This window comes from Arachis hypogaea, chromosome 16, assembly GCF_003086295.3.
Source record: "Arachis hypogaea cultivar Tifrunner chromosome 16, arahy.Tifrunner.gnm2.J5K5, whole genome shotgun sequence".
NCBI classification, from domain to species: Eukaryota; Viridiplantae; Streptophyta; class Magnoliopsida; order Fabales; family Fabaceae; genus Arachis; species Arachis hypogaea.
The window spans coordinates 16,669,419-16,741,507 of record NC_092051.1 but is presented as its reverse complement, the minus strand read 5'-3'; the positions used below and the strand labels follow the sequence as shown (position 1 = coordinate 16,741,507).

At 38.8% G+C, this 72,089-nt stretch overlaps 3 protein-coding genes and 1 long non-coding RNA gene across 5 annotated transcripts; 3 read left to right on the top strand and 1 right to left on the bottom strand.

Moving 5' to 3' along the window:
• The first annotated feature begins 29,154 nt into the window (after nt 1-29,154).
• LOC112758092 (E3 ubiquitin-protein ligase RFI2) lies at nt 29,155-33,918 on the top strand. Its single transcript, XM_025806671.3, has 6 exons — nt 29,155-29,756; nt 30,875-31,038; nt 31,724-31,779; nt 32,289-32,314; nt 32,400-32,784; nt 32,955-33,918. The coding sequence occupies exons 1-6, from the start codon at nt 29,603-29,605 to the stop codon at nt 33,424-33,426; spliced, it is 1,257 nt and encodes a 418-aa protein (XP_025662456.1). The 5' UTR covers nt 29,155-29,602; the 3' UTR covers nt 33,427-33,918.
• Nucleotides 33,919-34,597: 679 nt separating this feature from the next.
• On the top strand, nt 34,598-37,426 carry LOC112758091 (large ribosomal subunit protein eL22z). The gene is made up of 3 exons (XM_025806669.3): nt 34,598-36,065; nt 36,337-36,591; nt 37,078-37,426. The coding sequence occupies exons 2-3, from the start codon at nt 36,362-36,364 to the stop codon at nt 37,220-37,222; spliced, it is 375 nt and encodes a 124-aa protein (XP_025662454.1). The 5' UTR covers nt 34,598-36,065; nt 36,337-36,361; the 3' UTR covers nt 37,223-37,426.
• Nucleotides 37,427-44,665: 7,239 nt separating this feature from the next.
• On the bottom strand, nt 44,666-45,679 carry LOC140179706 (uncharacterized). The gene is made up of 2 exons (XR_011873511.1): nt 45,319-45,679; nt 44,666-45,137 (listed from the first exon to the last, which is right to left on the bottom strand). It is a non-coding gene; the product is annotated as an uncharacterized lncRNA (long non-coding RNA).
• Nucleotides 45,680-51,985: 6,306 nt separating this feature from the next.
• LOC112758090 (dormancy-associated protein homolog 3) lies at nt 51,986-54,189 on the top strand. 2 transcript variants are annotated; one of them, XM_025806668.3, is made up of 3 exons: nt 51,986-52,518; nt 52,964-53,122; nt 53,669-54,189. In XM_025806668.3, the coding sequence occupies exons 1-3, from the start codon at nt 52,404-52,406 to the stop codon at nt 53,767-53,769; spliced, it is 375 nt and encodes a 124-aa protein (XP_025662453.1). In that variant the 5' UTR covers nt 51,986-52,403; the 3' UTR covers nt 53,770-54,189. The 2 variants fall into 2 exon arrangements, with proteins under 2 accessions (XP_025662453.1, XP_025662452.1); XM_025806667.2 differs by having other exon boundaries at nt 52,964-53,127.
• The last annotated feature ends 17,900 nt before the right edge of the window (nt 54,190-72,089 follow it).

Below are 72,089 nucleotides of genomic sequence, written 5' to 3'. Positions count from 1 at the left end.
CTTTTGACACTACTTGCTGTTTAAAGTCTTTTTCTTGTTTGAAAAATGCTGGGGTGGGAGCTGTAGATTTTCCTGGAAACCTTGCTTTGTTACTGCCTCCAAAGGATGCCCCAAGATTTTGGTTTGAGTCTAAGGGTTTTCCTTTTCTGTGTGTTCGCCTGCATCGTATTGAGTTGTTTTCTCCCTTGTCCGAGATGTTTTTAGTAATCCCATCTTCTTTTCTTACTTGTATGATTAGTTGGCCTCATGTCCTCTCGCAATAACATTGTAGAGATGTCTTCCAGAGTTCCCGAGGGGATGTCCGATTGGCTGGACTCCCTTGTTTTGTTGTGTGTTTCTATTGTGGATGCTGAATTTTTCACAGAGCTGAGGAAGCGCCATAGGATTTGTGATAACCGTGCCCGCGAGGGGAATTTTGAGCTTGTTGCTCCTGATTCCGATGAGAGAGTTTATTTTCTGACTTTCGTCGAGGGGGAGCGTCCCTCTTTCTATGCTTACGAATACTTCTTCAGCCAATTAAACGTTACTTTCCCTTTTACTGCTTTTGAAACTGACTTGTTGTGGTCCTGCAATATTGCTCCGTCCCAGCTTCATCCAAACTCCTGGGGTTTTATCAAAATATTTCAACTTCTTTGCCAGGAGTTGGACATAACACCTTCTGAAACTCTTTTCCTTTATCTTTTTGTCTCGGCCAAACCTGGAGGTTCCTCCAAAAAGAAAGCTTCCTGGGTTTCTTTCAGGTCGGCCCAGGGGCATAAAGTTTTTGCCATCTATGATGAGTCGTTTAAAGATTTTAAGAACTATTTCTTCCGAGTCCGTGCCATTGAGGGGGTTCGCCCCTTTTTTCTTGATGAAAATGATGAGCCCGCTTTTCCTCTGGAGTGGCAAAAGAATGTAAGAGTGCCACATTACACATGGGAAATGCTTAGTGAGGTTGAGCGGGCCTTTGTAGTTGTTCTTGAAGATTTGTGGGGGAAGCCTCCCCATCTGGACACGAAGAGATTTTTGAGTGATCCATCTTTGGTTCGGGCTGCTTTGGGTACTGTCTGATTTGTTTTTATACTAGCTCCCGAGCTTTGCTTCTCCTGTTGTTGTAACTTGTCTTTGATTTTTGTGTTTTTCAGATATGTCGGAGAATAATGATTCTATGAGGGCCTATAAGAAGGCGAAGAAGGCGACCATTGCTTTAAACATCTCGGCCAAGGCGGCCGAAGAGGGATCTTCTCAGCCTCCAGTTAAACCTCCTATATCGAGTTCTCCCGGGCCGAGGAAAGCAATTCCTACTCCTCGGGTCTGTCTGGTTGATCCTCCATAATCTTCTGTTGCAGCTTCCGGTGCCCCTCCTAGTAAAAAGCAAAAAACAATTGAGCCTTTCAACCTTGATGCTCCTGACTTTGATGCGGTTGAGTTTGTAGATCAACAAATCGGCCCTTATGGTGCTCTTTCTATGGACGACGTGTCGCTTCTTCATCATTTTGATTATATCACCCAGAGTGGTATCAAGTTGGCTCACATGGGGGCGGCCCTATATCGAACTGCTCAAAGTCTTCCTCTCCATGCCACTAAAGCTTTTATAGAGGAGGCCAAACAGGAGTTTGATCGGATGAAGGGCTTGAAGGAGGAGCTTGAAGTAAGGGTGGCCAAGTTGGAGAAAGACTTGGAGAATGAAAAGGCTAGTTCCACTTCTCTGGCTGGTTCTCTGAGACTGGCCGAGGACACGGCTATGCGACATAAGGACAGTTATGTGACGTCTTACCGGGAGGTGTTGCGTCTGAGAGAAGAGTTGGAGAATGCCCGGGCTAATTATTCCAAACTCTAAGGTCATCTTGTTGGCAGTGTAACTGCTGCCTATGAGAACCTGAAGGAACAAGTTCGGGTTATTGCTCTCGAGGCTGACCTGACCCTCTTTAGCTTGGAGAACGTTGTCAGGGATGGCAAGGTTGTCCCTGATGATGAAGATGAGGATGATGTCGATCCTCCCCCTGTAGCCTCTACCAAGGTGTCGACTTCTGCTGTCCCTGCCGAGGTTGGTCCTCCCGCTTCTGATCCCGACTGCCAGATCTTGAACCGGGATGACGGTATTGTAGATGCCGTTTCTCTCCAGACTCGCCCTCCGTCTCCTCGGGCTGATGCTGCTAAAAAGTCTTCTGACCCTTAGCTTTTACTTTATTCTGGATATGTAGTTGGCCCGGTTTGTGGGCTTTTTTAACTCTTTATGTTTCGTTAACTGCTGATACTTTCCCGTTGCTTGCCTAGCAACTTTTGTTTTTTATAAAAAACAAAGGGTAGCTCGCTTTAGCTTTTTTAAGGTAGGTTTTAGTGGCCTTCGAGGCTTTTATAACCTTGTGGATGATATCAGGCTTTTTGTGCTTGACTTGGTATCTCTTTTTCTGTGGATATTGGAACCTTGCGGCTTAACCTTTTTTGGTTTGCTTTATACTTTGTAGCTTGAATCCTTTGTGGTTGTAGGTCCAACTTTGATTTTTGGTTCGTTCTTGCTTGTATTTCTGACGATCCATAACCGATTTCTTTAAGTAAGTCGTTTTTGTAATCCTCTTTTTTGGATCTTTGTCAGAGATCTCTTTCAGGGATCTTTATCGTAGTAGGAGTCCGACTTCGTTATATCGGTCTCCTTTAAGTTATTTTTATAATCCTCTTTCTTGGATCTTTGTCAGATCTCTTTCAGGGATTACTTTTATAACTTTTTTAGTAGTAAGAGTCCGACTTCGTTATATCGGTCTCTTTTAAGTTATTTTTGTAGTCCTCTTTCTTGGACCTTTGTCAGGTCTCTTTCAGGGACTACTTGTATAACTTTTTTAGTAGTAGGAGTCCGACTTCGTTATATCGGTCTCCTTTAAGTTATTTTTGTAGTCCTCTTTCTTGGACCTTTGTCAGGTCTCTTTCAGGGACTACTTGTATAACTTTTTCATTTCGGGCTGACTTTGTTACGTCGGGCCCTTCTAAGTTAAAGTAATCCTCTTTAATAGGGTTGGCCAGACCTCTTTCCAGGGTTTACTTATAACTTGGTTTGACTTGGTCTGACTTCTTAACGTCGGCCAGTCTTTAAGTTATTATTTTAGCAATCCATAAGACCTCGTCAGGTTCTTTTTTAGATCACTTTCGATAACTTCTTACATTATTCTGTGTTCATATTTGCCGATTTGTAGAAAGCGGTTGTCATCTCTAGATCGTTCTTTGGGTGAATCGCGTTTTTACCTTTATCGGACGGTTGTCTTTATCGTGATCGTGCAGTGAAATTATTTTTCACTTTCCGCCAATCTGTTGCTTTATAATCGGACGATGAATGCTTCAGATTAATGCGTCTTGAAATCTTTGTAGAATATCTAAAATGTATTTTATTTAAAGGAAATGTGCGAATATATACATATGGTATTGTCTGAGTCTCAACTTGGTGCCTCATTAAAAAACCTTTTCAGGAAAAAGAGTGCATCCAATGATGAGATCTTTTATCTCTTCTAACTGTAGTACCTTCTTAGGTTGCAGGCGTGTCATGACCTGGGAAGCTCTCGCCCATCGAGTTCAGACAGTCTGTAGTAGCCCTTTCCAAGTACTTCTACAACTCGGTAGGGTCCTTTCCAGTTTGCTGCCAGCTTTCCTTCTCCTGGTCGAGTTGTTCCGATATCATTTCGAATTAGGATGAGATCATTCTCTGCAAAACTTCGCGGTACTACCTTTTGATTATATGTGGAAGCCATTCGGCGTTTTAGAGCTTCTTCCCTGATCCGAGCTCTTTCTTGGATTTTGGGTAACAAGTCGAGCTCTTCTCTCTGGAGTTGGGAGTTTGCTTGCTCATTGTAGTGAATTACTCTAGGCGACCCTTCCTCAATCTCTACTGGAATCATCGCCTCTATTCCGTATGCTAATCGGAAGGGAGATTCCTTCGTGGTTGAATGTGGCGTCGTTCGATATGCCCATAGGACCTGTGGAAGCTCTTCTGCCCAGGCTCCCTTTGCATTTTGTAGTCTCCGTTTTAGCCCGGCCAATATGACTTTATTAGCAGCTTTGGTCTGTCCGTTGGCTTGCGGATGTTCAACGGAGGTGTACTGGTGCTTTATATTCAAGTCGGCCACTAATTTTCTGAAGCCTGCATCTGTGAATTGGGTACCATTGTCTATGGTTATCGAATATGGTACTCCGAACCTCGTGACAATATTTCTATATAAGAATTTCTGGCTTCTTTGAGCGGTGGCATTGGCTAGGGGCTCTGCCTCGATCCACTTTGTAAAGTAATCTACTCCTACTATGAGAAACTTAACTTGTCCTGATCCCTGTGGGAAGGGGCCGAGAAGATCGAGTCCCCATTTTGCAAACGGCCAAGGCGAAGTCACGCTGATGAGCTCTTCTGGCGGGGCGATGTGAAAGTTGGCATGTTTCTGACATGGTGGACATGTCTTTACAAATTCTGTAGCTTCTTTCTGTAGAGTTGGCCAATAAAATCCCGCCCGGAGTACTTTTTTGGCGAGAGCTCGTGCTCCGAGATGATTGCCACAAATGCCGCCGTGTATTTCTTGTAGCACTTCCTTTGTGTTGGAGGTTGGTACGCATTTTAGTAAAGGTATTGAGATTCCTCTTTTGTACAGGATGTTGTTTGTGATGGTGTAGTATTGTGCCTCCCTTTTTAATTTCTTTGCCTCCTTTTCTTCTGCGGGGAGTGTTCCTGTTTTGAGGTAGTTGATTATGGGGGTCGTCCATCCTTGGTCCTGACTTGTTATCGTCAGGGCTTTTTCCTCTTCCAAGATTGACGGGTTCTGCAACATTTCCTGGATGAGGCTTCTATTGTTACCCCCTGGTTTGGTGTTGGCTAGTTTCGAGAGTGCATCAGCTCGGGCATTTTGTTCACAGGGTATGTGGCGGATCTTATATTCCCCGATTTGTCCGAGCTGTTCCTTGGTTCTATCCAAATATTTTTTCATGGTGGGATCTTTGGCTTGGTAGCCCCCTGTTATTTGTGATGTAACTACTTGTGAATCACTGTAAATGTTAAGTTTTTGAGCTCCAACCTCTTTATCCAGCTTCAAACCAGCTAACAAGGCTTCATATTCGGCCTGGTTGTTTGAGGCCGGGAATCCGAATTTGAGGGAGAGCTCAACTTGGGTTCCTTGGTTGCTTTCTATTATCACGCCTGCGTCGCTTCCAGTTTTATTCGAAGAACCGTCCACGTAGAGATTCCATTCCGTGGGGTTTCCAGGGTGTCTGTGAATTCTGCAACGAAGTCGGCCAGATACTGTGATTTGATGGCCGTCCAAGGTTCGTATTGGAGGTCGAACTCTGACAGCTCGACTGCCCATTGTAGAATTCTGCCTGCTAAATCTGTTTTCTGTAATATTCCTTTTATGGGCTGGTTAGTTCGAACCTTAATGGTGTGAGCCTGGAAGTATGGGAGGAGTCGTCAAGAGGTTAGGATAAGAGTATAGGCAAATTTTTCTATTTTTTGGTAGTTCAGCTCGGATCCCTGTAGTGCCTTGCTAATGAAGTAGACGGGTTGTTGCCCTTTTTCGTCTTCCCTAACTAGTGCTGAAGCTATTGCCCGGTTCCCTACTGCGAGGTATAATATGAGCGGTTGACAAACGAATTTTTCTGTCGGTATAGAAATTATCAAATGATCAATCGTAGTATAGTCTAAACCGACGCAAAATCCTTTATCAAAAAAATCTACAATCTATATCCGAGAGTACTAGTCTCCCGAGTCGTTCTCCCTTGGAATTGCCAAAGTGTACATCTTATTGATTTAGTAAGCTTTGTTGGAATTCTTTGAGGGTTTTAGCAAGGTAATGAGAAACGAACAATCAATTATCAAAAGACTTGGCTTAGGGTTGACATTGGAAATTCTATCCTTATAGTCCATACAATGTTGATAACAATTAGGCCTTGCTTCATTTAGTTATCCCCTAGGTATAGAGGGAGGTCAAATGAAAGTAATCAACTTGAGTCACAAGTCCTAGCTTCACCTTATGGGAATCTAGCTTTAGTGCACTCCAAGCCAACTAGCAATCCCTAATTCCAAATCAACTATTGATACAACTATTCAACTTCTTCCAAGGACCAAACCCTATGCCAAGTGTGAGAATTCTACTCCATAGCTAGTGTTGTCATTTTATCAAACATGTGATGAGCAAGAAGGAAAGTCATAGTAAAATGAGAAGAAAAGTCAAATTGAAAGTATTGCAACACAAAGATCTAACAACAAGTCTCAAAGAGTGGCAATGAAAATCCAAAATAGAGATGAAATCCAAAATTACAAAGTTGAATCCTAGATCTATGAGAATTGATCAATTGTATCTACTACTTGAAATTGGAGAAGAAAATCTATGACATGAACAAAGTGGAGTGAGAATTGTAATGGATCTCACCAAAAAGTCATTGAAAATTCAGAAATTAGATGAGGATGAACCCTAGTGAAGCTTGGAATCTCCCTCTTCTTCTCCCAAAAAGTGTAACTAACTCTCTCTTCTCCCAAAAAAAAGGAAAATATCTAGATCTAGAAGAAATGAACTAAAAGTGTCCTTAACCCTTGTTCCTTTGGTCTTCTTAAGCTTTTCCCGCCAAGGTGTTTCTCCAAGAGTGGGATCCTTAACTGCCTCCATGCCTAAGTCACGTGACTTCTTAAAAAATCATATTCGCAAATCGGCGCGCACGCGCCGTTGAGACGTCTTGTAATGTGCGCGGAGGCGTGATGTACGCGTGCGCGCCCATGAAGATCCTGGCTTAGCCGCTTCTCAAGCCGACTCTTGGCTTTGGCTCCACGTTGCCCTATCCGCGCGGGCGCGCAAGGTGCGCGCACGCGCCCATGCGGAGACTTCCAAAGCTTAATCCTCATGCTTTCTTCCTTTGTACCCGTCTTCCTTCTCTCTTTCGGTCCATTCCTACTCTATATCCTGAAACCACTTAACACACAAGTCACGGCATCGAATGGCATCAAGGGAAGATTAGAAATGTATCCATTTTAGTGCGAAATAAGCATGTTTTCATTCATGAGGCGAAACTAGGAAAGGAATGCAAAATCTTGTATTTTCATATAGAAAGTGTGTGGAATCATTGATAAAACCCCTGAAATCATCACAAGATAAATCCTCAACTTGGGGTTTGTCAACCTCCCCACACTTGGATTCTAGCATGTCCTCATGCTTAGAGAAATGCGAAGAAACACAGAAGACCGAGGGATTGCAAAAGTATAAGACTCATGAAGTGCAACCTACTTATATGCATGCAACTATGACTATGACTAGTGCCGCTATCCACTTGGTTGGGAGCAAATTAGCCTTCTTAGGACATATGCGAGCACATGGGATACGATGGTGGTCAAAGCATAGGACTTGCCACTTTCTAAGCATCAAATGCAACATGCGCAACCTTGCATGAGGAATGCTCGCGAGAACCGGGAATCAAAGGATTGAGCATCGAACCCTCATCGGAAGTGTTTGCACTCTAATCACTCGGTGTTTGGGGTTTATTCTCTCAATTCTCTCCTAATCATGCTTTCCAAGATTTGTTTTTCATCTAACAATCAACAATTATTCAATGTATGCATACAATTATCATGAGGTCTTTTCCTAGGTCGTAATGGGGTTAGGGTCAAGGTAGGATCATATATGGCTAGTGGACTTTAGGATTTGAATCTTTGATTAACTTAAACTTTTCCCACCTAACCTATATAATGACCTATACAATTAAGTGCTAACCTAACTATCCATTCCTCACTTTTCCACATACTTATGCATTTTCTTTTCGTTTCACAATATTTATGCATTGATTCCTCTTGAGCTTCACTTTGGGGCATTTTGTCCCCTTTTCTCTTTTTTTTTTCTTTTCTTTCTTTTTCTATATTTTTTTTCTTTTCTTTTCCATATTGTTTTCTTTTTTTTTTCTTTTGTTCTTTTGTTTTTCTTATTTTTTTTCTATATACAAGAGCGTCAATGCATAAGGTTTTTCATTTGATCAATACATGCGTATGTACCCAATTCCCAATATTTTCACTAATAATACAAAATACCCTCTTATTCACCCAATGTCCCAAGGTTCCCACACTTGAATGATACTCACACACACTACCCTAAGCTAATCAAAGATCCAAATAAGGACTTTTATTGTTTTCCGCTTTAAGGCTTGTAATGTGCTAAATTAAGAACAAAGTGGGTTAATCGTAGGCTCAAATTTGGCTAACAAAGGAAGATAGAAGGTAAGGCCATTTGGGTGAGTGAGCTAATAAAATGATGGCCTCAATCATATAAATGCATGAATACACCAAATAATGGACATAAAGAGTCAAACAAATCAAAGATCACAATCATAGAAGGAGAATAATGCACACAAGAAGGAAAAATAAGTGGTTATAAGATGTAACCACACCATTAGGCTCAAATCTCACAAGCTTGTGTTCTTAGCTCAAAACCATGTTCCAAAATATAATTCTTCATGCAACTTTGGCATCAAAGCATTTAAAATTTGCAATGCCATGGTCGTCCCAAAGTGTTGGTTTCCTAAGAGAGAATTTCATTGTTCCAACCAAGCAGACTTATCATGCGAATGGTGCCAACTAAGACCTAATCATGCAACCTATCCTACTAAAACCTAATCATGCAACCTATCCTAAATTTCTTCAGATTTATTCAGATGTTACCTACGGAGATCGGTCGGCCGACCTCCCCACACTTAAAACTTAGCACGGTCCTCCGTGCTAGAGGTTAGGCGCGCTGGTTGATTGAGCTCCGAGTGTGCCACATCTCCAATGCCATTGCTATCACCGCTTGAAGTTGCGGTGGAGGTGGAGATATCGGGTTCCTCCATAGGTGGGGTGATTATGCTTAGAAGCCTCTTCACATGAGCATAGCGGCGTTGGTTACGCCTCTCATAACGGTCTAATTTGTTGTGAAGGTCCTCAAGGCGTTGGGCGGCCGATTTTTGTGATGTAGATGAAGTGGTAGCGTGGCCAGTTGGTGTGGGCAGTTCAATGTCCTTGGTGACTTCCGGAGGCTTGAGGCATCTCTTGGTTGGGATGATATCACCATCAACCGGTATTAAGGTTCGCCTATCTTTAGTCTCCCGGTTGACGCCGGCTTTCGCAACTAATGCCGTCACTAAAGCCGGGAATGGTAGATTTCCCTTGGCATGAATGCGCCCCATGGATTGGCGGATGGCATGCGGAACGTTGACCGGTTTCTCGGTCAAGATGCACCATATCAATAAGGCAAGTTCGGCGGTGATGGATGACCCATGTGTGCTCGGGAGCACGTAGTGAGCTAGAATTTGGGCCCATGCCGTGGCTTCTCGAGTGAGGTGGCGAACATCTAAACCCTTGGGTCTTCGCTTTATGGTCCCCCGAATCCAAAATGCGTCGGGTAAAGCAATGACGCGGAGGATCGCGCTCCAATCGAATGCGCGGTCAACGCATGTAGCCAAGACTTCTTGGTAGGCGTCATATTCATCCGTTGACGGTGCAATCCCAAGGACTTCTCGGATGGCTTCCATTGTGACTGACACTTGTTTTCGGCGCACAAATATGGATGTGAGATGAGGTGAGTGGAAGTTGGAGTAGAATTCCACCACCCAAGAGAGATTGGCCTCCGTTGGTTGCCTCAAGAGGAACCTCCATTGCCTCCGGTCAATTTGTGGCATCACAATCGGACTGAGGTGAGCCGGTAAGACTAGGAGGGGTTCCGGATGGTAATTCCTTTCAATCATTCTGGAGTAAACAAGTTCGCAGTAACGGTTGGGAAACTTGTTTGAATCCTTAGGAGGGTTGTCCTTCTCTAGAATGTCAACGGGGCCCTTGGTCTTCTTCAGGAGGGGCCTGGCCGTTAGTTCTTGGCGCGCTTTATTGGAAGCTGGCTTCTTGGGGCCTTTCCCGTTGTCCTTTTTGATGACCATCCTGTGAAAGCAAGAAAGGAAAAATATCAAACCCAAAGAAGTGGAGATACATGAGCTCTATGTAATGAAAGTTATGCCATAGAATATGGGTATCTTCGTTACATGACAGCTGCAACACGTAACTAGGATAATGTGTGAAGAGCAAGGCAAATAATTTTCATGTGGTGCAAGGGTAGTTTAAGCATGCAAGGAAGAGGCATGAGAAGCACACACCCTTAGGGACCATAAATGGAAGGCAAGCTAAGAAAATGGGGATGAATGGTTTGTGGAAAGTGGGGATGCACTTAAAAGTGATTGGTTGAGAGGCAAGGTAGTCACAATGAGTCCAAAATTCAAGTGTGCCTTTCATCGAACACTTGGCATGCATCCTTCAAGTAGTATGTGATTATGTGAAAATGAGAGCAATGTAACATTCCACAATCTATTATTAATGATTATAATGCATATTGATTGCAAGAAAAGCAAGTAACACCATTCATCTATTCATGTAAGTGAGTTTGGGACCTAAGTGCTCATGAAGAACAAAGAAGAAAGAATGAAGTGACTAGAGAAAGGAGGAAGAGAGAAAGAAAAGAAGAAGAAAGCTACCTAAAAGATGGTGCAACTAAATGAATAAGAACTACATGAGATTAATGGACTAAGAGGGAGCCTAGTATAATACCTTGTGAGATGGAGAAGGATATGGGAGAAGAAGAGTAGTGAAATGAGAATGAAGGGGTGAGTGTGCCCTTCTTAAAGGTGGCGTCGATCACCGGCGCGTGCGCGCGCGGTGCGCGCTCGCGCAGGGAGTAAGGTGACTAGGGGCGCGCGCGCGCGCACATGTCGCGTGCGCGTCCATGCGCTTGGGCTGGGGGCACAGGAGAGGCACAGGGGTGGCATAACTCTCTGGACGAAGTACCAGAGATTGCTTTAGCGTGTGTTGGCGCGCGCGCGCACAGTGCGCGTACACGTCCACGTGGTTGTGCCCCAGGCACGAGAGGGGCCTGGAGGGGGCTCAACTCTCTGTGAAATGGCCCAGAGAGGAGTGCAGAGTGAAAGGGCACGTGCGCGGCTGTGGCGCGCGCGCGCGTTTCGTGCTCGCTTTGTATGGACGCGTACGCGCCAGGTGCGCGCACGCGGCAAAGGTGCTGGGCTGGTGGCTTAGTGTAGGCTTGAGAGAGGCTGAACTCTCTGTAGAATGTACTAGGGGGCAGCAAGGCAATCGGCGCGGACGCGCACAGTGCGCTTGCGCGCCGATTGGCAGATTTCGCCCATGTGCGCGGACGCGCCATGTGCGCACACGCGCAGAGGGGTGGGTTTTTCTAAATTTACAAGTGGTTACACCATTTTTGACATTTCAAACCCCCCCTCCATACAGCCACTTAAGCACTATAGCAAATGAAGTCAACAAATGAAGGGGAGTTGTCATTAAAATCTAGCTAACAAACATGAAGTCAAGTGTCTATGTACAAGTCTCAAAGGAAGATCTTACCATGGTGGGGTGTCTCCCACCTAGCACTTTTGTTTAACGTCCTTAAGTTGGACTTTCAGTAGCTTATAGTGTTTATTCAAGAGTTGCATCCCTCAAGATGAACACTTCAAATTCCTTGGCGTTCTTTCTTTGCTCACCATGATACAATTTGAGACGGTGCCCGTTTACCTTGAAGATGTCCGGGCTTGATGGGTGGCACAAGTGGTAGACTCCATAAGGTTCTACTTTCTCCACTTGGTAGGGCCCATCCCACCTTGATCTAAGCTTTCCGGGTAGTAATCTCAACCTTGAATTGTAGAGAAGGACTAGGTCACCGGGTCCGAATTCTCTTCTCCTAATGTTCTTGTCATGGATGGCTTTCAACTTTTCCTTATAAAGTCTAGAGTTGTCGTAAGCTTCCAATCTCAAACATTCTAATTCTGCCAATTGAAGCTTTCTCTCTACTCCGGCCCCACCCAAGCTCATATTACACTCCTTTACGGCCCAATAAGCTTTGTGTTCAATCTCTACCGGTAAGTGACATGCTTTACCATATACAAGCCGGAAGGGGCTCATGCCAATGGGTGTCTTGTAAGCCGTTCGATAGGCCCACAGTGCATCGGAGAGTTTGATGCTCCAATATTTCCTATTTGGCTTTACAATCCTTTCTAACACATGCTTGATTTCCCGGTTAGAGACTTCGGCTTGGCCATTTGTCTGAGGGTGGTAAGCCGTGGCGACTTTGTGGATGATGCCATATTTTCTCATGAGGCCATCTATTCTTTTGTTGCAAAAGTGGGATCCTTGGTCACTTATGATTGCTCTTGGGGCGCCAAAGCGACAAATGATATTGTTCCTCACAAAAGAATACACAACATTAGTGTCATCCGTTCGGGTGGGGATTGCCTCCACCCATTTTGACACATAATCGACGGCTAACAAGATGTAAAGAAAGCCATTGGAGTTTGGAAATGGTCCCATGAAGTCGATTCCCCATACGTCAAAGATTTCGCAAAAAAGCATATTTTGTTGGGGAATTTCGTCCTTCTTGGAAATATCTCCAAACCTAATACATTGGGGACAAGATTTGCAATAGAGAGAAGCATCTTTGAGAAGAGTTGGCCACCAAAATCCGCAATCAAGGATTTTTCTAGCCGTTCTTTGGGGTCCGTAGTGACCACCTCCTTCGGAAGCATGGCAAGCGTCCAAGATTGCTTGGAATTCGGTTTGAGGTATGCACCGTCGCATTATTTGGTCCGCTCCACACCTCCATAAATAGGGATCATCCCAAATATAGTATTTGGATTCGCTTTTCAGCTTATCCTTTTTGTTTTTGTCGAGATTAGGAGGGAAAGTGCGTGAAACCAAATAGTTTGCTATTGGGGCATACCAAGGAACCACTTCCGAGATTGCATGCAAGGCATCTAAAGGAAAGGAATCATTGATAGGAGTGGTGTCGCCTTTTGTGTGTTCGAGGTGACTTAAATGGTCCGCCACTAGGTTTTGGGAACCGCTCCTATCTTTGATTTCCAAGTCAAATTCTTGTAATAAGAGCACCCAACGAATTAATCTCAGTTTTGATTCCTTTTTTGCCAACAAGTACTTTAGTGCCGCGTGATCCGAGTACACTACTACCTTGGAACCAAGAAGATAGGCTCGGAACTTGTCCAAAGCAAAAACAATAGCTAGGAGTTCCTTTTCGGTAGTAGTGTAGTTGGATTGGGCTCCGTCTAATGTTTTGGAAGCATAAGCTATGACATAGGGAGTCTTACCCTCGCGTTGGGCTAACGCGGCTCCTATCGCATAATTCGAAGCATCACACATGATTTCAAAGGGTTGAGTCCAATTGGGTCCTCGTACAATAGGGGCTTGTGTCAATGCTACCTTGAGTGTGTCATATGCTTCCATACATTCCTTGCTCATCTCAAATTCGGTGTCTTTTTGAAGTAATCGAGAGAGAGGTAAGGCCACCTTGCTAAAGTCCTTGATGAATCTCCGGTAGAATCCTGCATGTCCAAGAAAAGAACGTACTTCCCTCTCGGAGGAGGGGTAAGGTAAACTGGATATGACATTTATCTTTGCCGGATCTACGGAGATGCCTTCCTTTGATACTATGTGTCCCAAAACAATGCCTTGTTTGACCATGAAATGACATTTTTCAAAATTTAGGACAAGGTTTGTTTTGGTGCATCTTTCTAAGACTTTTTCAAGGTTTCCTAAGCAATGCTCAAATGACTCACCATACACACTAAAATCATCCATGAAAACTTCCATCGATTGCTCTAGAAAGTCCGCAAATAGGCTCATCATGCATCTTTGAAACGTTGCCGGTGCATTGCATAGGCCAAATGGCATACGCTTGTAAGCATACGTTCCAAAGGGGCAAGTAAATGTGGTTTTTTCTTGGTCTTCTAGAGCAATATGAATTTGGAAGTATCCGGAGTAGCCATCAAGAAAACAATAGTATGATTTACCGGCTAACCGATCAAGCATTTGATCGATAAATGGTAGTGGAAAGTGATCTTTTCTTGTGGCCGCATTCAATCTTCGGTAGTCTATGCATACTCTCCAAGAATTCTGCACTCTTGTTGCTATAAGTTCACCACTTTCGTTTTTGATTGTTGTCACTCCGGACTTCTTTGGCACTACTTGGACCGGGCTTACCCATTCACTATTCGAGATAGGATAGATGATGTCCGCTTCAAGTAGCTTAGTGACTTCTTTCTTTACCACCTCAAGAATGGTTGGGTTAAGTCTCCTTTGAGGTTGTCGGACCGGTCTTGCTCCTTCTTCAAGAAATATGCGGTGCTCGCATACTTGGGGGCTTATTCCCACTAGATCCGCCAAACTCCACCCAATTGCCCTTTTGTTTTTCCTCAATACATTTAGCAATTTTTCTTCTTGTTGAGGAGTTAACTCTTGTGCAATTATCACGGGTAGCTTTTGGGCTTCATCAAGGTATGAATACCTTAAGTGAGGTGGTAGTGGCTTCAATTCCATCTTCTTGTCATTCCTTGAAGTTTGAGTCTCCGGATGGCTTGTATGATGTGTGGTATTTAGTTCGCTTGACTCTTCATTTGCTTCTTTGACCATGCACTTCTCATCTAATCTTGCAAGATGCACTTCGGCTACTATGTTATCGATTGGGTCACACCGAAATAGAGAGTGGTTCTCCAGTGGATGCTTCATTGCTTCTTCTAGGCTAAAGCTTACAATTCTCCCATCTATTTCAAATGAGTAGTTCCCCGAGTAAGCATCAAGCTTGAATCTAGAAGTCCTCAAGAATGGCCTTCCAAGTAGGATAGATGATGCTCTCTCGGTTTCGCTTGACGGCATTTCAAGGACATAGAAGTCAATCGGAAACACCAACCCTTTTATATTCACCAATACATCTTCCGCAACACCCGCTACGGTTATTATGCTTTTATCCGCTAGGACAAATCTTGCCGTCGACCTTTTTAGTGAGGGCAAGTTCAATACCCGATAAACGGAGAGCGGCATGATGCTAACACATGCTCCGAGGTCACACATACAATCTCTAAATTGAACTCCATTGACGGTGCAAGTGACCATACAAGGGCCCGGGTCATCACACTTCTCCGGTAATGTTCCCATCAAAGCAGAAATAGAACTCCCCAATGGGATGGTTTCCAATTCAAGAATTCTATCCTTGTTTATGCATAAATCTTTGAGGAATTTGGCATATCTAGGAACTTGATGGATGGCATCAAAGAGGGGGATGGTTACCTCAACTTTCTTGAACATTTCTACCATTTTGGGGTCGAGTTCCATGCGCCTTTTAGCTTTCTTTGCAAGTGTCGGAAATGGAAGTGGTTGAGCAATTTCTTCTTCCAAGGTTCTTTTGGCCTTGGTTGTCTCCCTTGTTGGTTGGGCTTCATCTTCAACTATTGCTTGTGGTGTCTCCTCTTCCACTACCTCTTCTATATCTATTCTCTCTTCCCCTTGGGCGGTTGTGATAGGACTTGGGTCCTTTGCTTCCTTCTCTTTTAGTTGTGTACCGGATCTAAGGGTGATGGCGTTGATGCCCCCTTTTGGATTTGGTTGAGGTTGAGAGGGAATGACACTTTGGATTGGGGGTTGAGGAGTGGGGGTCGATGGTGTGTCCATACGTGCAAGAAGAGCTTGTAGTGTAGAGGTGAGGCCGGTGAGGCCGGAAGCAAGTGTGTTTTGTAATTCCTTTTGGCCTTGGATAATGGTCCGGAGTGTTTCGTCTTGGTTGGAGGGGGTGGTTGCATATGTGAGTTGAGGAGTTTGTGATTGGTTGGGTAGTGGTCTTTGATGTGGTGGTTGATATGTTTGGTAGTTTCTTTGTGGGTTTTGTTGATTGTATGGTTGATTTTGGAAGTTGTATGGTCGGTTTTGTGAGAAATTTTGCGAGTTGTTATTCCATCTTTGACCTCCTCCATTGTTGTTGTTATCCCTATTCCCTTGTTGATGATTGTCTTTCCAATTTTGATTATTGTGTCCACTTCCTTGGTTGTAGCCTCCTCCTTGATAAGGGTGTCCTTGGTTAGGATTACCTCCTTGGTAGTACCCTTGATTAGGGCGGTCATAGAAATTATGGGTAGCCGCCAAAGTATTATCTTCTTGAAGGCTTGGGCACTCATCCGTGTGGTGAGAGTAGCAAGAGCAAATGCCACATACTCTTTGAGGGACCAATTGTTGGTTGTGTTGTTGAGGTGGTGGAGGGTGTTGTTGATATGATTGAGGTTGTTGTGGTTGTTGTTGGTTCAATTGGAGTTGCCTAAAGACGGATGTCATCTCATTCAAGGATTGAGTTAGAGCGGTGGCTTCACTACTAGTTGATACCTCGTTCACGGTCCTTGGACGGTTGACTCTTCGCCTCATATGTTGATTGGATTCGGCTAAGTCAATAATAAGTTGCCATGCCTCCTCCGCGGTTTTATATTTGGACAAAGAACCATTGCTAGAAGTGTCCAAGAGGGTTCTATCTTGCTCTCGCATCCCTTGACATATGTATCCAAGCAATACTTGAGTGTCGAGCATGTGATTAGGGCATGCATCTAGTAGTTTGCAAAACCGTTCCCAATACTCATAGAGTGGTTCCGTCTCACCTTGCACAATACAAGACATTTCCTTCCTTAGCCTATCCATCTTTTCCGGGGGCAAGAATTTATCCAAGAACCCCCTTCTAAGTAGGTCCCAATCGGAGGTAACTTCACTAGAGAGGGTGTAGAACCATTCTTTGGCCTTGTCCTCAAGAGAGAAAGGGAAAGCAAACAACCATATAGCAACTTCATCGGATCCTTCCCGTCTAGTAGTCGAGCATATGCGGTGGAAGTCCTTGAGATGTCGAATAGGGTCTTGTGCGGGAAGCCCATGAAACTTGGGTAGGAGGTTGATCAAAGCGGTCTTCAATTCAAAGTTTGCATTCAAATTGGGGTGAGTTACATGAAGGGGTTGAAGGACATAATCCGGTTCACCCGCTTCCTTGATGGTAACTCTCCTTGGAGCGTCCATGGTATTAGTACCTAAAACAAAAGAAGAATTGTTGGTGAGTTTGATGGGAGTATGATTAATGCCTTCTTTGAGTGACGGTTCAATGTTCACTTCTAGTAAGGTGGTTGAGGTGGTGAAAACCTCTTCACCTTTTCCAAATCTTAGCCGCCTCCGAGCTTGTCTAATATGAAACAAAGTTCGTTCTATTTCCGGATCAAAAGGGATTAAGCTCGGATTCGGTTGTGAACGCGTCATGCAATGAAGGGGAAATGGAATTCATTGTAACGATGAGGAGTTAGTCAATTGAGCAATTTACAATGAAGTGCAACTATGTACATATATACACACTTAATCCAAAACAATAACATGGCACACTAAGCAACTTCCCCGGCAACGGCGCCATTTTGACAAACGAATTTTTCTGTCGGTATAGAAATTATCAAATGATCAATCGTAGTATAGTCTAAACCGACGCAAAATTCTTTATCAAACAAATCTACAATCTATATCCGAGAGTACTAGTCTCCCGAGTCGTTCTCCCTTGGAATTGCCAAAGTGTACATCTTATTGATTTAGTAAGCTTTGTTGGAATTCTTTGAGGGTTTTAGCAAGGTAATGAGAAACGAACAATCAATTATCAAAAGACTTGGCTTAGGGTTGACATTGGAAATTCTATCCTTATAGTCCATACAATGTTGATAACAATTAGGCCTTGCTTCATTTAGTTATCCCCTAGGTATAGAGGGAGGTCAAATGAAAGTAATCAACTTGAGTCACAAGTCCTAGCTTCACCTTATGGGAATCTAGCTTTAGTGCACTCCAAGCCAACTAGCAATCCCTAATTCCAAATCAACTATTGATACAACTATTCAACTTCTTCCAAGGACCAAACCCTATGCCAAGTGTGAGAATTCTACTCCATAGCTAGTGTTGTCATTTTATCAAACATGTGATGAGCAAGAAGGAAAGTCATAGTAAAATGAGAAGAAAAGTCAAATTGAAAGTATTGCAACACAAAGATCTAACAACAAGTCTCAAAGAGTGGCAATGAAAATCCAAAATAGAGATGAAATCCAAAATTACAAAGTTGAATCCTAGATCTATGAGAATTGATCAATTGTATCTACTACTTGAAATTGGAGAAGAAAATCTATGACATGAACAAAGTGGAGTGAGAATTGTAATGGATCTCACCAAAAAGTCATTGAAAATTCAGAAATTAGATGAGGATGAACCCTAGTGAAGCTTGGAATCTCCCTCTTCTTCTCCCAAAAAGTGTAACTAACTCTCTCTTCTCCCAAAAAAAAGGAAAATATCTAGATCTAGAAGAAATGAACTAAAAGTGTCCTTAACCCTTGTTCCTTTGGTCTTCTTAAGCTTTTCCCGCCAAGGTGTTTCTCCAAGAGTGGGATCCTTAACTGCCTCCATGCCTAAGTCACGTGACTTCTTAAAAAATCATATCCGCAAATCGGCGCGCACGCGCACACGCCGTTGAGACGTCTTGTAATGTGCGCGGAGGCGTGATGTACGCGTGCGCGCCCATGAAGATCCTGGCTTAGCCGCTTCTCAAGCCGGCTCTTGGCTTTGGCTCCACGTTGCCCTATCCGCGCGGGCGCGCAAGGTGCGCGCACGCACCCATGCGGAGACTTCCAAAGCTTAATCCTCATGCTTTCTTCCTTTGTACCCGTCTTCCTTCTCTCTTTCGGTCCATTCCTACTCTATATCCTGAAACCACTTAACACACAAGTCACGGCATCGAATGGCATCAAGGGAAGATTAGAAATGTATCCATTTTAGTGCGAAATAAGCATGTTTTCATTCATGAGGCGAAACTAGGAAAGGAATGCAAAATCTTGTATTTTCATATAGAAAGTGTGTGGAATCATTGATAAAACCCCTGAAATCATCACAAGATAAATCCTCAACTTGGGGTTTGTCAGCGGTTCTCCTTCTCGTGGTCGAGATAGGATAGGTGGCCGTCCTAAGAATTCCTTGAAGTCTCAGAAGGCCTGCTTACATTCTGTCGTCCATTCAAATTGTTTTCCCTTTCTTAAAGTAGCATAGAAGGGGAGAGATCTTATTGCAGCTCCTGCTAAGAATCGAGATAGGGCGGCTAATCTCCCGTTGAGTTGCTGTACCTCTTTGACGCAGGTTGGGCTCTTCATGTTGAGTATGGCTTGACATTTGTCTGAATTTGCTTCAATTCCCCTTTGTGTGAGTATGAAGCCTAAGAATTTGCCTGCTTCAACTGCGAAGGTGCATTTTGCGGGGTTGAGTCGCATGTTATGTTTCCTTATAGTGTTAAACACTTGAGCCAGGTCGGACAATAGTGTGTCTTCGCTTTGTGTCTTTATTAACATGTCGTCCACATAAACTTCCATGATTTTTTTGGTGTGATCTGAGAAGACTTTATTCATTAGCCTTTGATAAGTAGCTCCTGCGTTCTTGAGACCGAAAGGCATCACGATGTAGCAGTAGTTTGCCTTTGGTGTTAAGAACGAGGTCTTTTCTTGATCTGGTGGATACATGGAAATTTAGTTGTATCCTGAATATGCATCCATAAACGAGAGATATTTATATCCAGAGGAAGCATCTACCAGGGCGTCAATACTTGGGAGTGGGTATGGATCTTTTGGACAAGCTTTGTTGAGATCGGTGTAATCGGTGCACATTCGCCACTTCCCATTCGAATTTTTCACCAAGACGACGTTGGCTAGCCATAGTGGGTATTTGACTTCTCTTATAAATCCGGCTTCCAGCAGTGCTTGTACTTGTTCTTCCACAGCTTGGGATCGTTCTGGCCCGAGTTTTCTTCGCTTCTGTTGCACCGGCCGAGATCCTGGGTAGACCGCCAACTTGTGGCACATTAGCTTGGGGTCTATGCCCGGCATGTCTGCGGCTCTCCCTGCGAAGAGGTCGACATTATCTCGTAAGAATTGTATCAGTAATTCTTTTGAGTCTCCTCCTAGGACTGTGCCGATATTAGTTGTTTTGTCCGAGGTGTCTCCGATCTGAACCTTCTCTACCTCACCTTCTGGGTGCGGACGGAGTTCTTCTCGTCGATGAGCTCCGCCAAGCTCAATTGTATGAAACTCTTCTCCTCTGCCCCTGAGGTTTAAGCTCTCGTTATAACAGCGACGTGCCATCTTTTGATCTGCTTTTATCGTGGCTATCCCCTCTGTAGTTGGGAATTTCATGCATAGATGTGGAGTTGAGACTATTGCGCCGAGTTGATTGAGTGTTGTCTGACCTATTAGAGCATTGTAGGCTGAACTTACGTCGACCACAATGTAGTCTATTTTGAGGGTCCTAGATTGGTTCCCTTTTCCAAAAGTAGTGTGTAGCGATACGTATCCCAGCGGTTGTACCGGGGTGTCTCCTAGTCCGAACAGATTGTTCGGGTATGATCTAAGCTCCTTTTTGTCTAAGCCGAGTTTGTCGAAGGCTGTTTTGAATAAGATATCGGCAGAACTCCCTTGGTCTACTAATGTGCGGTGTAGATTGGCGTTTGCCAGTATAATAGTGATGACCATGGGATCGTCGTGTCCCGAGATGATGCCGGATGCGTCCTCTTTAGTGAATGTTACTGCCGGGATGTTGGGTGCTTCCTCCTTTCCCTCGACATGATATACTTCTTTGAGATATCTCTTTCGGGATGATTTGGAGATCCCACCTCCTGCGAATTCGCCGTGTATCATGTGGACATGTCTTTCTGGTGTTCGAGGTGATCGTTCAGCTCGTCCATCATCTTCGTCTCTTTCTTTGGTCATCATCTCGGGTAGCCAGAAATCGATCTAATTTTCCTTCTCTTACCAATTTTTCTATGATATTTTTCAAGTCGAAGCACTCGTTGGTGGAGTGCCCTCGGACTCGATGGTATTCACAATATTCCTTCCGGTTTCCTCCTCCCCTTTTGCCTTTGAGTGGTCGCGCTGGGGGATTTTTTCTGTGTGGCAGACTTCTTTGTACACGTCGACCAGGGATGCCTTGAGAGGAGTGTAGTTATGGTATTTTTTTATTTTTTCCCCATGTCGATCTTCTTTCCTTTTAGAGTCCTTGTCTTTGTCTCGGTAGGGGGCCCCAAATTTTGAGGTTTCTCCCAACCGAGCGTTCTCTTCCATGTTGATGTATTTTTCTGCTCGCTCCTATACTTCGTCTAAGGAGGTAGGATATTTTTTTGATATAGATTGGCTGAAAGGTCCCTCTCGTAAGCCATTGATGAGCCCCATGATGGCGGCCTTAGTTGGTAAATTTTGTATGTCCATGCATGTTTTGTTGAATCTTTCCATGTAGTTGCAGAGGCTCTCCCGATCTCCTTGCTTGATCTCTAGTAAGCTGGGTGCGTGCTTGGCCTTATCTTTCTGGATGGAGAATCTGGCCAGGAACTTTTTAGCCAGGTCGTCAAAGTTTGAGATGGACTTCGGAGGTAAGTTGTCGAACCATCTGATCGCCGTTTTCGTGAGAGTCGTTGGAAAAACTTTGCAGCGAATGGCATCTGAGGCATCGGTAAGGTACATTCTGCTTCTGAAATTGCTGAGATGATGGTTGGGATCTGTGGTGCCATCATAAAAACCATATCTGGGAGCTTGAAATCTTTTGGGATTTTGGTCTTCATGATTTCTCTGGTGAACGGATCTTGTTCTTTGCGTGAATTTTCCTCAGGAGTGGTCCGTGGAGCTTTTGATTTGAGGTCGGCCTCTAATTGCTGTAGTTTTTCTTCCAATTCTCGACGTCGTCGTACCTCTCTTTGCAGATCCTTTCCGACCTCCCATTGTTACTGGGTTTCTTTTTCAAGTTGCTTTAAGAGATCTTGAAGTGCTTCTATGGCTCCCGGATTTGGTGAGTTTTTGTCCCCGTTGGATTTCGGAGTATCCTTTAGCGTAGTGTCCGCGTTCTTGTGCGGTGTTCTATTTTCCAGATCCGAGTCGTGGTTGTTGTCATGGCCGTCCGCCATGGTTTTAGGATGACTTTCAGGTTCCCCGGCAACGGCGCCAATGTTCCGAGGGTTACCTGAAACTGGAGGTCAATCTCGGATGAGATCTTCTGTACTGGTCGGAGATGACGTGTCCGGCTGGCTGGTGGCGGCCGGAGCTGTTGTGTCTGACTTGTTGGACTTTTTACACTGCTGATCCTTGGCCACCGGAGGGTGGGGGGTACCTGCAAGAGACTCCGATGCTTAAGTTAGCATGGGTATTAAACAGGTTTATTGTAGAATCAGAGTATGAGTTATACCTGGGTGCTCCAGTGTATTTATAGTAGTGTGGGCTGACCTTTCTGATAAGATAAGTTAGTTATCTTATCTTATCTTATCTTATCCTGTTTTGGATGAAGTCAGCTTATCTTCAAGGGAACCGCCTTTATCTCTATAGGCTGGGATTGCCTTTGGATTTGGGTCGTGTTCCTCTATTTGGGCCCTTTATTGGGCTTTCCTGTGGATTTGGTCGAGCTCTTTTAGAAGAGGTCGGGTAGTCTGACCTGAAGAGGTCGGTCGCTGTGTCGCCGATCATCCCGGGTCGGATAGCTCGACCCAGGGTATGAACAGCGGTGGAGGCTAGAAAATTCCTAGGATTTATGCTAACCCAAAGAGGGATCGAGGCAAATCCTGACAAGTGCAAAGCTATCCTAGAAATGAAAAGCCCGACTTGTTTGAGAGAAGTCCAACAATTAAATGGCCGACTTGCAGCCCTTTCCAGGTTCTTGGCAGGGTCAGCATTAAGGCCCGTTCTACTCTTCTCTCTGCTGAGAAAAGGATGCCAGTTCGAGTGGACTCCAGAATGCGAAGAAGCGTTCCAAGAGTTCAAAAAGTTATTGAGCCAACCTCCAATCCTCACCTGACCTCTAATAGGGGAAGAGCTTGTCCTATATTTGTCTGTAGTCGACAAAGCTGTTGCATCGGCCCTAATACGAGAGGATGAGGTTGGACAACATCCAGTATATTTCACCAGCAAAGTTCTACAAGGTTCCGAGCTAAGGTACCGCAAGCTAGAGAAGTTTGCGTGCTCCTTAGTAATAGCCTCGCGGAGGTTAAGGCCCTACTTCCAAGCCCACACAATAAGAGTCCGAACGAACCAACCCATGAAGCAAATCCTCCAAAAGGCGGATGTTGTAGGGAGAATGGTTCAGTGGGCGATAGAGCTCTCTGAGTTCGACTTAAAGTACGAAACTCAGACAGCGGTAAAAGCCCAATGCCTCACCGACTTTATAGCGGAATATGCAGGAGATCAAGAGGAGAAGCCGACTACATGGAAACTATACGTAGATGGATCCTCAAACAAAACAGGAAGTGGTGCCGGCATAATACTAGCCAATGAAGGGGGAACACATATAGAAGTTTCCCTCAAATTTGAATTTCCAGCTTCCAACAATCAGGCAGAATATGAAGCCCTGATTGCAGGATTAAAGCTAGCAGAAGAGGTCGGTGCAACCCAGGTACTGATATTTAGTGATTTCCAAATAGTGACCTCCCAAATAAATGGAGAGTATCAGGCTAAAGACCCGAATATGAAAAGATACTTGGAAAAAACTCTGGAGCATCTCGGGCGCTTTGCAGAAACCGAGATCAGACACATAACTCAGGACCTGAATAGCAGAGCAGACGCCCTCTCCAAGTTAGCCAGTACCAAACCAAGAGGGAATAATAGAAGCTTGATCCAGGAAACTCTCAAAAAATCCTCTGTGATGAAAACAGAGGACAAGCAGGAAGTCCTCGAAGTAACCGGGTTAAACCTCGGATGGATGAACCCCTTGGTCGAATACCTAAAATTCGACATCTTCCCCAAAGAGGAAAAAGAGGCCAGAAAATCTGGAGGGAAGCACAATACTACACTTTAGTGAAAAATACCCTCTATAAAAGAGGAATATCAACACCATTGCTAAAGTGCGTACCGACCTCAAGGACAGTTGAAGTACTAGAAGAGGTTCATAATGGGATCTGCGGAAACCACCTCGGAGCCAGGTCGCTAGCAAGAAAAGTAATCCGAGCTGGGTTCTATTGGCCGACTTTGCAAAAGGATGCCACAGAATTTGTGAAAAGATGCCAACCATGCTAGATGCACGCAAATTTCCACGTGGCTCCCCCCGAGGAGCTAATCAGTATAACTTCTCTGTGGCCCTTTGCAAAATGGGGGATGGACCTGTTAGCTGTTAGGACCTTTTTTCCAGGCCCCAGGACAAGTCAAATACTTAATTGTGGGAATAGACTACTTCACAAAGTGGATAGAAGCAGAACCATTGGCCACCATCACTGCCCAGAGAAGTCGGAGGTTCCTCTACAAAAATATCATCACAAGGTATGGGATACCTCATTCCATTACCACAGATAATGGAACCCAGTTCACCGACTCTACCTTCAGAAGCCTAGTAGCCAGTATAAAAATAAAACACCAATTCACCTCGGTGGAGCATCCACAAGCAAATGGACAAGCGGAGGCAGCTAACAAAATCATACTGGCGGGGCTAAAGAAAAGACTACAAGATGCAAAAGGAGCTTGGGCTGATGAGCTCCCGCAAGTGCTATGGGCCTACCAGACGACGCCACAATCTGCCATAGGAGAAACACCCTTCCGACTTGTCTATGGCGTAGAAGCCATGATACCAGTAGAAATCAATGAACAAAGCCCAAGGGTGATCCTCCATAATGAGTTAGGAAATGTATAGGGGCAAAAAGAGGAGCTTGAATTGCTCCCCGAAGTCCGAGAGCAAGCCCAGATAAGAGAAGCAACATTGAAACAAAGGATGACTACCAAGTACAACAAAAAAGTCATTCGAAGGAGTTTCACCCCAAACGATTTGGTCCTGATCAGAAATGACATTGGAGTCAACAAATCGGGGGAAGGAAAGCTCGCTGCTAATTGGAAAGGACCATACAAAGTTAGCGAGGTCTTAGGAAAAGGGTATTATAAGGTGACTGACCTAAACGGCACCGAGTTACCAAGGTCGTGGCATGCTTGTAACATGAAAAGGTATTATAGTTAAATGCGAACTCTACTCCCTGATGTACTCTTTTCCCAACTTCATGATTTTTTTCCCCAAAAATCAAAGGGTTTTTTCTGAAGAAGGGTTTTTAATGAGGCATCACAGTAGAGACTAAGGGAGAATGGACTATCAAAAACCCTTAGTAGTAGCGAAAGTACCTTCCCAAATAAATAAAGATCTTTTACAATATCTCTTATAAATTCCTTCTCGTTTATTTTTCTTTCTACGAAACGCGCTGACTTAAACTCGACAAAGCGTGAAAATCCCATGAACCGACCTAGATGGTCGTCAGGATAAAACGACGAGGTACAAGTCGGTGTAAAGAGGTTATAAAGTTGATCGTAAAAAACTCGGAAACATTCCGACTCATAAGTCGAAGTGAAAAGCCGAGCGGCAAAGAAAACGCATCGCAAAAATAACCTAAGTCATAAGAACTCAATAAATCAAAAAATTGAGTATAGGGAATGCCAAAAAGAGATCGAAAAACCTAAAGACTGTCCTGAGTCCTTAAAGTTAAAAGGCTCAAAAAGACAAACAGCCAAGAAAAAGGTTTTCAAAAAGATCAAGGGAATTTTTCAAAAATGAAAATCAGAAAAGCATGCACACAACAAGACAAAGAAAGGTAACTTAAACCCTTATCCAAAAAAGGGGTATTTTTTGTCAACCTAAATCCTTATCCAAAAAAAGGGTATTTCTACAAATATTTTGTTTACGGCCTTAAAAGGCCAAAGAATATCAGCTGACTACCACAACATAAAGAGTTTAAAAAAGAGGAGACCCACAGGCTGGGCCCCCATATAGCCACAAATATTTTTAAAGAGTATCACCACCAGAGTCGAAGGGAGTAGTCGGATCACCACCAGAGTCAGGAAGAGTAGTCGGAGCGCCATCAGGTCCAGGGAGAGAAGTATCTATAGGAGCCGGAGAGGAGGTTCTGTGAGCCTTCGAGGAACTCAGAGCATCCTTGGAACAAGGAGGGGACTCCATTACCCTCTGTCCCCAAGTCTTCAAATCTGACTTGGTGACATATTGGGGAGAGGGAGGAGAGACTATAGCCCCGTCAATGACGACCTTGTCCGGATCCAAAGGTGAGAGATCCAGGTCGGGAGCAAGGACTCCGACCTGTTCCTTAAAGATCCTCCATGCTTCCTCGGCCCTGTCAGCAATAGAGTCCTCCAACTCGGTATAGTCACTCCGAGCTTTCAGCAAATCCTTCTTCACCACCACGAGGTCCTCAAACAAGCTCGCATAACTCTCCTGCGCCTTCAGCCTCAGGCCCTCCTCCATGTTGCACCGAGCTTGCAACTTTCGCTCACTCTCCTGAAGGCCATCCCTTTCCTCCTTCAATTTGGCGACCTCCTCCTTCAGCGCCCTCTCATGCTCCTGATACATGAGAAGCCTCCCCTCCAACTCTTCAACCCTCGAGGTTGAACCCAGAGAGCTAAGAGGAGTCTTCTCAAACATATCAAGGAACTTTGTGCATACCCCCGCCGCCCTGATACTCTCCTGAGCTAAAATAGTGAGGTGGTTCCGAATAGAAACATCATCCATACCTATGCGGGTATGGGGATAGATGTATTTCCGGACAAATTGAGGTGCATCCACCTTAGCCTCACCTTCAAAAGAAGAGCTAGACTCCAAGGTCTTGCGCTTCTTCTTTTCTGGCTTAGGGGAGGATCGGGGAGGAGGGGACGGCTGAGAAGAGGTTGAAGAAGAAATGACAATAGGTCGGTTCGGGGTCCCCAAGTTGTGAGGAAGGGGGGAGGAGAAGGAAGAGGAGCGTTAGTTACCCTGGCGCCACCAACCCTGCCACGGGACCTTGCCTTGGCCTCCTGGACTCTCTGGTAAGACTCCCTGGAATTCTTCTTCGCCATCTTTGTAAAAAACAATTAGTAGCCAAAGAGTCAGCAAAACAAGTCGGTAAAAACAGGTCGGAAACAAAGTGGATAAATAAAAGCTACCTAGTTGTGTCTGGACAAAGGTCGGCGACCCCTGGAGAAATTTTTTGGTATCCAGATATGGGGCCCTCCCCCACACTTCTCGGAGGAACCCCACAATGGCAGCCTCTACCTCATCCAGATCATCCAAACCATATTTCTCACAGGGGGAGGCCTCCAGCCAGTACAAAGGAAAGCGAGGGGAAGAACTCTCGTCTAAGAAGAAGGGGTGGTGACCCTCTACAGCTTGAACTTTGAAAAAATAATTTTTGAAGTCATGGAAGGATTCATCAAAAAGGGTGAAGATTCTCCGACCTTGTATAGCTCGGAAAGACACCCATTGTTGCTTATTATTTTGCCCACTGAAGGGCTTGGTCATGTGAAAGAGAAAAAAGAAAATCCTCAGGGACGTCGAAAAGTCTAAAGCATGGCTAATGAACCGGTAGATTTTCAGAAAACCCCAGGAGTTGGGGTGAAGTTGGGTAGGAGCAACTCGGCAGTGGCGTAGAACGGCAACCTCAAAATCAGAAAATGGGAGAAAAACGCCCAGGCGGGTGATGATACTCTCATACATATAAAAAAAATGAGGGGCTACTTCAGAAGCCCTCCCGAAACAAACCCGGTCTTCCGGACCCGGGACCACCAATTCATACTTCGGCTCATCCTCATCAGAGGTACAAAGTCTATGATGAGTACGGAGGTTGGTGATAAAATCGGTGTCGACCATAGGTTCCTCCCCTAGGACCGTGACGTCAACCCACTGGACAAGAATTTCTACAGAAGACATTGTTTCCTAAAGGTTGACGAAAACCTACAAATGGAAAAGAAAAAGATCAAGAACAGGGTTCCTAAGGGGGCATGGAATCAAACAGAAACCTACAAACCAACTCCTCTCTCCAAAAAAGTAAAAGCATGCAAACAGAAGCACTGCATAAAAGAGGAGAAAAAACTAACCCTTACCTGAGAAAAATGTAGAGGAAGATGAAAGCCTTCAAATGAAGAATTTCCCACGAACAGATGAGAAGGAAATTTTGAAAAAATCGCAGAAACGAAACAACGAAAGAGAGGGAAAGTATTTATAGACACGTTAGGGGCATAATGGTAAAAACAGAAAGCGGTCATTAATGAGCGCACCGTTACCAAGGTAATTAATCCCTACACGAACCTCTAACGGAAGCGATGTTTGATTAGACGCGACTGTGAAAATCAAAAGTCACAAAAGTCACGTCGGCTCTGAATAATCACGTCGGTTCCCTCACAAGTCGGCTACGATCCCGAGTAGGGGCACTGTTCATACCCTGGCCCAACACTAAGGCCCAGGTCCAAACGAAAAGACCCAGTTCAAAGGATTGTGTCTCACCCCACACCGACCTTCCCCTAAAGAAGTCGGTTCTCACCACGACTTGCTCTAAAGAAGTCGGGGACGAAGATTAGCTGGCAGATAAACACTCACTCAAATGAGTAACTGCCCCTAAGATCTCTCAACCCACTTCCAAGAGCCATATCCCAACTTCCCTAAGATAAAGGGACGGTTATCCACCTTAAAAGGTGGAACTACTTCAGCGGTGATTATTGGCTCACCACTATAAATACACTGACACTCCTCAGATATCTCTAAGTCCCAATACTCTCTAGACCTGCTTACGCCCTTGCTGACTTAGGCATCGGAGTGTCTTTGCAGGTACCACCCCCATTCACTCGTGTTCACAAGTCGGACGGAGGCCCTGAAGACGCGAATCTGCCCGAAGGCTTCCCTCCATAGACGATTGGGCCAACCCAGCGAGTCCAGCCCAATAATCTCCGGTTACCCATTGTAACAGTATATATATATATATTCATCGGTATTAGGCTATTACACTTATTTTATCCATTATAGATTTGCCTCGTTAAATGAACGTATGCTAGTTGTTTTTCACACATTTTATCCCTTTTCATAATATTAATTACCAGTTAATATAAAATGAATGAAAAATTCAGTTTTTTTCCATGTTGCACATAAACATATAAATATTGTATAAAATACATTTGGATAACATTCTTTTTTATTTTTTTTTTAACCTTGAAATCGTTAATATTATCTTTCGAGCGAATGAGCAGCAATTACTCGAATTTTTTTTCATGAATTTTGTAAAATAACTATCATTTTTTATTAGAAATGACGGAAATAGTTGGTGGATAATTAGATGATAAAAAATTGACAAGTTTTTTCAAAAAAAGAAAATTATGCGATTCTAAGGGTTTTTTTTTAATAAATAAATTATTTTAAAATATATATAAAATCAAAAAAAATCTAGAGAACGAACACTTTTATTAAAATTTAGTTAATACAACAAAAAAAATAAATAATTATATACTATTAAATATAATCTTACACTATTAAAATATTAATAACAATTAATTAATAACTATAAATCACAAAACTTGCTCGTTCCTAACAATCCTAAAAGAAAAACTCTAATTGTCAAACGCGTGACTGATCGTGTAGAAAAGGAAAGACGGATTCAACCAAAACTAGTGAGTAGAAATTAATCTGTTTGGATAGCAGTCCAACTAGAATAAAACTTGAGATTAGAGATTTCGCCATTTCGGTGTCATAGCAAGGCAGACGCTCCACTAAACTTAAAATGAAACGATGTTGGTCATTTCCAATTCTCTCTTACTCTCTCTCTATCTCTAACTAATCTCTCCGCTGAAGAAAGGAAGAAGAATAACACGCGTCTTCTTCTTCTCATCCGTAGCTTTCTCACCTCTGTCTTAATCTCTTCTAACTCACACACACATTTACGGCGCGATTTTTAAACCAATTAAAAAAATTGACGACATCCTTCTCCCTCTGCTCCCACTGTGATGCCATTCTAGGGTTTTGGATGAAACAATGGGTCTCGGCACCGACAAGGACGACCACGTCGTCCACGACGGAGACTCCAACCCCTTCCCATCCGTCTCTTGCTCCATTTGCCTCGACCCTGTTGCCCGCACCGGCGATAGATCCTGGGCCAACCTTCAATGCGGCCATCAATTTCACCTCGGTAAGTCAATGCTTTCTTTCGCCGATGTTTTCCGATGCATCCAATTTGATCGCCATACAATTTCTGCAATCAATTTTGACTTGAACCGACATTGAGATCTGAATTGTCGTTTTGCTTATCTTTCGTGTTGAACTAAAACTAGTACCGTGCGAGAGGATCGAGGAACGCTTCTTTATGTTATCTGATTTTTGGAAATGTTGTTATGCAATCTGGTAGAGTAGTATTTTCATTCGATGAGCTTGTTTGTAGAGGTTGGTGGTTCTAATTGTGTTAGCTGCGGTGATTCCATTGTCTAGAAACGGGTTTCTTTTATCCAGAAAACTCTATCGGAGGAGATGGTGGAGCGTTTTATATAAGATGGAGAGAGAGATGCATTTTGTTTTTATCACTTTTTTTTTTCCTTCTTCCTAATATCTTTTTATAAGAGAGCTCAAAGGTAGATATCTCCTCTTGTTGTTCTCAGGTTGCTTGGTATATGCTCCTGCTAGTTGGGTATAGGAGGTTATAGTGTGAATTTATGTAGAGTGGATTTCTTATGCTGCACGGTCGAATCCCCATGACTGTTGTAACTGGCAGAAGCTGACTTATTTTGAGATACTTAGTGGCTCTCAAATTGGTTGATAAATTATCTGAAACTGAAATGAGCTCAGTTAAATTAAATGTTTGTACTCATCTACTACTGGTCTACTGCATTTTCTTTAGGAGTTAGGACTATAAATGTCGGCTACATAAAATTTATAAGTTTCTAGTTCTCAACCAAAAGGAAATTAAAGTGACTGATTTCGATGAGCTGTGCAACATTTTTGTACATTTTGTATTTTTGGTGTATCTTGAACCTACAACCAACACAGAAAACCTACAATACAGTGATGATATACCGACATGTACGGAAAATTGGAAAAATGGGAAAATTGCAGGCCTCAATGAGTACTTGTTATTCATTATGCATTAATTATAAAACAAACCCCATATGTGTATGTAGACATCTCCTTTTTAAGGCAATATTTCTAGGGTTTGTGCTCTACTAGTATCAAACTATCGGTTTCTAGCAAGATGATAGCTGCATCTTTATGGTATCACATCATATTGTTATGCTTAATAATTTATATGTCATTCAGATTGCATTGGCTCAGCCTTCAATATAAAAGGGGCAATGCAATGCCCTAATTGCCGGAAGATTGAGAAAGGTCAGTGGCTTTATGGCTCCCGGTCATATCCAGAATTCAGCACAGATGATTGGGCACACGATGAGGATCTATATGATCTTAGCTACTCTGAAATGGTAATAGAAACCACGCCATCTTTGTAATTTCCAACATTTTAATTGTTATTTCCATAAACATGCTCCTGCACTTTCATTCTCAGGAAGCAGCCTTACATGAACAATGAATGTTTGTTTTGTTGCTTGCCATTTTGGATTATATAGCTTTACTTTCTGTACTGTTATTGTTTCAGAATCTCTAAGAACAGATCTTTATTTTTTTATTACAAAAAGAGATCTTACTTTTAACAATATGGTGGAATTTGATCCATATAGCAAATACACAAACACTCATTTTTTATGGATAGCCATCAGAAGAGCAATAAATTGAGGTCAAAGCAATTAAACATGATTTTATTCCTTAACAAAGGGTAAAGATATACAAAGATAGGCCATTTTTCTTCTTTATCCCCAAAATCATTGGCCTCAGCCTCCCCCTTGGAGGCAAATCACATGAAACTTCTTTATCGCAAAAGACAATTGATTATCCCCATATATGTTTAATTACAAAATCCTTATATGGCAATTGCAAACCATCTCAAATAAACAAGTAGTTCATATATGTAGTAGCACAATTTTTTGCGGGGTGGGGGGAATGGCCTCCCGTTGTCTTAAACTAGGTCTGTCAATGGGATTTACTCTTCTTTTTTTTCTTTTTTTGGTTGTTGTATCTGGATAGATAACAGTTCGCTAATTCTTTATGCAGTCCTTTGGAGTTCACTGGTGTCCTTTTGGTAGCCTGACCCGACTTCCTTCTTTTGAGTAAGCCTATTTAACATACCACAATATGCATGAAACTAAATATGTGTTCAAATTCCTTAACGCTTGATCTGTGCTTTGGGATAATCTGTTGTCTGGCCCGAATAAAAACATGCATGGTTATTAAAAGTCAAAGTGTTACTGACGCTGCTTGTGGTTATCATCACACATGACTTCTGTTAACACTGTTGGCTGTACATCAACCTCATAATGAGTTTAATTTGGTACGTTTGAGTTGAACCAAATTAGGATAGTTGACATCAAACATTGCTGAAGTTAATGGTAGTATTTATACTGTCCAAGGTGCTTAATCTTTGTGGTTTTTCAAAACAAACATTTAGGAAAGAGCAAATCTGAGAAAAATAATGGATATCTTGAGAAAATCATTAATAATATGGAGGATGTAACATCGTTATTTTTTCTAGTGTGCTATATAAATTCTGTTTCAGTGGATTCATTCTCTTCCAATCGAGTCGAGGAAATGATAACTCATTGTCTTCTTTTCTTTTCAGAGAAGGGGAATTTTCATCAACTGCATGTAAGACCTTTCCCAAAATTAGCCTCCTTATATGAACTTGCATTCAACTGAAGATGTATATCTTGACTTGAATGTTGTGGTGCAGATCATGATATACTGGGACAACATGCTATATTTGCTGAACATACGGCCGTATCATCTGGTAGTCATCCCTGTCCGTATATAGCATACTTTGGACCATTACATCCTTCCCCCTCGAACTCTGGCAGAACTGGTTCAGAAACATCTAACTTCAGCCACTGGAGTAACCCACCTATACCTAGTGACATGCCAACGTCCTATGCATTTCCTGCCATGGATCTCCATTATCACAGTTGGGAACATCATTCGCCTCATTTTTCATCTGCAAGCAGTCACCTAGGAACTGCAGATCATCCCGCAGTATCACCTGGTAGTCAAAGGCCAGCCAGGGGTAGTTCAGAGGTTCCAAGACCAGGATCTTTTATGCATCCCTTCATTGTTGGTCATAGGTATCACTTTACGGTTTATGCATTGCTATGTGATTTTATGTGAGCTAAATCATAGTATATGCTTATATACAGGATCTTATATGTGATTTTGGGTTAAATGCAACAAATAACACGATTGAACTAGGCATCTTGTGCTTTCATGCTTGACACTTGATGCATGTCTTCTGCAGTTCTGGTGCTAGGGCTGGGACATCAGTTGCATCTTCAATGATACCTCCGTATCCAGGTAGCAATGCCCGGGCCCAGGACAGAGTCCAGGCTCTTCAGGCATACTATCAACCTCCACAACCTCCTAACTCTACCTCAATGCGGACGCCTAATGCCTCTGGCACTAGAAGATCCAACAGCCATAGTGGGTCGGTTCAATTAGCACAAGTTTCCCCATCATCGGACCCAAGTGGTGGCTTCTTGTTGATTCCATCAGGTTCATCAGGACGCAATTTTCCGGAAGAAGTCCATATGCCAAGTCGCTTCCAAGCATGGGAAAGAGATCATTTGCCTTCATTATCTTTGAACCACGCAGATAGAGAATCAAGTTGGAGAGCGTACCACCAGGCTGCCAGCGGATCAGAACCAAGTATTAGGTCCAACAGCTTTCGATTAAGGCACGGATCAGAAAGAATGCCTTCACAAAATCGATGATACACTTGTTTTATGTCCTGTTCCCTCTGAAGCAAACGGCTGTTTATGGAAAATCAAAATTTATGTATGCTTTGAGAATTGTTATATAATGCTTTGGCCTGGCTGGCATGTTATGTCAGACTTATATATACTCTGGCTGGCCCTGGAATTGATCTTTCTGGCAGCCACGAGGCAGTGTGATGGACATTGGCTTCTAGTTTCTTTGCCTTTTGGTGGGCATCAAATAAGACGTTATCTACTAGTTGGAGAGTATCAGGTTTTTGAAAGTAATGTTGGGTATTCTCATCTCTAAAGTGAAAGATCAAGTGCATGAGAGCAGTTGTGGTTGGACTTTTAGCCGGTAAATTGTTTGTGTTTGATATGGAAAGCTCATGAAAATACTTTGCATTGGCTTATGTGATTATAATCTGTTCATCTATTGTGCTAGAACAGACGCAGGGTACAGAACTTGCTTGAAAACTGATCAACACGTTCAATGTTGATTTACAAAAATTGTCTTTGGTCTGATACTCAGATTATGGTATGTTATTATCATTTCTCATGAATAAGTACAAAACTATGGCAATGGTTGCCATGTTTTGACAAAATGAAGTTTAACTAGTAATAATCAATATATTTCACTTGATTCAAGGGAATACCAAACTTAGTTTCAAGAAGAATAAAAGAAAGGAAAATGAAACTACTCTTTATCTTCCATAGTTGATTGGTAAATAAGGTCATAAGAAAGACAATTCGAAAGTTTGGTCCAGTTGGTAAACTTGGTTCCTGATAAGAAATAAGATTGGTTTTCAAGAACGTTTGGCGAGTACAAAGCCAAGGAGGAAAAGTGGAGACTAAGGTTGGTTTGGGAAAATATTATGAGAAGGTATTTGTGTTTTTTATAAACATTTTGTTGTCTTTGTTAAATAAAAAGAATGTGGTTGTGTTTGTCTATATAATTTTATATATTAATAAATATTTAAATGTCATTATATTTATGTTTATTGTAGTTTATTTAAATTTTAAAAATTGGTTTAACAATATAATTTTTAGTTTGATATAGCAAGCATACTACAACCATTCGAAAGCTATATTTCAAAAGTCAACTTTAATGAATTATTTTTAAAAAGTAAATTTTATCAAACTAGCTCAAAAACTGGATGTTGATTAATGGTAGCAGCATATATCCGGTTGAGTCTTTAACCCTACCCGACCAATTTATTGTATATGTAATATGTAATATGTTATAAGTAACATGTTATAGGTAGGTGTTGAACCAAAGACCTTTCATAATACAAAAGATCTTTATTATTGAACCAAGATCATCAATTAATAATTTAACATTTTTATTTTTATAAAAACTAATTCTATTTTAGTGATATATAAATACAATATTATATCATAATATTTTATTTGTCTTTGTGTTATTATTTGAGGGTTATGTTGTTTATGAGACGATTATGTTTGTAGGATGATTGTGTTGTTTGTATTGAATTTTTAATTTGCATACTCATTAGATTATATAATAATATTGTATATTTGTAAAAATTCTTGGATAGAGTCAGATACCCACAAATTGACTACGAATAGAATTAGGATTGAATTATTCTCAACTTGCAGATAGAATAATAAATTTAAGCTGCGGATAGAGTTAGGATTGGGTTCAAACCCTATCCTATCCATTGTCTCCTCTAATTGGTAAAGTACTTGTATAATTGTGAAGAGTGGGAAATATCCAAAATAGCTTGGTGCTACTTGAAGTATAAGTATCCATATTTTTTAAGTTGGTAGAAATATTTTTGAACGAAATAAGAATCATTTGCATAAGATTACACTGGAAACTTCAATTTGCAAGAAAAGAACTCTGCTACTGATCTATAGGCAGGAGTTGATCCACTGAATGAAATGCTTGGCATCACTTTTTTGTTTTTCTTGTGGAATTAATTGTTGGTGTACCACATTAATCTCAAACTAATATACGGACACTATACAGACATAAAATATGATATAATATAGGATATGTCGATAGGCAAATTTTAAAATTTTATAAAATATAGAGATACATATATATATAAAATATAAAATATCTTTTAGATAAATCGTAGTGATATTTTATTGATATTAAAATATAAATTAATTTTTTAATTATTTTTAATATTTTATTTTAATTATATTAAATATTTAAAAGATATTTTTTTAATAAATAATAATATATACTATTTTTAAATTTATTTCAAGAATACAGGTTAAGAATAAAACTACACACGCTGACACGTAATGATATTTAAGTGTGTCCAAAATGTATCTAAAAAAATTTTATTTTTTATTAAGATATAATTGAATATAGAAGACACACATATCAAACAAATATCGAGTCATGGCAAGTGAGCAAATTGTCGTGCTTCATAGTCTACCAGTAGTAATAATAATTCAAGGCGTTAAAGTGAAAATAACTAAATAAGTATCGAAAAGAAAAAAGGTATGAAAATATTTTGTCAAATTCGTTAATGAGTTGGGCCCAATTTATTATCTAAAATCAAGAGTAAGCAGGCCCATTGATATTTGAAGAACTAAGATATAAACTAGCCGAATCCAAACCCTAAATCTGCAGCGCCGTTGTCATCCCTGTCCTCTCATTCGCACCTGCTTTGTTTCCATCGGTAATACCCTACTCTTTTCCTTCTGTTTCCTTCTCAACTACAATTACGCCAAAGTATTGTTTTCACCATTTTTTATTTTCAATTTTCTTGAGCTATATTTGTAGCTTCTGGTTTCATTTCACTGTACTTGTAGAAATTTGATCACTCCTTTAATTGAAATTGAGTTTACTGATTGGGTCCCCCTTTGATCCCATGAAAAAATATTACTTTTTTAACAAAGAATGCACGTTGAAGTACATTTTTTTTATTTGGGTGTGTTAATGCGTTTTAGGGTTGTGTAAAAGAAGAAGGGAAAAATGAGTCGAGGGGGTGCAGTTGGAGCTAAGGGAAAAAAGAAGGGTGCAACATTCACCATTGACTGCACAAAACCAGTGGAGGACAAGATTATGGACATTGCTTCTCTTGAGAAGTTCCTTCAAGAGAGGATTAAGGTTGGTGGCAAAGCTGGTGCTCTTGGTGATTCTGTCACTGTCTCCCGTGAGAAGAACAAGATCACTGTCACCTCTGACAGTAACTTCTCCAAGCGGTAATTACCCTTTTATTTATTTATTCTGTTTTTTTATATTGTCAGCTCTACATTCTTAATATGCTGTGAAATGATTGTGCTATTAGATCTTGGCAACTGAATATTCTGAATATTTTTTCGAGTGTATGTTGCTTTAGTTGAATAATGATTTGCCTTGTTATTGTTTTGGTAGGACATTGGATTTTACAGTTTTTTTTTTTCGGTACTCTTATTTTTATTTTTGAGTGAATTGCCTTGTGTACTGTTTAGGCCGTTTAGTTGGCATTATAAACAAAAGTCTAGTGTGAAAAATGAAGCAGAGAATTTGTGGCTATAGATGAATAGATTACTTATATGAACCAAGTATGCTCATTGTTTCATGGCATTGGGTCAAATGGAAATTGTCTCTGTTTATCTTTTGCCATGGGATTTGTCTTCTTTTAAGCATGCTTGAGCTTCCATTCAAATCGGTTTACCTAAACTAAGATTGCATGTACTTGGTTATAGGTACTTGAAGTATTTGACAAAGAAGTACTTGAAGAAACACAATGTGCGTGATTGGCTCAGGGTGATTGCTTCTAACAAAGATAGGAATGTCTATGAACTGAGGTACTTCAACATTGCTGAGAATGAAGGAGAGGAAGAAGATTAAATGTCTGATCGATTTTATTCTGTTAAGAACTTGTTTTTAGCATTTTTATTAGATCTAGCTTCCCTTTTTGCCAGTGTTGCTTGAGATATGATGGTTTGTCTACATCGGTTGCAATTAAACAATTTTGATTATCTAAGTGTTGTGCCATTGTTATTGAATTTGGAATAGTTAAATACAAATTTGCAAGCATTTTCTATTCACAAATCAAGAATAACTTTTCCCAACGACCTGAAATTGCTCCTACATGTACATTTCATTAAACCGGTTATGTATCCATTAATCACTTTCACTGATCTGGTTTGCCTAAAGCTCTACAAAAAGAATATCAATCTATCCCATTGTAGCGAAGATTATCTTAAAAATAACGACCATGCTCTCATGTGATAAACGTAAACACAATTCATCTTTTGTGTGTGTCTCTTTAATTTTCATAATTTTCTTGACAAGGATCTTAAATAAGAAGTCCAACATATGATGGTGAGGACTTATGAGTAGGGTGCGCATAGTTAATATATCAAACGTGTATAAAATATTAAAATGTCTTGAGAGTCAAACTCAATAATCAACGCATTTCCCAAATTGAATAGGGGGAAAAAGAAGAGTGCAGAAAGGTAGAAAGTAAATCCTTACGTAGAGCTTATGTAATATGTTTAATTAATTTACCATGGGGGATAGCTAGGTCCACAATTTATTATTCCTGTGTTTTACTATTATGATATACATATGCAAGTAATGTTGCGATAGAGTGGGGGGTAGCTGTCTCTTGGTAAGTGTTGCAAGCAATGAGCCAAGGCCCAAGACTACCACTGCCTAGTGCCGTGCATTCATGATACTGCAAATACCATTAAGGACAGGGGACATAATAACATGATGGACTAAGACTTTTGTGCTTTATCTGAAGGAAATGAGCCCATGTAGACTATAACAAACCGGAGAAAATAATAGTATAGAAATTGGGGTAAGAAACTAATTTAATAGGTGCATTCTATTGTGCCTATCAATATTTGTCTAACTTACTAAAAGAAGATAAAAATTAATATTTAAATTAAAAAAATATAAAAGTAAATAATTTTTTAATATTTAAAACTTACCATACAAGGTAAGTTCGGCAATTTCGGTACCAAAGTGATAGGCACCATAGAATTGGCCAATTTAATAATGGAGTAAAAAATAGAGTAATTTAAATATATTGGTACATGGTGTGTTATGCACAGATGTGGATCTCCAGGTGTGTTATGTACAGACCTACAAAGCGTAGTTCACGATTGGCATGGAAGAAAAAAAATGGTTGCTGCAAAGGGAGGGATAACCAAATGTTGAAACGTGTCCCAGTCATCCTACATGCAGACGAGACATGTAGGTTGACCATATTGGGAGACACCAAACGTAACCTGCGTTTGGTAGGTTCTTGTAGCAAAGCGTAACTTGCGTTTGGTAGAAATGTAGCTTGCATGTAGGACACATGTATGTGAAGTATAGTTGTCAGAACTGAATCGATAATTGAATCGGTCAGACTACTAATTTATTAGTTTATTAATTCGATCGATAACTTACTGATTGAATTGGTAAAATCAGTTCCACGTAAATAAAAAATAAAAAATAGTTTAAAACCTAAAAGTTAAGTTTTAAAATATATATACTAATATTTTAAAAATAATCAAGTTTCAACAAATTATAATTTGGTTATTATTAAATAAGTATATAAAATTCTAGTATTTTTTTATAATAAATATTTTTTAATTTTATTTTTATATTAAAGTAAATATTTTTTATTTTAATAATTAACTAATTAGTTTATATTTATTATATTGTTATATACTATATGTATTTATTGAAAAATAATATTAATAAACATATAATCATAAAAATATAATTATATTGTAATTAATAAAAATATTTGATATTTTTATTTATACATATTTAATTATATTTATATTAATAATTATGAATAATAAAAAATATAATTAATTTAAATATAAGTGAGTATAAAATTAAAATAATATTTAAAAAAATTATTGTACATATTTACTATATAATTAATAATTAGTATTTAAAATAATAAAAAAAAATATAACTTAATAATAAGGAGAATATGGAAACACAAAGAAGACCCACAAAATAATATAGCCGTTTTGCTTCTAAAGAAGAAGAAGATCGGCAAGAAGGTTGAGTGTTGAGCGAGTGAGATAAAAAAAAATACACCACAAAAAATAGTTCGTAATATTATCTTAAGAACATATTATTGAATATTTAGATTATACTCAATGAATAAATATTTTTTAAATTTTAATTATAAATAAGTTTATTTATATATGTTGTTATTAGAATTATTAATAGATTTTTGGTATATTAGTTAACTGTTAAAATTATTATTATTATTATTGTTGTTGTTGTTAATAATAATAATAATAATAATAATAATAATATGTCGCTATTATGTTATGATTATTATGATTTTTTAACGTTATTAATTATTAGTATTAATACTGTTATTGTTAGCATAATAGCAATGTAAGTATTGTATAAATATCTATTTTATTGTGTAATACTAATTTTTTTTATAGTAAAAAAATGAGTCCAATTGGTTATGTATGTCTGTACGTATGTATATGTATATATTAATAGTAAGTAGACAACTTAAAAAGAGTGTTTTGGAGAACTTTTAAAATGAGAAAATAATTTTAAATTTATTAAAAAATAATACTAATTTTATTTCAAATTTAAATCTATATTTTAGAATATTAACTGCATTAATAAAATAAATTATATATTTTTTACTATTTTACATTTGCAGTTCTTTTATTTGTCTTTTTTACTTTAGAGTAAAAATTTGTTTGATAAAAATAATTTTAGTATTTTAATTTTTAGTAGTAATGAAATTACAAATCAGACCTTTAAATTTTAATGTGAGAATTAAAAAAATTATATTTGATTATATACTAAATAAAAAAAGATTTTTTTTCTGTAACAATTCTATTGTCAAGAAGTGAATTTATGATGTGAGCACACATAATGATAAAATATGAGTTAAATATCAAATTCGTCTCTGAAAGATACCTCGATCTCCATATTAGTCCCCGGAAGATAAAGTTAATCAAAAGAGTCCCCGAAAGTTATACGAGTTAATCACATTTGTCCTTCCGTTAACTCCCTTGGTGACCTGGCTAACGGTTGCTGACGTGTGTGGTTAGCTTCCAACGTGGAAGAGGCCAACGTGTCATGACCTATTGCTGACAAGGTAAGTTTGGCAAAACAGTTCAAATAAGTCCCTAAGTGTTTGAAACCTAATCCTAAATTCCACGATAAATAGGTCGCCTTCATCAATCAGATGGCCATATGCCTGGGTTCGTGTTCAAATTGCTGGTTTTGGGCGACGATGGAGGCAGGAAATGGAGGCCGTGGTGGTGGTGTGTCATTGTTCTCGAACGGCAGTAATGGTTCCAGCGCCTCAATGCGAACCAGGAGGAAAACTCATGAGGAATCATGTTTCTGTGGGTTGAAGGCTGCGATAAGAAAATCTGGGACAGCGGAGAACCCAGATAGACTATTCCGTGCATGTCCAAGGGTACCGGGTGAGTGTTGTGTAAGACGTTAAGGGTTTTCAATGTTGTTTTGTGTGTTGGGATTTTGTTTAATTTTTTATTTTCTGATTTCTGAATTTTCAGAAGGACAGTCACTGCAACTACTTTAAGTGGGTTGAGGATGATGAGTATGAAGGGGTGGGCCAAGGTGGAACAAAGAAAGATTATGGGGCTGAGCTGCAGGTTGATAGTGACTGTGATGAATGGAGGTTGAAGGTGGCATGGAGACCGGGTAGCTTGGAAGCTGAAGTAAAAGCATTGAAAATGTTAATAGTTTTCCTGTTTGTGGTAGTTGTGCTTAATGTGATTGTTTGTAGTTTGTTGTCTCGTTCCAAGTAAAGCAAATTCCAAACACTTGATGGTGTAATGAGATGAATCCATTGAATGAGAATAGACAGGGACAATCTTCAGACTTACAGACAGCCCTAACTCTAACTTTGTCATTTTTTGAAAACAGAATATTTTTACCCCACTGGATTGTATAATCCCTAGTTGCTTGCATGAATTCAGACTTGGACTTAAATGCCATACTGACCTCGAATTTCAACTCCCCAAACTTTGTTTTCTCATTGAATTGAGGGTATACAGCTGGTGATTCTTCATCAGACTCCAACACCTTATCAGAATCCTCTGAATGCCAGGAGTCAGCATCTAAGGCAGCATCACTATCATCTAAATCTGGTAACAAAAAGTTGAACACATAAGAAATCCTAACATTTGCAAAATAGTTCAAAAAACAACTAACCGTTATGGAATTAACATACCAGACTCAGAACTTTCTTCATCTTTAGATCCCTCATAGTTGGAATCATCAGTGTCTATCTCTTTATCAGCTAATCTTTTCTTAGGGGGCTTCTGCTTCTCTCTGACTTCAGACCTGCTGTCCCTTTCTCCACTTCTTTTTTTCTTCCCAGAGTCACTGTCACTGTCACTGCTATAGAGGTTGTCTCTTACAACTTTTGGAGGCCTATACAGTTCATCTTCAGTACTCTCATAAGAGTCATGAAAGTCAGTGTCATCTTCCTGGAGGGGAGCTTCCTTCACTTGTCTTCCAGATCTTGTGACTCTGCAGCCACTGCTATTTTGTTTGTCCTTTTCCCCTTGTGAGTTATTGGCTGCCTCTGATGATGAATTTGATTGAGGTGGGACTGATTTGGCTTGATAACTGATCTTCTTGGCCTGAGGAACAGGCTTCATGGGCAGAGCAGTTGTCTTCTTGGGCTGGTGGGCTGCTTTATTGGGCTGAGACATGGGCTTCACCTTTGGTTGATTGGGCTCAGATATGGGCTTCATTGTTGGATTGGGCTGTGACTTGGGCTGTGAGGTTGTTCTGTTGGGGTAAGAGGTTTGCTTGTTGGACTGAGGATCAATTGTTATGAGTTTCTTCACAGGTTGGGAACTGCACTTCTTAGCTTCGAAATATTTCCCCTGTTTCAACCTTTCTGCTTCCACATTCACTACTTCCTCCTCAATCTGGTCTACTATACAAGGCTGAGAAATACAATTTTTCAGGTAGATATTGATCAGATTGTGGTTTCTCCTGCAATCCTTGCACATGGCAACCAAGTCTGCGTCTGTGACTAAGCTTCTCAACCCTGATGAAAGGGGAACTCCAGGATCTTTCTACCAACAGTTTTCAGCTTCAATGTAACCCAACTCCCTATAATAACCCCTTACAAAGAAGACGTCAAGCGTGTCTCCTTCAACCCCTATCAACACCTCTGTATTATCGGGTTTGTATACCATATCTCCTTCCGCATTCTTCTTAAACAATCCCCCATGGTGAAACACAAAGGTCATCGGAGGACCTTTCATCTACAATCAGAAAAAAGAAAACATCCTTAGCCCACACAAATTGCAACTGGCTATTCTCAATCATAACATAACAAACCCTAACCCCAAAACAAACATGCAACAATGAAAACTAACCCTCATTAACATCAAAGACCCATAACTCAATATCATCACAACGGCAGTCAAAGCAATGCACTCTGACACTTAAACAATAGTCACACAAACCTTTAGGCTCCTCAAACCCCTACCCCTAATCAGACAGAGACATACAGAACGCCACCCCTAAGTCATCAGGCTACATACTGACTTCAAGAAAAGGAAAAAACTTTAATGCTTACCTCTAACCGTGACGATTGCTTCTTCCACAATCAATGTTGCTAACAGAGCTGACGACCACTGTTCTCAGTAACAACACCTACTCCGCTTTGATCGTCAACTAACAACAAGAAACGTGGATGCCGATGTTTGAATGCAAGGTGAAGGGGTTAGGGCATGGCTTGAGGGAGACGAAACATATTGGAGTCAAACATGGAGATACTTGTTATGGAAGAGGGTGAATCCACTCTGCAACGTTTTGAATCCACGCTGCCCACAAAACGACGCCGAATCTTGTCTATCTGGACATTCACTCAAAACGGCGTCGTTTTCCTTCTCTGCCAGCATGGCAGTTAACGTGCCACGTGAGCAGATGTTAGCCATGTCATCAAGCAAATTAACGGAAGGACGAACCTGATTCACTCGTGTAACTTTCGGGGACTCTTTTGATTAACTTTATCTTCCGGAGACTAATATGGAGATTGAGGTATCTTTCAGGAACTAATTTGAGTATTAACTAGATAAAATATTTTTCTTGAGAAAAGGTTTAATCAGTTTTCCGTTACTACATTTGTATCCTAACAAGTATTTATATTTAGTAACTCTAATAAATTGTGATACCATAATGATAAGGGGTGAAGAAATTCGTTGAGACATGGTCCCATGGATATGTGTGCATTGCGTGTTGAGATGAGTCTGAATTAGTCCATCAAATCTGGCTCTTTCATTCATACCATTGCTTGCCTTTGAAGGTGGTTGTGTTGTTGAACTTACACTTCAATTTCCAAGGTAGCTCCAATAACAATAACAATTTGGGGGGGTTTGCCACTTTGCCTTACATGCACAACTAAATTAAGCCAGCAACTTCAACAGAGAGCAGAGTCCCCCACTTTCTTAGGCAAATACTTCTTCTTCCTTTTCTTTGCTTTGACAACTTTCCTTCTTCACTGTCACCACTGACGCCATCTTTTTGTCATTTCCATAACTCCACTCCCATCTCTCTTTTCTTCTTCCCACACACCTCCCTCCCTCTTTGTATTTTAGATGGGACAAAATACAAATATTATACAAAACAAATAAATACATTATCCTATTTCTATATAGAAAATACTTGTCAACAAAAATGGAAGAGCAATGCATTACCACCTGATTACATCATTCCCATGTCATGCTTTGTCAAACACTTCATTGCTCAGATGCTACTATAATTAATATCTCCAAAACATAGAATAGGCTCCACTCACATTAAACCCAAAGTTTATTGCTGATCACTGAGACTTGGGAGTGATTATTATTCTTATTAAACATTCTCTATGCATAATTGCAAAATGTACTTAGTAGTGTGGAAGAAGAAATTTCTTCCTCCTTGAAGAGAAAAGAATTACTCAATAATTTGACAATTCTACTGCTTGTATTGAGATAAATGTATTAAAAGACATGTATCTTTTTGTATATAAAAAATAACTTCTCTCTCACTTATCACTATGAACAGCTTTACACAATTATTAAAGTTATTGAAAGGGACTTCGCTTGAATCACACACATAATAGTTGCATGAAACAAAACAAAACAAAACAAAATGTTTTCTTTTATAGGAATTCAAAACCAGTACTTTAATGAATTAATGTATGACCCCAGCATTAGTTCAGTTCACACCAGAAAATTTAAGGTAAACATTGTAAATAATGCGAGACATGACAGAAAAGCATCCATCTCTTCCACTATTACACGATTATTGTTTGACCACGCATGATGATAAGAAATTCATATGGAATTGCCTTGCTCAAAAAGTCAATTCATTATGTTCTATTTCAGAATTTATTTATTTTATTGTCCATTTTGAAACTAACTAAAAATTCAAATAAGGTGAACACAGAAACCAGATCAAATGCCTGAGACTTTATTTACAATCGCTTTATGAATGTAACCAGTAGATACCATCATACCAATACTAAAGATAATGTACTAAGAATAAAGATACATTAGTGCTTCCATCACCACCCACATAGTCTAAATTGACCTTTGTTGGTCTAATCATAACGTAGAAGCAGAGGAAAACGTGCATTCCAAGCAATGAAAATGGAAATGTACTAGTCTCTATAGTCTCTAATCACTAGTCAGTGGCAACACCAATATTTTTTCCACGGGTTAAACCTGGGTCCCTCATGATCAGTGCTCATCACTATGTATTATATATGAATGTGTTTAATTTGATGTACATTGACCTGTAAAATAAGAGGGATCACATAATAAAGAAACAAATATTAGTATAATCTCAAAGCAAGAATGAACTGAATAAGATAGCACCTTTATTTCTCGTTTAGAAAGAAAGCAACGGTTTTACCATTATCATCAGTAGACACAAGTAGGAGATAAAAACAAAAAGAAAGGTTGGCGTACACTTACAAACGTTAATTACAACGATAATGTTACCAAAATTGGGTTATGCATGAACAAGGGTGGTGGGAGAATCATGTTGGAGAAGGAGAACACGTGCAGTTAGACCCCACCAGACAAAGCTATAGAGATGTTTGCACGTGCCCTGCTTCTCCAACAAGACCAACCCACCAAGGTAATGGTAATGCATGGTAGTTCTTTTGAGAGAAGATGAGAAAAGCTCTTGCATATTTATACAGGGGAAGTGAAGTAAGTAACTCTATCTTGTGTGTGTGTGTGTGTGTGAGAGAGAGAGAGAGAGAGAGAGAAAGAGAGAGTGAAACATGGAATTTAAGAGATTGAGTCTCCAAGTGGCTAACTGGCTATTCATTAAAGCTGAATGGAGCTATACAAGCAATCATCAACAACTTCAAATAAGTGAATAATAACCCCTACTACCCGGCCCCTGTAATTAGAGCAACCTTTTTCTATGGAGACACATTATTGGAGTAAGATTAGAATTAAAAATTGATAAGAGTAAGAGGTGTGTGATGGTAGGATTGAAGATTTGACCGTGAATTTGAGGGGGGACCCACTGAATCTTATTCTTACCCTGATCAAGGCTTTTAGATTCACTGCACTGCACACACTAACTATCATTGCGTATGTATGTATGTCAGTTTAATTTTGTTGGCCATACACTTTCTGCCGCCAAAACTTGCAACCACTACTCTCTTCATATGTTGCCTAAAACGGATAATACTACATCAATGATCTCATTAAGCTCCATCAACAATATTCTCTATTTTTTATAATTTAATTTGATTTTATTCCTGAGTGGGCAAGGCGCTTGCATGAAATTAGTGTAAGGAGATGAGATCGTTTGAGTTCGTCATGGGTGTGGTGGTGTTTATGCACGGATTGCACTTTATTTGAGGTTGCGTGTTGGGCCAAAGAGGCACAACACAACATGAAGGTTCATATGCTACTCTCAACTACTATCGCCCAATATTATTGTGATATATATGTTCCCTAACCAAAAATTCTTTTGATTTAGGTTCATATTCCTTTTCGGATATCTATTTCTTACTAACACACTCATACACAAAAAGATACATTAAAATAATGTATCTATCCGTCTCACAAGTTGTGCAGTATGGCCGAAACTTATCATTTTCTCTTTTTGTTTCGTAATCAAACACTAGCACAAAAGGCCCAAAAGAAATCAATTACGAATCTTGTCGGTGGTTTGGGCTGCGCTTAGGCCCATATAAATATTTTAGATGTACATCACCGGAATCTCTTTAGTGAACTTATCTTTATTGGTGTTGACAATAATAATAATTAACTTGTTGTTGACCTTCTTGTCTTCTTGAGACAGTGTTGACCCAAAGCAAGAAAACTCCTAAAAGGGAAAGAGCGTGGCAACTTCCCGTCAGACTGACCTAAAATTTTGTTTTGGACATCCCATTAATTTACCTTTAGCTACCAAAGTTACTGCATCAGAAGAAACTTAGAAAATAAGAATATTTGGATGAGTTATCACCATCCTATTTAGCATTAACTAGTAGAAAGTAGAAACAAAAGGATGCTTCCCCTCTGAATAGATATCATCGAAGAAATGAAACAAATTTGAAAGTTTGAAACATATACGAATGTTTCTAATTAATTTATTACTTCCATGTAGTAAAAGTTAATTTATAATGTGCAAAATTCTCTCATGCAATTAGAGGGTGAGATACTGAGATGAAACAAATTAAAGTTTAGAAACGTTGAAAGCTTTCCCATTCCAAATTATTTCATTTCAAGGGGAAATTGCTACGAACAAGAGAAGAAAAAAGTCTATGATTTAATTTCCTCCTTTTTTTTTTCTTGCAGTCCTTTTTAGCATACCAAATAAGGGTTAAGTAATTAAGAGTTGAAAGGCCCACGTTAAAAGTAGGTTAAAGTTTACCATTGGGCTCTTTCTCTACTGGTAGATGTCTCTATCTAATGTCAATTTTTAAGATCAATAAGAGACAGGGAAAAAGAAAGAAGAGATTAATCAAATGGAAAAAAGGAAAAGGAAGAAAAACGATTTAACAAGTTACCTCTATTTGACGGAATCAAATTGAAACTGGTGTATTTTATACCCTAGCTAAAACAAAGATGGCCCTGCCAATGAAAAGGACCCTGCTAGCTAAGATAATTATGGAGCCATCGTGTGTGTGGTTCTTGCCGATTATGGGAAACGACCTTAACAATGTTGTTACGCGTCATTGCTCAATTTATTTATGAGTAAAGTATCGGTTTTGTTCCTAACATTTGGGGTAAGTCTCAAAATCGTTTTTAACGTTTTCAATCGTTCTATTTAAGTCTCTAACGTTTCAAAATTGACTCAATGTTGTCCCGTCGTTAGGGATCTGTTAAAAAAATTGACGGCGGGACAAAATTAAAACGGTTTTGAAACGTTAGGGACTTACATAGGACAAAAACGTTAGAGACAAAAACAATACATAAAAATAAAATTTAATTTAATTTTATCTTTCAATTATATTAATTTTTTATTGCATATAGTATTCAATTATTTTTTTATTATATCTAAATAAATTATACTTAATCACATTATTTTTATTTTAAATAAATTTATTTTTTTATAATTTTAAAGAATTTTGATACATTAGAGACAAAAGGTATAATTTATATTTTATTGTATATATATTATTTTTTTTCTGCAAGTTTATATACTAGTAATTTTACAAACATTTCATGATAATAAAAAATCTTTAAGAGTAAAATTATAAAAAAATAATTTATTTAAAATAAAAGTAATATGATTAAGTGTAATTTACTTAGATGTGATTAAAAAAAATAATTAAATACTATGTATAGTAAAAAATTGATATTATTGAAAGATAAAATTAAAATTTATTTTTATATATTATTTTTATCCGCAACGTTTTCGTCCTATTTAAGTCTCTAACGTTTCAAAATTGTCTCAATTTTGTCCCGACGTCAATTCTGTTAACGGATCCCTAACGACAGGACAACATTGAGTTAGTTTTGAAATGTTAAGGACTTAAATAAAATGATTGAAACGTTAAAGACAATTTTAGAACTTACCCCAAACATTGGAACAAAAGCAATACTTTAATCTTTATTCATTCAAACAAGTCCTGCGTCATTAGGTGCAATAGCACTTTTGGGCTAACTCATTTGTTTTTATTTTCTCATTAATTGATCCGGAAAAAAATATAAGAAACAATGTATATAGTAAATAATCTGAACAACAGATTAAAAAATAAGATAAATTAACTCAGATTCTTAATTAATTAATTAATTATTAAATTTCAAAATTTTAAAAATAAGAATTTGCGCGTAACTGTATTGTCTATTCATACAGTTATTTCATTGTCTCACGTTTGTCGCTTATCATACATCTTTCATATTCGGTCTACCACTACAATTCAGCGTCGTCACTGGAGACAGCGGTTTAGACGCAACAGAATGCCGCCGTCCCCCTCACGCCGTTCAGATGTCGCAAAACGCTACTATTCCTCCATCCCTTGCAGACGCAACCGAACGCCGCTCTCCCCCGCACCCGTGCAGTCGCAGTTGTAGCCGCTGTACTTGCACCGTTCTCAGACGCAGTCATAGCCACATCCCCGTCCATTTCCTTCATTGTCATGTGCACTCTCCGTATCTTTTTTCCGTTGTTATCTCCGTATCCTCATTATCGTGATTGGTGTTGTAGGCGTGGTGTTGGTACCATTGTATACTAGATGTTTATTTTACTAGCCATGCAGATGGTTATTTTTATTTCAATTTGGATGTTTAGTTTTTTGGATTGGAGTTCAAGTATATACAAATAAATTATAATAGATGTTCATTTTACTAGTTATGCGGATGATTAATTTTATTTTTAATTATATGTTTAGTTTTTTCGCTGATGAGAGGGCAGGATAGAAAAGAAAGAACGTGTTGATACTTGCCGTGAGAGATGGATTTGTTGGAAATAAGACACCATTCCCCCTTGAGAAAACACCTTTGACAGAGAAATAAAATAGACACAATCACAACACAAGAATTTAACGTGGAAATTCCGATTACCGGAGAAAAAACCACGGCCGTTGTCCAATGACAACTAGAGAATATCACTATGTGAAAATTGCTACAACACATAGACTTCTTTCTCTCTAACACCGGCACCCCAGTACACCACACTCTCTCAAAGCAAATATCTAACTACACCTCACAACACTCTCTAATCAAAGAGTACAGAGGAAAAGAAAAATCAGATACAAGCTTAAAGTGTTTCTGACTGGTGCAAAAACAAATGGAGAACTTAGCCTCATATTTATAGCCTAGGCCACCCACTCCATTTGCTATCCTAAGCAATGTGGGACTAATTCAACCAAATCCTAACAATCTTTACCTTGATTGAAATAGTCACACATCTTCAGCTTCCATTGTCAACACCGACAATTCTTTGCTGCCATTGTCTATACCGACAATCATAGTTCAGAGAACTATCATACTCCACCATGAAAGTATACTCACTTGGAATTAGACCATTCCAAGCATTTCGCCTTGGTACAGATCGAAACCTTGCTGAAAATTCATGGTGCAACTTCCAAATTGGCTTTTTCTGGAAGTTCTTCAGCCATCGACATAACTCCGCCACACACCTTGCATCTCAACGCCAACCAATGCCCGTGTGCAATTGTGGACCTGATTGCCACAACTTATCCTTATCCATGGCAGTGCGGTAATACCATGAGGATACTTCTTGTCTTCTAGAGAACATCATCTTCTCTCATAGAGAGAGCAACCAGAGATCTTCTCCTTCAACGCCTTGTGCAAACCTGATTGTATCAACACATCCTTGACTTGTATTTTCCACAAGCCAAAATTGATTCTTCCATCAAATTTCTCTATTTCAAGTTTCACAGCACTTGAATATCCTGACATTGTTGCAACCGTATACTGGAATAGTATAACTCAACTGTGCACTAGGAAGGGTCCCCAGGAAAGAGAGGTGGGTCACAATGGACACACTTAAATACCAGGTCTTTCCTTAGCCAGAACCTTTCCAAACTGCACTCTCACAGTGTCACATTGCCTTCCAGCAACAACAACAGCAACCAAAGATCAAGCTGCAACCACAGAGCATACTAAGAATAAATCCCACCAAACCTGGCTCTGATACCACTTGTTGGGAATAAGACACCATTCCCCCTTGAGAAAACACATTTGACAGAGAAATAAAATAGACACAATCACAACACAAGAATTTAACGTGGAAACTCCGATTACCGGAGAAAAAACCACGGCCGTTGTCCAATGACAACCAGAGAATATCACTATGTGAAAATTGTTACAACACATAGACTTCTTTCTCTCTAACACCGGCACCCCAGTACACCCACACTCTCTCAAAGCAAATATCTAACTACACCTCACAACACTCTCTAATCAAAGAGTATAGAGGAAAAGAAAAATCAGATACAAGCTTAAAGTGTTTCTGACTGGTGCAAAAACAAATGGAGAACTTAGACTCATATTTATAGCCTAGGCCACCAACTCCATTTGCTATCCTAAGTAATGTGGGACTAATTCAACCAAATCCTAACAGGATTAACACCGACTAGGGCTGGTAATATATACCCTACCCGCGGGTACCCAACCCGGACCAACCCGTTCGAGTAGGGTTGTCTACCCTACCCTACCCGCACCCCTAATATATTATATAAAAGTTATGTATGTAGTGAAGAAAGTGAGTGTTGAACTCACAATCTTCCTCTTATAAAAATTTGAAAACCACTAAATTAGTTGATGATCATATTATTTGTAATTTTATGTTAGATTTCTTTAAGATTTTATTGTTTTTAGTTTTAATTTGAACTTAGTTTTTTATTTTCTATTTTATTAATATGTATAAAATTTGGAATGGATGAATTTTATATTTGCTTAAAAAATTTTTATTTTTCTGTGAGTAAGATTGGGTAAGGTTTAGAACTTTAGGGTGCGGGTAAAGTTAGAGTTGAAAGATTCTTAATTCACAAATAGATTAGGGTAGAATTTTAAAAATTTTTTTAACTCTTGATAGAATTAGAGTAGAGTCCAAACCCTACCATACCCTACCCATTTCCAGCCCTAACGTCAACCAATGTGGTTGGTGAAAAATGAAGTATCACCAATGAAAGAGTTTAGGAGTATAACAAAAAAAAATAATTAAAAATTAAAATATAAAAAATAAAATTTTTAATAAAAATAATTAAAAATAATTTTTTTATTTTAATGTTATTGGACCAAAATTATAATCCATTATTTACGTTATTTACAATTTTTATTATTTACCTAACGAAACCGATTTATTCATTAGTACTCCGTATCAAATTTTATGATGTTTTAATTCAGTATTCTTTAGTTTTCAAATTGCTGATCCCCATGTCACTATAACATATAGAATATGTTGGAATATACACGTACTTTTGCATCATTTTTACCGACACTAGTGTGTTTACATTTTAAGGGACCCAAAATAATTACAATTATCTAAACTAATCAGAAAACTCAGCACAGTGCCGGCTGCTATTAGTAATCCTACTTGCGCGAGAATTGTCTTTTATAAGTGTCCTTATTTGCAAGCTTGATAAGAGATCATCAGCTGAATCATAATTCATAAGGTCAACTTTTAATTTGGATATGTAAATATAAGGTAAAAAAGGACTCATCGAATCTTAATTTAGTCGGATAAAAAGAAACAAAAACCGTGGGAAAATGGCTTTGTCACGTGACACAAGCAATAGCACGTGTCACCCTTCCTCTTTTCGGTCAAGTAAAAGACTCACTGAGTACTATGGGGCCCCATGCGCTAGCGTATACTTATCCCAACCCGAACCCGAACTCGAACCCGAACCCGAACCAGAACCAAGTGGCCACGTCACCGCCTCAGTATTGATCGCATCGTACGGCTGAGATTAACCTTGACCCTACCAACTTGCTCGACCTTTAACTCATGGCGCTCGTTAAATAGGGGGCACCTGGGTACATGGTAGCATCCCTGATTCTGAAACCTGGTCATTGGGATCGCCGTTACGCCCGATCTGCTAAAATACGCTTGATCCACACTTATGGGCCTTCTCGACCAGTTGTGGGATGACACCGTCGCCGGCCCTCGGCCGGAGAGCGGTCTCGGGAAGCTCCGAAAGCACCACACCTTCACTTTCCGTTCAAGCTCCGGCAAGGGTACGAGCTGTACTCTGCCACGTTAATTACTTACTGCTACTACTACTTGCGCTTACCAATAACATATTAATATATATAAACTCACCGGCGATATTTGCATGCGAATTCTCGAAGGACCGCAACAACAAATCTCAAATCATGAATCATAAACTGAATTATTATTACTGTTACTTGTTATAATCTAACGGTTCATATTGTTTAAGTAACCTTGGAAACGAAGTTCAATTTCTGTGTTTTAGGTTACATATTCTCAGATCACGGAGCTCCAAGCTCGAAAGGAATTAAATGAATTCATTTCATATGATGATACAAGATCTGAAATAATCTAAATTAATTAACCAGACGAAATTCATGTTTCTTTTTTCCTTTTAATTGTTATTTTGGTTTTCGTAAGAAATTAAAATATGGTGCTAACAGCTAGGCATATTGGTTGATTGATGATCAGAATCAGAGATTGGGAGCATGAGATCGTACGGCGACGAATCGTCGGAGGAAACGATGAGAGTAACTCGTAGTATCATGATCGCGAAACCGCCGGGGTACCAGAGTGGATCACCGCCGATTTCCCCCGCGGGTTCTACTCCTCCGGTGTCTCCGTTTTCCGGTGAGGTCGTTGTTTCTCTATTTTAGTACTACTATGCATCTACTGTAACTCAAGTGTAGCGCCAGTAACTTTTGTTTTGGGTGTTTGTCGTAAACGAAACGGATGATCCAGAATTGGTGGTAGGGGCAAATTTGTCCTTTTATGGCGTGGTAGTCTATCATTCAAAATAATTCATTATAAGCAGTGTTTGGTAGGGTAGTTATGATACTCGAATGCGAAAAGGACATTTTCTCAAAAACACAATTATCTGGCCATTATAAGTCATTTACTTGTGTCCATAATTCTGGATCCAACCTAACCCAGGTGTCAACTACAACTAACTAGGGTTATTACTTCATAATTTGGTTAGTAATAAAATAATCGACAAGTCATCATTGAATACAAATAATATCCATAAGTTCATTGATTAGGTTTGTGGTTGTAGAGAATAGTTGAGTGTTCAGGACCACTTGGTCTTTGACTTAGTTGAATTTGTTTTGAGTAAATTATTGGTGTTCATCACTCTCAGAGACAGAGGATTGAAATTGATCTGATATGTGGTATCAGGGTCTAGAGAGTCGTTTCGGTTTCGAAGAAAATCGGCATCAGATGCGTACGAGAAGAGAGGCCAGAACAGATCAAGCACTTCTACTCCTTTCGATGTGTGAGAAATAATGCGTCACACTATTCACAAATGTATCTGTAGCTGATGTGGATGCTGTGTTTGGCCTTTGCTGTATCGGGCCAATTTTGTTTAGTGTATGCACTAATATATGTACGTGCATGAATGTATGTGTATGTGTATGTGTTTGAGTGAGCTGACCTTAAATTCTGTAAAGGTGAGGTCGCGCACCAGTTCAGATCATGCGATGCAGCTGTGTGGTTTTAGCTTCTATATATCTTTAATAATTAGGACATTAGGTCATTTAGGTGAGCTTGTAATGGTTTAGTAAGTTGTAGGAAACTCTTTGTATGTAATTAGTATGTGTGTATAGAGCAATTCTGCGTTTGTCATTGCTCATTTCTCCCTGTAAGTTTTCGCTCCCTCAATAACAAGCATGCATCCCACGACTTTGTAATTTGTTTTACATCTGAGTTTCATCATCATCTGTCCTCCATCGGTAGGTTTTAGATATGAGCTGCGTGCTGAGGCTTCAGAGTAAAATTCTTCATAATTTACTAGTACTATAAGGTAGTTTAACAGAACTAGTGAATGTCCTGAAACAATTGTGTGCATTAATGATAATAAATCATATTGTAATTTAAGAGCCAGCTAACAATATATATATACACTCTTGACTGCAATCTGGAATCTAAGAAAACATATTGAAAAATCCACTTTATGGCGCGTTGAATGAGGAACATTGGTTGATTAATGCACTGAGTTCATTGGTGGTTATATACTTATATTAATGCACTAAGTCACTGTAAATACTCTTTCAGTAATAATGCATTAAACTCAAAAAATACGAATTTGGGTTAACGATCATGTGAATAGGCGCTTTGTTTTATTTTTGACATTGGGTTGATAATACTATTTTTTTTGGATTGTGAACGGTAGGAGTGTTAATTTTTTTAGTTTTGTTAGAAAACTAATTAAAAAGTAGTCAATTAGTGGAAAAATAGATTTATTATAAAAAAAATATAACTCCTCACTACTTTAAATTTTTGAATTTTAAAATTAAAAATAAAAAAATTAATTTGAGTTGGTTTATATTATAGTTGATTTCTTATATTTTTTTAATCTTAATATAAAACCGTTTAATTAAAGATATAGAGTGTGTTTAGTCGTTCACGTTGGGGAATAGAAGAGCCCGTTTGAGCATCTTGAACGTTCCCTAAAATTTCAAGCTTTTGCGTTCACATTGGGAAGATTAATTACCGTTGAAGGAATTAGGTAAGAAATTTATTTCATATCCCAACTGTACCATTCATTTCTTCTATAAAAAGGATGACAAAACTACATAATTTCATAGTAGTTATCTGTATATTCTTTTTTGTATGTTCTTGATTACAATTTTTTTATCCAGATTTATTTTCATCACTGCCAAGGTAAAGATGTTAATTTTTTTTTATTATTTTTAGTTCTTTCTTTCATATTTTGATTTTTATGTTTTTTTACTGTATTTTTTATTTATATGATAAATATTTTTCATATCATTTTTTTAGTATTTTGATGTTATTTTTTTAATTTTCTATTGTTATATTTTTATTGTATTTTTTTATTTATATGACAACTATTGTTGATATAAATTTTTATTTTTATTAATTTTTATGAATTTTTTTTTATTTTTTGTTTATATAAATTATTTTTTTCTATCTTTTATTGTACTATATTTATGTTGTGTATAAAATTTTTTATTTTTTATTTAATTTTATTTATATGAATTTTATTTATTTTTTATTATAATTTTTTGTTCATATAATATATGTTGTTGGTTGTGATTATTATATATTATGTTTGTATGAATTTTTTTTGTTTTTATTTTTTATTTTTATTGTACTTACTGTACTTTATTTTTGTTTTTATTATATACTAATTATAAGTAACAAAAGAGTCATAAATAATAAAAATTTATAGTCCAAAATGATTTTTTATTTTTTTTATGTTCTAATTTCTCAGGTATGTTATTAATTTTTTTATGGTATTCTTATTATTTTGTTCATATAAATTCTATTTTTTTCTCTTTTATGCATTGTATTTATATCTTATACGAAGTTTATTTTATTTTTTTATTTGATATAGTTCATATAATTTTTTTTATCTTTTATTATATTTCTATTATTCATATGACATATATTGTTGGTTTTATAAAATTTTTATCGTTTTTTATTTATGTGTTCTTGTTTTATATTTTATTATACTTTATCTTCTGCAGAAATAGACAGTGTTCGAGATTCAATTAAGAATCAAATTATTAATCACATGCAGTAGAAATAATAGTGTTCTTATGTACTAATTTTGTATAAGATATTATTTTTTTATGTATTTCCTCAGTGTTTTATCTTTTAATTTAATATTTATTAGTGTTTTTATGTATTAAAATATATTTTGTCAATTTTTACATGTTACTTTAATTTAGTAAATAAATATTAATTTTATTATAAAACGAATTAATAAGATTTATTTAAATATCTAAAGTAAAATAATAGAATAATATTTAAAATTATTTTAATTGATGTCTCTTTTAATAATTTTTTATCTAAAAGTGATTTTGAGTAGTATAATCCAAACAATATTTATTTTACTATAATTCATTTTGACATAAAAATTGCCAAATATAAATCACGTTAACACAAACTTATTTCTCATCAAAATCAAGTTTGCAAAATCAATTTTATGAAAGTCTTGCAAACTACACACACATAAAAATTAGGCACTCTAATTTTAATTTTTTGTATAATTTTAAAAACCACTAAAAATGATGTTGAGTATATCGCTAGTTTCAATTCCATACAGAAAAAAAAATTAGGGGTGAATGGGAAACACTCACCTACTCACCTTGCATTGTCTCCCTTAATGGCCACTTCTTTTTTAGGTCTGGCTTGATGGCTACTCCGACATTGCACGCTTCACACTTCAATCCATGTTCCGCTGTCAGTTTTGTTTTTTGGACGATGTTGTCCTTTTTATTTGTTTTTTTTTTTAAATTGACACATAATACAAAAAAAAAATAACAAAAATATTTTTTTATAAAAATATTTGTTTAAAATGTGACTTATTTATTTAGTCATATTTTAAATAAAAATAACACTTTTATAATTGTTGGTACGAATTTTAATTTGTGAAGTAATTTGACTGCGATTCGTCGAAATTTGGGAAAGATTGAGGATCAGATCTTTGGCTATAAGAAAATAACACTTTCAACTACAATAAGAATGATAGTTCAAGTCGAGGGTTTAATGATAAAAAATGAGTCGAAACCATAAAAATCACGTAACTAATACAAAGCACAATGAAAAATGTGGGGATTGAAGAGTAAGGCAAGACAGGACGTGGGGGTGTCCACCAAGAAGACTCTTCAGGGTCAAGGTAAGGTCGTTATCTGAGAAAAAGGAAGAACTAAGGTCGTGGTCAAAATTCTTCAGGAGTAGGTCCACCCTTGAAAACCATAAATAGAAGAAGTTTAGAAGAAAAAGGAAAACTTCATTAAAAAAACACTAGATCATCACATAAATCTACAAAAATTTTCAGTCTCAGCGACAAAATGGAAGATCATGGAGTGCAAGTGCATGAAAGTGTTTGGAGTCCATTTCATTTTCTTATTTTTGATTTTTCTTTCTTTTAGTTTCTTTATTTTAAATATTTCATTGTTATTCTGTTTTCTTTTGTTAATTTTCATTTCACTTTTATATTTGAGTAATACCCCAAATAGGTCCCCAAAGAATTCACAGTCGGACAGATTTGTCCCCAACAAAATTTAACTAAAATTTTGACCCTGACGTTTTTAGTTATACACCAGATACGTCCCCATGGTAGTTTGACTCAGTCAGAACGTCCTACGTGGAGGTTAACATGCTGACGTGTCAGGTTAACTGCCACGTGTCACCTCCAGGACAATTTGATTCCCATCCAAATTAGACAAAATGACGTCGTATTGGATCATGAGGTGAACGACGTCGTTTCGTGGAGGACAAATTCGTCCCCACCATGGAAGACAGAGTTGTGAAATGGCGACGTTTTAAATGGGGAACCTATCTGCCTGTTCGAGGGACCTATCTGTCCGATGATTATACTTCTATAGGGACCTATTTGTCTGATAACCTAATGTTTGGGGACCTATCTGACCTATAATTGGTGACATTATCTTCAAATATATTCATTGTTTTTTTAGGTTTCATTGAAAACACAAGCTGATATATTTGGACCTGGTAGCTTGCAAAATTCTAATCCTCCCTCTCATGACACTCAAATTGAAGCTTCTCCTTCAGATGTCATAAAAAAATGTCTCAGGCAATCCTATAGTATGCTAATTTTGAATGATTTAATGCGTATGTTGAAATCTGTATGAAACATCCTCATAATAATTTTATTAATTCCAGGCTTAGCAAGCTTTTAGACATCCAAAGCAAACAGTAATCAGGCCCAATGCTCGGAAGAGTGTTATTGTTGAGACCATAGCAGCTGCAACCTGTAAAACCCGGTAAAACCGTAATTAATTAAATAATAAATTAAATAGGAGCGAATATGGTTAGAAAATTTAGCAATCGGAATTTGATAATTTAAATATGATATTTGGATTCAATGAATTTTTCTGAGTTGAAAAATATAGTTTTCTGCGTAAAAATACGCACTGTAAATTTGACCGGCAATACCGGTTGCGATCTGTCCGGTACTGTGGTTGAGAAAATTAATTAGAAGTGAATAATTTAAAAAAAATAAGAATTTATAATTTGGGAAGATAGAAATATTTAAAATACGATTTAAAACTCTAATCTTAAAGGTTTTGCCCCAAAATTGGGCCAACGAACTAAAATAAGTGAACCGGGCCTAAGTAGATCCAAGTCCACATATATATAACATCATTAGGCACACTTTCAGCCACCATACTCCTCCATTTGTGAGTGAGGGCCGAAATTGAGAGAAGAGAGAAGAGAGGAGAAAACCTAATTCTAGCTTCACCTTCAAATCACCATAACTTTCTCTCCAGAACTTCGATTGATGAGCCGTTTGCGGCCACACGTCGCTCTTCTCATTTTCTACAATTCTATCTTAGTTTTATGGTGAGTATTCCACTGTCCTCTGTCCAGTTTTCATTTTTCTCTTTAAATTCGAATTTAGTTTGGGTTTTAAGAAAATCTTGTGATTTTGGTTGTTTAGGAGTGCTCTAGTATAAGCCATTGGTGAGTTCCATCAACCAATTTTGTGGGTTAAGGTAAAAAACCCTCTAACCCTTGTGGTTTATCAATTTCATGAACCTAGGTTGATTATAAATGTGAAAATTGACTATGTTAGAGTATTGGATAATTTTGGTGTACAATTGGAAGATTGATATTTCTTGTGGGGCCTTGGTGAGGCTTAGAGCTAAGGGTTGGTGGAGACTCTCAAGAAAAAGCTAAATTATTTTGGCTACAAGAGGTATGGTTTAAGTTTCATTTAATTACCGTGTGGTGTGATGAGAATTCCTAGGCTAGATACCTCTAGGATAAGTTTGGATTGTGCAAATGGTTGGTACTAATATGCATAGTTGATATGTAATGTGAATTAATGATTGGGTTGAGAATTACATGAATTTGTATGTTTGGTGTGTTGAGAATTTGATGAATTGGATAATGAATATTGGTTTGTGGAATATGCATTTAAATTGTGAATTTGGGCCGGAGGTCGTGAATCTTGGGCCGGAGGCCAGAAGAGGTAAGGAAGGTAAGTTGATGTATGTATTGTGTGATGATATAAGAGATTGGATGGATTTTAGATATTGAATGTGTAAATAATTAGTTTGGTTATTGAATAATAAGGTTTGAGGAATTGCGGTGTGGAATTTGATAGTTTTGGGTGAAATTGTGTAGATGAGGTAGGTTTGGTTTTGGTTGAGTGTAATTATATGAATGTGGTTGGGTTGTGGTCATTTGGATGAGTGGAAATGAATTTGGCTTGTGAACATTGGAAAAATTGGTGATTTCTATTTTGGGTAAAAACTGATTTTTGACCAACTTTGGCGGTCCGTAACTTGGTCCACGGAGTTTGGAATTCTTCAAAATTGGATTCTTATGAAATTTTATTCAACGATCTTTCCAACGGTTCAGAAATGGTCGAAAAAAGAATTTTGTAGAAGAAGTTATGTGTGTTGGAAGTTTGGGGTTTGAAAATGTAATTCTGCAGCTTTTTAACTTAGTAAAAATTTTAAAATATCGTGCTTCCACGCGCACGCGTCAGTCTCGATTTTTTTACTCACCCACGCGTGCGCCTGACCGATGCGTACGCGTCACTGCACTGATGCAAATGCCCAGTAGAAAATCCAGAGAGTTGCGTTGGAATTATGCTGGGTTTGTGCAATGACCACAAAATGCACCCATGCGTACGCGTGGCTAACGCGCACGCGTCACCTTACTTTTCTGCCATCCACGCGTGCACATGGGCGACGCGCACGCCTCGCTTTGTTTTTCTGACTTTCACGCGTGCGCATGGGCGCGTGCACGCGTGACCCTGTTTTCAGCAAAAGTTTATTTTTGAGTTTTTAAAGTCGAATTTCAGACTTCTAAGCCTCCATTTTCATCCCTAAGTCCTAAATCTTTATAGTATGCCTAATAATGAAAAGAAGCTAGGACATGTGGTAACTTGTGGATGAAGTAAAGTGAGAATCAATGATGAATGATAAGTAATGATGGTTGTATGAGTTGCTGAGGATGATGGTGAAAGTGCTGTGTATAGTATGAGCCAGATAGATGTGACAAGTAGTGAATTATGGATGAGTATGTATATGTATATGCTTAATAATTAAATGATTATGATTGACAGAGGAGCCTTGAACATGTGGCGAGTATGCCGGAGATGCATATATGATTAATGAATGAATGTGGTAAATGAATAATGATGGAAAATGTTGAATATGACGTGTGACCCCGAGTAGTAGGCAGTAGCGTTGTCCACTTGCTCCGGGTATGAGATGGGGAAAGAGAATTATGATAAATGAGTTTAATTATAGAATCTTGAATGAATGTATGTCTATGATACCTGGGTAGTAGCAAGGGTCATGGTTCGTCCCGCTTGCTCCGGGTCATCGTTTAAGAATTTGTAATAATGAATAGTGATTATGAGTGAATGTGTATTTGTGATACCTGGGTAGTAGCAAGGGTTGGGGTTCGTTCCGCTTGCTCCAGGTTAATATTTGAGATTTGATAACAATGATGATTGATTTTAAACTGAATGAATGTATGTTTTGAGATCTTAGGCAGTAGCAAGGGTTGTGGTTCGTCCTACTTGCTCCAGCTTAGAGACTGTGATACCTGGGTAGTAGCAAAAATTGTGGTTCGTCCCGTTTGCTCCGGGTCAATGCTTGAGATACCCGGGTAGTAGCAAGGATGGTGGTTCGTCCTGCTTGCTCCAGGTAAGAGATTGTGACGCCTGGGTAGTAGCGGCAGTAGTGGTTATTCCACTGGCTCCGGGTTGAGCGGGTAGTAGCAAGGGGGTTGTAGCTCAAACCTACTTGCTCCGCGATGGGTGTTTCTATCCATGGTTAGCTACCAGGACGTGTCGGGTTGGCTGTATAACCGACAGATGATATCATCAGCCATAGGACAGGCATACATCATTTGCATATGTTTGAATTGTTTGGGTTTGCCTATTTGTTTGGATTGCTATATCATATATGCTATGTTACCTAACTATATGCTATTTGTTCTACTTGTACCTTATTTGTGTATTACTTGTCTGTATTGATTGTGTTTGTACAACTGAGAGGTCCCTCATGCTGGTGTCGGTTGACGCTGAGGGTTGTTCTTGTTGAAATGGAATAATGATATGATTAATTTAAAATGATGATTATTGAATGAGATAATTTGAGCTCTCTGGGTAGACACAGTGAAGTGATTTCACTTGCTCCAGGTTGATAATGAGATCATATGAGTTCCCTGGGTAAACGCAGTGAAGTAATTTCACTTGCTCTAGGTGAGAATATGAAGTATGGATATAGAATTGCTGAGACAAAATAACTGGAGATGGTTTGGTTTATGATTCTGATTCTGATTTGTCAGAGAGTTAGAAAGTTGGGAAGCATGAGGAATATGAATTAGATTTAGCATTCCCGTATGCCAGTTGCCTATTTATGGATTAGCGAGAACATAGGATGAATATTTGGTGAAAGGAAGTTTAGGATGCTTAGTGAGTTTTTATTACAATGCATTATATTTATTTGGCACTTTTACCGTACTGGGAACCCATGGGTCGGGGGTTCTCATTCCGTATATATCTCTTGTTTTTCAGATATAGGTCCAGGTGCTCAGAAGTGAGCTGTGGTTCATCTGAAATATGGCGAAAATCTTTATATTCTCTACTTTATATTTGCGTAGAATCTCTCCACCTTTATTTGGAAAAGCTTTATTATGTATTGAACTCTTCTGAACTTGCCTATAGAGGCTCTCATGTTTCTTTTGGGAGAGATTAGGAGATACTGTTGTCAACTGCTTTCATACAGTACCCTAGCCGGCCTAAACTTCGTGGGTCGCGACTAATGGCTATTTATTTATGTTATATATATATATATATGTCCTTCTCTTACTCTCCTTTATATCTTTATCTTCATATCACTTTCGACTTCACACTTTATCTTTTAGTTGTCGAAACGTGAGTGATACGACTTCACAATTTTATTTTACTCAATTTCAGGCTTCTCGATTAATACTCCATTCAATTTTACTTATAACTATATATTAAAAATTCACCTTGAGAGTCGTACCACCTTATTATCATTGACTTATGACTCGAGCATAAGGATTTGAATATTAGGGTGTTACACAACCAGTGGCACAGCATCTAAATTGTTTAAATTTATTCCAACACCGGGATTGAAGTAGTCTACGAAGAAATGATGCTTTTAAGGATTCCAACACCATATTTTGTTACGTTGGAGGAAATAGACCTTTTGTTGTTTGGGTTAGTTTGGTTTAGTCTATATCGAAGGAAATAAATATTCTTTTGTGAGATTTGGTTTATGTTACTACTGAACTTAGCTACTTGTGTGGTTACAATATTTTGATTATCAGTTATGTAACCATTTTGATAAATGGATGAAACAAACCAAAAGCGATGTGTTTTTTTTATACTATTTCACCACAATTGATTTCATGCATATCCATCTAAATATAATGAGACATTTCAATCTAACAATTTGATAATCAACATAGATTAAAACTTGCCTAAACAGCCACCACATATATACAAAATACAACTACAACTACCAATGCCCCCAATTATTATACCCCTAAACAAAGCAAAAATAGTATGCTTCTTCACAACTTGACTATCCTCATTCTTCTTCAACAACAGATTCTCCAACTACTTCACTCTCTCCTCCAAGCCATCGTTGAACATATGCATTAAGTCATTTAAAATTAGCATACTTTGGTATTGCCTGAGACATTTTTTTGTGGCATGTGAAGGAGAATTTTCAATTTGAGTATCATGAGAAGGAGGATTAAAATTTTGCAAGTTACTAGGTCCAGATACATCAGCCAGTGTTTTTAATGAAACCAAAAAAGGGAAATGAATATATTTGAGGGTAATACCACCAATTATAGGTCAGATAGGTCCCCAAACATTAGGTTATCAGACAAATAGGTCTCTATAGAAGCATAATCATCGGACAGATAAGTCCCCTCGAACAGACAGATAGGTCCCCCATTTAAAATATTGTCGTTTCACAACTCTGCCTTCCATGGTGGGGACGAATTTGTCCTCCACAAAACGACGTCATTCGCCTCACAATCCAATACGACGTCGTTTTGTCCAACTTGGATGGGGACTAAATTGTCCTAGAGGTGACACGTGGCAGTTAACCTGACACGTCAGCCCATTAATCTCTGCGTAGGATGTTCTGACCGGGTCAAACTGTCATGGGACGTATCTGGTGTATAACTAAAAACATCAGGGTCAAAATTTTAGTTAAATTTTGTTGGGGACAAATCTATCCGACCGTAAATCCTTTAGGGACCTATTTGGGGTATTACTCTTTATATTTTTAATTATTCAAAGTTCTCTTTTATTTATTTCACATATTTTCATATTATTTGTTGCAATTTGCTACTAATAGTTTGACACAGTCCGTTTCAACATAAACACTAAGTAATTTCTGGGTCGAACTCACTCTTTTCAGAGGAGTCGTATCTGCTCCCCGAACTAAGATCTTGATATAAGCTCTATTCAATACCCTGTCGAGATTACTAAAAATCTAGTGAAACAAATTGGCATGCCCGGTGGAACACTGGATTAAGTTAGTGTATCAAGCTGTGTATGAGATTACGCAGTGGTAAGTTAATAATGTCTGATAGAGCCTCAACTTCGGCGGATATGTCGAATAATTATATTGAGGACTCCACGAGAGGCCCTGAAACAGAGATTGTCCCATCGACGAGTACCTCGAATCGAAGGTCAAACCCCGTTAATACAGAAGAAATTATAATAGATGTACCCATCACATGGCTTCGATATGGACTACCTCCAAATTATTTTCCACCTTTAGAGAATCCTAATATGGGGTATATTGGAGGTGCTAGTACTATAAGGAATAACCCTTTGTATAATACTGCACCACCTCCTTCGGGTTACCCCTCGATGGGTATACCAAATCATTACTACCATCATATGACAAATTACAGTGCACACCAATATTTGATGAATAATCCTCCCTATTTAAGGTTAGTACCTTGTCACAAACCACTTCCACAATGACAAATGTTCTTTCGACACAAGGCATAGGAGGAAGTAGGTTACCCATGAGATGGGCACGCCCTTCTATTTTTCCGGACATGTCGAGGCAGATTCCTGTCGGAACATTGTCTCCCTAACACAGTCGAGTCTTTGGCCATATTCAGACAATAAATCAAGAACAGACACCATGATTTAGTAAATATGCTTACCCAACAAATGACCACAGTGCTAAATTCCATGTTAGAAAACAATAATTTTAGAATAGAGCAGGTTACTCGATGAGTCGATGATATTGCAAGAGCAATTAATCGACCTGTGATTCCACCTCTAGGAGAGTTTCATGCTAATAACGCTACTCAAACTTATGGTCAAAATATAACCCAAGCCGTCGAGCAAATCTTGAATATGGTAGAAGTGAATATAGGAGTGACAAATTAACCTTATTTTATATCAACCTTCTTAGATTATGACTTGCAAGCTGAACTCCCAAGGGGAATTAAACCTCCTACATCCATTACAAAGTTTGTTGGGGAGAGTGGAGAATTGACTATAGAGCACATTACTCGATATACAGTCAAAATCGGTGAACTGGTTACTAATGAATATTTGAAAATTAGGTATTTTCCTTCTTCACTCACAAAAAATGCTTTCACTTGGTTTTCAAACTTACAACCTAATTTGATCCATAGCTGGGTTCAATTGAAAAGGAGTTTTTATGATCAATTTTTCAAGGGAGAAATGAAGGTGACTTTGTCTGATTTATTCATCGTAAAGAGAGAAAAAACTGAGTCGATCGATGACTATCTTATTCAGTTCAAGAATATGAGGAATAAAAGTGTTTCACTCCTATTCTGGAACCTGAGGTAATCAAGATGGCCATCAATGGGCTCGATTTCAATATTCGAAAGAAATTAGTAAATCAATAATTTCTTGACTTGGCTCAGTTAGCTGATAAAGTACAGCAAATTGAAAAGTTAAATAAAGAAAAAGAGGAGCTAGAGTTGAATAAAAGAAAATATTTTTTTAATAAAAAGGTAAATTTTGTTGATTTTATGAGTGAGAAAGAGTCAAACAATAAATCAACTTTTGCTGCAGATTTGAAAGATAGGCCTCTTTATGTGTGTCGATCTCTTAATTCGACAAAAGATAAGACCCCTTTGTCGGGGGGAAAGAATTATGCTTTTGACCTAACAAAAGCTAAACAAATTTTTAATATGTTGCTAAAAGATAAGCAACTTGTACTCCCTGAAGGAAAGAGAATGCCATCTGTTTTTGATATTAGAAATAAAAAGTTTTGTAAGTTTTATCAAGCTTCTGGACATCATACTAATAACTGTGTTTATTTCAGGAATTTGATACAAAAAGCTATTGAGGACGGTCGACTGAAGTTCGCTGACAAACCTAAGATGAAATTAGATCCTGATCCTTTCCAGGTCACGTCGAATTTTGCTGAAACAGAAGAAATGGCCTTCTCAATTAACATGGCATTCGTCGAGCCTGTAAGGAAAGACGATCAATTTGAACATGATATGTTCGAGGTAGAAAGGTCTATTTACCCAAAAGCAGGAGTAGGCCTGTTGAATTTTTTGCTAAGACAAAGAGAAGAGGAAGAAAATGTGGCGATATGCCCTCGTTGCAGTGCTTTGTTCGATACTTCAGCCGCTAAGGCTTTTGACTCATACAAAAAGAGTAGAGTGTGGGTTTATCAAGAGGAGTTAGGAAAAGCTCGACTAAAGCAAGGAGCTAAAGGTCGAGATTCTGTAGATGCTCCTATTAAACAATAAATGCGTACTATGGTGACAGTCGACCAAAAACCTCAGGGGGTGTCAAATCGGACTAGAGTCCCTCCATCAAACATGTCAAACAATAAATGGGTACAAATCAACGCTCTAAACTACTCTAAGAATTATAATTTTAAAGTTCCTAGAGGGGGTTTTGAAAATTTGGCTGGAGGCTAGAAAAGAGGTGCCTTTCGATGAGGGGCAAGTAGCATAGGTTATGGTCGAGCAACGTCTCGACACAATTTTTTAGAAAGAGCTCCCTTCATTCCAAGAGTTGTAGCTCAAGCATAGAACGTCTATGTCGAAACACAGGGTCATATCCAGAGTTGAGCAAGGACAATAAGTCACCTCAAAAACAAGAACAGAAAGGGAAAAGAGTATCTTTGGGAAAGTCCAAGAAGTGAAGGATGAGTCGAAGGAGGTTTCAGTGACCAAGTCAATTTCTAAAGGGAAGGAAAAAGAAGGAGCACTGACAGAAAACTTTGATTCTGGTTTTGAGGATGATTTGGATGTGATGTTTGGGTATGTTGCCACAGTATCTGTTTTACCTTTCAACTTCTAGGACAATCCTGAAGAGCCTTGGAATTGTCTTGAAGGAGACTATGATGACATCATTCCAGGAGATGAATGTCGATTTGTTGAAAATGTCATGATTAAGGAAGGATTGTTTGAAAGATCTGACAAGATCACCAAGGGTCATCTTCGACCATTGCATATTAAAGCAAAAGTCGAAGGACTGGTAATCAATCGTATATTGGTCGATGGAGGAGTGAAAATTAACCTATTGCCAGAGAGCATGTTGCCTTTATTCCAAAAAAAATTGGATGATTTGATTAAAATGAATCTGGCTGTTATTGGGTTTAATGGTAAGTTGATAACAGCTCTTGGAATTATCCCACTAAAGGTTAAAGTAAAAAGTGTCGAACGACCTATGGTATTCATAATGGATTCATGGAGTAAGGGCAATTCCCTAAATTAGTGCTCTGGGATGAGGATGGAAGACTCGAGGAGATCGAAGCTGACGACAGCCCCTGCTATGTTGAACAAATGAATGTCAGCTTTAAAGAATATCATACCAGTGTTCAACCACTAGATATTGATATGAGTACCTTTGACCTCACTCTTATTAAAGGATGTTATGTAGGGGCCCATAGTATGAAGTTGGTCCCTAAGGCCAAGAAGAGCTTAGCCACAAAATCCATTAAAATGGATATATCGATCCATTGGGCTCGACTCTAAGCCTACATGGCTGAGAAGAAAGAGTGCACGGGAGAACGTGCACTGCATTGTATATATAACCTCGACCCCTTAGGGTTTGAAAGGTTAGATTTAGTTTCTAAAGATTTTCACATTAAAAAAGTTGAAGTACAAGATCCTTTCGACGAGGTTGAGATTGGTGGAAAGGGTCGAGTGACTTACATCAGCCAATGCTTAGATCCTAAATTCAAGAAAGAGCTAATAGAAGTCTTGAAGAGATACCAAGATTGTTTTGCTTGGCAATATAAGGAGATGATTGGCTTGGATAGATCTTTGGTCGAACATGAACTTCCTCTTATTGAAAATGCTCGACCAATTAAATAGGCCCCTAGGCGCTTTGCTCCCGAGATTATGGTTAAGATCAAGGAGGAGGTCGAGTGTTTACTAAAAGCTGGGTTCATCTGAATGGCTAGGTATGTAGAATGGATTGCTAATATTGTTTATGTATTAAGAAAAATGGAAAGTTAAAAGTGTGTATTGATTTCAGGGATTTGAATAAAGCTACGCCAAAGGATGAGTATCACATGCTAATTGCAGAACTGTTGATCGATTCTGCAACAGGAAGTGAACTTCTGAGTTTCATGGATGGATACTAAGGATATAATCAAATATTCATATCCCAAGAAGATATGTCGAAGACTGCATTTCGATGTCCTGGGGCCAATGGCACTTATGAATGGTTAGTCATTCCATTTGGGTTAAAAAGTGTTGGGGCTACTTACCAGAGAGCTATGAATTTGATTTTTCATGATTTTATTGGTAAGTTTATGGAGATTTACATTGATGATGTGGTAATTAAATCAGATTCGAAACAAGTTCATTTATGAAATCTGGAACTGGCTTTTAAATGAATGAGGCATCATCGACTCAAGATGAACCCATTAAAATGTATTTTTGGTGTATCTGCAGAAAACTTTCTGGAATTTATTATGCAGAAAAGGGGAGTAGCCATCGACACTAATAAATGTCAGGCTATCTTCGACTCATCCCCTCCTAGGAATAAGAAAGAACTTCAATCTTTCTTAGGTAAAGTAAGCTTTCTTCGATGCTTCATTTCAAATTTATCTGAAAAACAAAAATATTTACTCCTTTTTTGAAATTAAAGTAGGGAGAAGAATTCAAATGGGAGAAGGAGCACCAAGAAGTGTTTGACCAAATAAAACAATATTTGACTTCACCACCAATTTTGGCACCTATCAGACAAGGTCAACTACTAACATTATATATTGATGCATCAGATACAACTTTGGGGAGCATGCTGGCCGAAGAAGACGAAGATGGAAATGAAAAAGTAGTTTACTATCTGAGTCAAATGTTGACTGATGTAGAAACTAGATATAGTGCAGTCGAAAACTTTGTTTAGCCCTTTATTTGTCTTGTACTAAACTTAAAAGTTATTTAATTAGAAAAAATATTTATGTTGTGTCAAAATTCGATATTATCAAATACATGCTTTTCTAATCCAATACTAAGAGGAAGGATTGGCTAGTGGATGTTAGGATTAAATGAACATTCTTTGTTTTATGTCCCTGCTAAGACTATTAAAGTGCAAGCGATCACTGATTTTTTAGCAGATCATCCCTGTGTCGAGATTGTTGAACGACCCGTCAATGGATATTTAGAGCTCAAACCTTGGAAGTTATTTTTTGATGGGTCAAAATATTTGTAACACCCTTATTTTTAATACCTCAAGATTGTACTAAAAGCCCAGGCGTCACTTACCTCTAATCCGTTAATTTCATAGTATAATTATTTAATATTGAGCCTTAGCGAATACAATCGAATCCTTAGTTACGAAATCGAGAAAGAATTTACTTTAATTTACTTAATCACACAATTATATCCACATAATAACAAATACATAGACTTATTCAAAACTCCTCAAAATACAAATCCTACCCCGCTAAAAACTAAAAACATAATCATCGAGGGAAAAATCTAATAACTAAACCAAAATTCATAAAGTACAACCACATATAATATGCTTGTAGTTCAATCACGGCTTCGCGCCAAAGCTTTCTGAACCTGTCACTGAAAAGAAATCTGTAGAGGGTGAGAACATCGTCCTCGCAGGTTCTCAGTAGGGACGGAAATACCATCAAAGTAAAGAAATACTTGCAAACAGAATTAATTTCATTATAAAACAGTTTATCCTTGAAATAACTGTTTGGAAAAATCTTTATGGAGGAAACTTAATTTCAAAGATCGTAAAGAAGTTTTATTTATTTTACAATACGTGCCTAGGGACTTCTTATCCAACTTACCTCGCTCACTCCTATCCAAACAATACATACATTAGAATACTCAGGCAACACCTAGTCCACTTGCCTCAACCTTCATTACCATATACCAGAAATCACCCTCATCACGCCTCCACCAAAAATAATCTCTCAGATAAACATACACATATAAGACAAATAAAGAAATCACAGATAAGATTCAGGTACAACAAGTAAAACAAGTAGCAGATAAACATGGCTAAGCAATTAGGCAAACCAAAACAAATGCACACTCAATCAAAACATACACATGCATATAATGCATGCCTGTCCTATGGCTGATGAGTTTCATCTGTCAGTTATATAGCCAACCCGACATGTCCTGGTAGTTAACCATTGGACAGTCCCTCTGTGCGCGCATCCCCAAGCTCAAAAATAATATCCATGGAGTCAAACTCCAAGCTCAAATATAATATTTCATGGAGTCAAACTCCAAGCTCAATAATAGAATATTCAAAATTCATAATATATATATATATATATATATATATATATGCCCATGGGGGAACCCGGGGAGTTAAAGTGTCCGGTCACATCTTACGATAAAGGGTCAACAGAGTATCGAGTCTCAACCTGGAGCAAGTGGTGGCAAGCCACTGCGTCTACCCAGGAAAAATCATGTCTCAAATAATTCAAATTCATAAGCGATATGAATAATTCAATCATAATTCATCAATATCCACATCATTCTCAATCTCATCTCATTCATCACCATACCTCAATCATACTCAATCATTATCCTCTTCCTCAACATTGAAATCACCATTAAACTTCCATCAAACCAATTGTCACTAATTACATCTTAATTCAAGTATAACCTTCAAACTTACTCACTTGTCCCCAAACTCTTGAAATTATACTTAAATTACTGTTTTAAAGTCTTTAACTAGTTAATCAAATCTCTTTTCATTATTATTAAAAATCAAATGAATTAAAAATCACCATTTGACCAAATCAAGGGAATCCGACTCTCTTTAAAATCCGTAAAAGTATCCAAAACTTATCTCTTCTGATAATTATTTCAAATCAAATTCATTTTCGAAATCATAAACCAAAACTCCTTCAAATTCTTAGAAAAATTTCAGCAGCACCCCCTAAAAACTGGAGTTTGCCACTCATCACAAGTCCCCTCTTTTCAACCTCAACTCAATCAAAACCAACATTTCAAATCAACGTTTCCAAGTCCATCATTTAAGACCAATCATTATCGATTTAAGTCAAAGAAAACCAAAATCCACAGTTTCAATCCATTTCACCAGAAATCCAGAAATCAACCAATTTCAATAACAAACACAACATATCAATCTCAACAGAAAATCATTTACATCATAGGAATTCATACATTTGTATTAATATACTAAACCTATCATGTATTCAAAGTCCAAAACATTTTCTTATTAAAAAAACCTCGAATAGTCAAAATCCGAAAGCTATAAAACGCGCAAAACAGCTTTTTCTCTTGGCCTGCAGCAAAAGTAGCCATAATCACAGCTCCATTTAATCTTTGCAGTGACAATGACAACTCTAAAATCACCGTAATTCAACCCTATCGCAAAAATGCCATAGAAACCTCAGTAATATATAACAGAAAAGCGATAAAAGAGATTTTTGAAGCAAGATAGCTTACTATACTCAGAGAAGAATCAAGGAATGGAAAAGTTGGAGCTCCGGTGATGATTCCCGGTGATCTGAACATGGCAGAACACGACGTTATCCTTGAGCTCCACGGTGACACCCATAATTAAAGGCAATAAGGTTTCGATGATGGTGGCTAGGCAGGACACGACGGCAGCTTCTCCTCGACGGCAGCGAGCTCGCATCAACGGCTCCTCTTTCCGTGTCTCCTTTTCTCTTGTTTGCATCAACGACGGAAACAATGAAGATCCTTCTGGAACCGACGTGTAGTTCTGAAAGCAACAGAGGCGCGGATGGCGGCGACGGGCTTCATCACCGACAGTGGCGGTGACTGGCGCAAGGTTGGCGGCGCTGCGACGGTCGCGGCGATTCTAGGCTCGCAACTCCTGCACTCCACGTCGCTCTCTCTCTCTCTCTCTCTCTCTCTCTCTCTCTCTCTCTCTCTCTCTCTCTCGGGAACTCTCTTTGTGATTCAGCTCCACGACAGCTGCAATGACGAGATGGAGGTGGTGGCGCAGCAGGACGCAGTCTCCTCCCTTCCAATCTCTCTCTTCTTCCCCGTCGCTCTCTTTCTCTCTGTTCCCAATTGCTCTCTCTTTTCCCTTTCCATTTAGCTCTCTCGGATGTCTCTTTGTTCTCCCTTTCTTCTGTTTTCCCTTTCCCCCTTTCTT

Coding starts and splice junctions, on each gene's coding strand:
- LOC112758091 (XM_025806669.3), top strand. CDS start 36,362: ATGAGTCGAGGGGGTGCAGTTGGAGCTAAGGGAAAAAAGAAGGGTGCA. Junction 36,592..37,077: donor GACAGTAACTTCTCCAAGCG/GTAATTACCCTT, acceptor ACTTGGTTATAG/GTACTTGAAGTATTTGACAA.
- LOC112758092 (XM_025806671.3), top strand. CDS start 29,603: ATGGGTCTCGGCACCGACAAGGACGACCACGTCGTCCACGACGGAGAC. Junction 31,039..31,723: donor ATCTTAGCTACTCTGAAATG/GTAATAGAAACC, acceptor TTCTTTATGCAG/TCCTTTGGAGTTCACTGGTG. Junction 32,785..32,954: donor CCCTTCATTGTTGGTCATAG/GTATCACTTTAC, acceptor TGTCTTCTGCAG/TTCTGGTGCTAGGGCTGGGA.
- LOC112758090 (XM_025806667.2), top strand. CDS start 52,404: ATGGGCCTTCTCGACCAGTTGTGGGATGACACCGTCGCCGGCCCTCGG. Junction 52,519..52,963: donor CCGTTCAAGCTCCGGCAAGG/GTACGAGCTGTA, acceptor ATTGATGATCAG/AATCAGAGATTGGGAGCATG. Junction 53,128..53,668: donor TGTCTCCGTTTTCCGGTGAG/GTCGTTGTTTCT, acceptor ATGTGGTATCAG/GGTCTAGAGAGTCGTTTCGG.